At 33.3% G+C, this 72089-nt stretch overlaps 1 protein-coding gene across 2 annotated transcripts; it reads left to right on the top strand.

Moving 5' to 3' along the window:
- The first annotated feature begins 33635 nt into the window (after window positions 1–33635).
- Window positions 33636–35389, top strand: LOC108484320 (mitochondrial import inner membrane translocase subunit TIM17-2). 2 transcript variants are annotated; one of them, XM_017788067.2, is made up of 2 exons: window positions 33636–33969; window positions 34456–35389. In XM_017788067.2, the coding sequence occupies exon 2, from the start codon at window positions 34468–34470 to the stop codon at window positions 35164–35166; it is 699 nt and encodes a 232-aa protein (XP_017643556.2). In that variant the 5' UTR covers window positions 33636–33969; window positions 34456–34467; the 3' UTR covers window positions 35167–35389. The 2 variants fall into 2 exon arrangements, with proteins under 2 accessions (XP_017643556.2, XP_017643555.2); XM_017788066.2 differs by having other exon boundaries at window positions 33648–33969; window positions 34420–35389.
- Window positions 35390–72089: the final 36700 nt, after the last annotated feature.

Genomic DNA, 72089 nt, shown 5'->3' on the forward strand with positions numbered 1-72089 from the left:
CATTTAATTTCCTTTAATTATTATTTATTTTTAGGTTGTAATAAGGCCAATTTTAACTTTCCTTTTATTTCTTTTCGGAATTATTTTAATTTTAATAACTTTAAAAAAATTGGTTAATAATTATTCAAATGGGCTAGACTTAGGACGTGTTTTCAAAATGATACTTGTTTTCAAAATATCTCAACACCACGATTAATCGATTTATCAAAGACGTCCACTTAAACAAATTTAAACTCGATATAACAAAGTGTGGCTATGGTTGTGGGCATGTATAGGATTGGATCCAATTAAAGAGCTTGGTACTTAAGCGACCTTCATGGCTCACCTCCTCCTCTCGGATACCTACACGGTGCCCGGCTTCCATACACTTTGTTAACTCAATAAAATGTATGGTTTTAAAACACTAAAACGGAACGTGGGTTTTCAACTCCAATGTGGCACGTCAGATTCGGCCATAACGTCTGGGCCGGGTTTGGGGTGTTACAATGTGGGATCCTTCCAACATCAGAGTTTAAATTCAACACCAACTCTTGCCACCCCTGTTAGTAAAATAAATGCTCTTTGATTGCCATGAGTTTCGAACCCTGGACCTCCTTGCCAACTCTATGACGCCACCTTGCCACTTCACCACAGGCTCTTTTTGTGTCATATTTTATCCCCAATTAATTATAAGGTCTAAAGGCCAAAGTCTAGGTTCCCTTAATAAAAAAAAACATAATAAATTGCAAAAGCCAAGGCTTGAACCCAGGCTCCCATACAACCTTAATTACGCTACTTCCACTAGACCACATTGCTCCTTGTGTCATTTATTTAAAACAATAATTTAAAAGGCCCTCATCCAAGCATCCAGGTTTTTTTCACTTAATACCGAAATTTTTGCTAAAGCCCAAGTTTGAACCCAAGATTTCTCCAACACTTCTTAAAGCCATTAACCACTAAAGCAAACATTTAATTGTTTCATTTCATTGCACAATTAAATACCTATATACAACCTCCTTACGGAATCCCACTCAAGGCCCAATACTTCTAGGCCCAAATTCGGGGTGTTACATTGGTGCTATGTTATGTTGTGTAGGTGTGTGCTTTAAAGGGTGGCAAAATGGCTTGGTAAATAGCCTTATGGCGTGTGTCTAGGCCGTGTGTGACACACAGCTTGCCCCACGGGCATGTGTATAGGCTGTGTGTCCCCTGCACCTTAATTTTTAGAAACAAAATGCTCAGAATTGAGCACACGGGTAGAGACACGGGCATGTGTCTCAACCGTATGGACGGCACAGCTTCGAACACGAGTGTGTACCTTGGCCGTGTGAAGTCTGCACCTATTTTAGAAAAATTAATTTTTTACATGGCTTAGCATACGGGCGTGTGACTTGGCCGTGTGATCTCAATTTGTTCATGAGTTACAAGTCAATGAGTTACACGGGGTCGGGACACGAGTGTGTGTGACCACACAGGTTGCCCACATGGGCGTGTCCCATATCCACACGGGAGTGTGACCCTTGTATAGTGGAAAAATTTTCTATGTTGTGTAAAAATTTCTAAAGTTCTTGGTTTAGTCTCGAACCACTTTGAATGCACATTTTGTGCCTCGTAGGCTCATATTAGGGACTTTATGATTAAATGCAAATGGTTTTAATTTGGACGCAAATTCATGACTCGAAATTGTATAGTTGTTCATGTGATAAGTTCAGTAATGCCTCGTACCCTGTTCCAGCGTTGAATTCGAGTAAGGGGTGTTACATTTAGTGGTATCAAAGCTATGGTTTAGTCAATTCTCAGACTAACGTAGCGTGTGTAAGAGTCTAGCTATACATGCGATGAATAAACTGTGATAGTGTGATGACTCCTGACAATTTTAAACAGTGTTTTCATATAGTAAATAGATCCCAATCAAGCTGTAGCTGATGAGGTAGAAAGTAATGGACTGGCTCCTGCTCAAGGAGTAGCGCCATCTGAAAATAGACCTCCCATAGTTAGTCAGGGATGAGGGGCTAGGGAAGCTTCCTCCACATGATGAACGAGTGGTATTCAGTGTTTGTTCGAACAAATTTGACTGCTGAACATCCTCCAACCCCTCCTTATCCCCAACCGATCCGGTTATTTGATGAGTTATCATGTACACCTGATGAATGCTTGAAATGTGCTATATCATTATTGAGGGACATAGCATATCACTGGTGGAAGACACTAGTATCTATGGTACCGAGAGAGAGGGTTACATGGGAATTCTTTCAAAAGGAATTCTGAAATAAATATATTAGTCAGCGGTTCATCGATTAGAAACGTAAAGAATTTCTTGAGCTGAAACAGGGCCGAATATCAATGATAGAGTATGAGCGAGAATTTGTTAGGCTCAATAAGTATGCCTGAGAGTGTGTTTTCTCCGAGGCTATTATGTGTAAAAGGTTCGAAGATGGGCTAAATGACGACATCAGATTGTTAGTTGGAATCTTGGAACTAAAAAAGTTTGTTGTATTGGTTGAACCAGCTTGCAAAGCCAAAGAACTAAGCAAAGAGAAAAGAAAGTCGAGAGTGAGGCTAGAGATGCAAGAAAAAGGCTGATGAGTAAGTCATTTCAATCACAGTCAAAGAAATCTAGAGAATTGTATTCTCGTTCGAATTTTTTAGCTGGGTATTCACGTAAAGACCGCGGGAAACAATATTTGGGTCCTAAATCTCAAGCTACTTGAATGGCAAGTATGGGTAATGTTAGGTCTAATAGACCTGAATGTCAGCGTTGTGGTAGAAGACATCTCGATGAGTGTAGGATGAATGATCGAGCTTGTTTCAAGTATGGTTCTCAAGAGCATTTTATCTGATATTGCCTTGAGATGGCTGAGGAAGAAAATTTTCAAAGTACAAGGCCGAGTAATACTACTAATAGAGGTAGGCCACCGAGAAATACTGAGAATAAAACTAGCAGTAAAGCTATGACGAAGGATTCAGCTGTGAGATTCGAAGCTAAAGAACCTGCTAGATTTTATGCCATACGTGCTCGTGAGGATGTGTCATCTCCTGATGTGATTACCGGTACATTTTCTTTATATGATGGTAATGTTATTGCATTGACTGATCTTGGACCGACTCATTCTTATGTTTCTGTGAATTTGGTATCTAGTAAAAATTTTCCTGTCGAGTTTCTGATTAAAGTGTCAAACCCCTTAGGCAAATATGTGCTAGTTGATAAAATTTGCAGGAATTGTCCTTTGATGATTCGAGGTCACTATTTTCCAGCTGACTTCATATTGTTTCCATTTGACGAATTCGATGTTATTTGATGAATTCGATGCCATAGTAAATTGTAGACAAAAAACTATTGAATTGAAATGTGAAAATGGTGAAGTTCTTTGGGTTGAAACCGATGAATCAAGTGAATTGCCTACTGTGATTTCGTCTATATTTGCTCAGAGTTACGTAAGGAAAGGTTGTGAAGCTTATCTTACTTAGTGTTGAATACAAAGATGTCTAAATTGAAAATTGAATCAGTGTTGGTAGTTTGTGAATATCCGGATGTGTTTCCAAAAGAGTTGCCTAGGTTACCTCCGATAAGAGAGGTTGAGTTTGCTATTTATTTGATACCGAGGACTTTATCGATATTGATTGTTCAATATAAAATGGCTCCAACTGAGTTAAAAAAATTGAAAACTCTGTTGCAAAAGTTGACAAATAAGGGTTTTCCGAGACCTAGTTTTTCTCCCTAAGGTGCTCTAATGTTATCTGTAAAGAAGAAAGACGGATCTATGAGACTTTGTATTGATTACCGCCAGCTCAACAAGGTGACTATAAAGAACAAGTATCATTTTCCGAGGATTGATGACTTGTTTGATCAGTTAAAAGAAGCAACAGTATTCTCGAAGATTGATTTGAGATCAGGATACTATCAGTTGAGAGTTAAAGAGTCAGATGTGCAGAAAACTGATTTTAGGACAAGTTATGGGCATTATGAATTTCTTGTTATGCCTTTTGGATTAACTAATGCTCCTGCCGTATTTATGGATTTGATGAATCAGATCTTTTGACCATATTTAGATAAGTTTGTGGTTGTGTTCATCGATGATATTCTGATTTATTCTCGAGACGAGTCCGAGCATGCTGGGCATTTAAGAATTGTATTGCAGTCCTTGAGAGATAAGAAATTGTTTGCTAAATTTAGAATTCAAATTTTTGGGACATATCATGTAACACCCCTAACCTGTATCCTTTTCCAGAATAGGGTTACGAGGCATTACCGAATATTACACATCATTCACAAACATTTTTGCATTCATTATCATAAACTATTCACAAACATTCACATTGTCCCTTATAAGGTTATACGAAACCTTAAAACATGCTTAAGAGTGGTTCAGGACTAAACCTATCATATATAAAAGCTTTCGGACACTTAGAGAAATTATGCAATCACAGGTCATATGCCTGTGTGAAAGGGCCGTGTGACTCACATGGTTATCAAACATGCCCATGTCATAAGCCTTGTGAAAACAGGGCATACATACTAACTTGTACCACACGGCCGGAGACATGCCCATGTGCCTTGGCCATGGTCGAAACTGACTTGGGTCACACAGCTAACCACACACCTGTGTGTCTAGCCCATGTACCTTTTGAAATGGCCACACATGCCTATGTGCCAAGGCTATGTGCCTCATACGACCACAGACATGCCCGTGTGTCTAGGCTGTGCTCGAGACTGATTTTAAATTGTAGGACCACCCCAGAGGACACATGGCTGTGAAACATGACCGTGTGTCGCACACAGCTGAGACACACGCTCGTGTCTCTACCCGTGTGGACAAAAATAGGGTATTTGTAAAGCCATTTTGCCACCCTATATACATAAGCTTTTAAGACCACATTTTATAACCTAATAAGCAACCAAAACATTCCTAACTCAAACATGAATCATACATTTCAACCGCACAACTAACCATTTCATTAAACCATATATATATAAATATATATATATATATATACCAAATATACCATTTTTGCATCACAGATTATATACCAAAATCAAACCATAAGTTCAACCATAATCAAGCCATATCTCATGGCATGATATACCCATCTCAAAACATAACACATTAATCCTAGCCTATACATGCCATACATTTTCAAAAGGTATCAAAATAAAATTCGATAGTGTGGTGATGATCCTCAACAATCCCCGAGCTTCTAGTAGCTTCGATATCTATAAAATAATGCAAACACACACAAAGTAAGCTTTCAAAAGCTTAGTAAGCCATATACAAATCAACTTATCACATAACACAATTATAAACCAATTCATTCATATGAATCATGGCATAACACAATAGCAAGTTCATATTTCTCATTTATCTCAATTGTTCATAATTCATAATCACTTACTTATAAGTACATTACACGTGACAGCCCAAAATAGACCCTAGCCGGAATGTGGTTTCGGGACCACAAAACCGAGGCATAACAATAATTTAAAATTTATTTCGATGCCTATAATATGTGAGTATTCATGTATGAAATTTTTTGATGATTGATTTAGTGTTATAAAGGTGAATTTCACTAGAAAGGACTTGTGTGAGAAAATTTAGAATTGAGATAGGCAAATGTGGAAGTGGCCTATTGATGCACACTAGAAATGTTGTCCTTGCATGTCAAATTCCCCAAATTTGACTATAGTGGCCGACCATGGTGATGAATATGGGCAAAGAAAACATGTTTCAAACATGTTTTGCTAGTGGTGCATGTTAGAAATAATAAAATAAGAGTATGAAAAAAAAAAAAAAAAAAAAGTGTTCATCTTTCACCATTGCTCTTGGCCGAATGTCCTAAGGAAAGAAAAGAAAATTTTGCTCATCCATTTTCACTTCTTGGCCGAAAATACTAAGGAAAAGGGGAGGATTTTTGCTTCATGCTTGGTTTGGAAGAGATCTAGAAGGAGATTTGGCTAAGTTTGCATCAAGATTAAGGTATGTATGAGGTTGTGTTAGGGTTTCATGCATGTCTTGGTTGCTAACTTGATGTGCATGTTAGCCATGGCTCAAATCTTTGTTATGCCATGGAAATGGTATTTGGCCAAAGTTGTTATGGTGTTAATGCCATTGCATGCTAAATATCAAGCTTGATAATGATTCATGTGATGGTAGATTGAGGGTTCTTAGATTTTCTTTTAGCATTTTTGAATGAGATACCAAGTTCTTTGTTTAACCATGACCAAATTGAAACGGTATGGTGTTGTGGTATTCGGCCATGTTGTATCCATAAATATGATTCATGCATGTTGCATGGTGAGTAAGATTTAAGCTTTGGATATGTGTGTATATTTGGATATAAGCCACTTGAGAATTCGGCCATTGCACCTACATGAATATATGTTTGCACATGATGAATTGGTATGACATGTATACTATTTTGAGGTGTCTATTTGCTTGTGATGTTGTTTCGGTTATGAAATAAATGAGAGATGTGTATAGAACTACAATATGTAATGCGTTAATTAGGAAAATGTATGCTGTTTTTTTTGTGTAGTATAAGGTGTAAAATTTGCCTCCACATAGACATGCATATTCGGCCAAAGGAAGTAGATTGGTGTGCATGTATTCGGTTAGAGGCAACCATATTGAAGCCTTATCTTGGCTTAGATTGTTGACCAAATGGGTAATAAGTGAGGATGGTTGCCGAATATACAAATATACATATGCATGTGTAATTGAACTATAAATGTATAGCAAGATGATTAAACTAGTTTATTTATCTATTAAGCCGAGAGAAGTTAAAGAAGGAGAAACAAGCAAGGGCAAAGCCAAGGACATCGAGTAGCCGGGTCGAAACCGTTATACTCAACACAAGGTAAGTCCTTAAGCACTTGTTGTGAGAACTCCTTGATAGATATTTTCGGAGTGATTCTCCTATTTATTATTATGATTATATGTACAAATTGAATTTAGTAAGTTGCTTTACCATGATGAATTGACATAAGGCACAATGTGTGCAAAGACCATATGGCACTATGTGTGCGATTTACTATGGCACTATGTGTGCGATTCACTATGGCACTATGTGTGCGATTTACTATGGCACTATGTGTGCGATTTACTATGGCACTATGTGTGCGATTTGCTATAGCACTATGTGTGCGATTTGCTATAGTCACATTCGGTTGTGGAAATAAATTGTGCATGAACGAGGTAAGTGATTGAGTTACTAACTAAATATCGAATTGGGATTGTACGGTGTACGATAAAATTATCTAGTGCATTGTTGTTCCAACTTGAGGAAACGGATTCAAATCGATTGGGCTGACTTGTCGCTTGATTTGGTTGAAGGATTGGGCATGAGATCGAACCAAAAATCTTAGAAATTGCAGTATAGTTTGATATGGCTGGAAACATCTATTTTGTATTATTTGATTATTCACTTATGATTGTTATTGTTGATGGTAGAGTAGTGCTTACGACTTCTTCGAGTTATGTACTCATTTGGTGTGCTTATTTGTTGTTTATTTAGGTTCTTGATCCATTTTGCGTGTTTCGGGACTGTCATCGAAGTCATCACACCGTCTAGCGACTTTTTGGTATCTTCTTCTTAGATGGTTTAAGAAAACATTTCGGCATGTATAGGCTATTATGTTTTGTTTGAACTCGGTATGTAAATATTGCCTAGCCATGCGAAAATGGCTTATGAATGTTTTGAGCATAATGTTATAATTATTTGGTATGTATATGCTCATTAAGAGGCATGGAAGTGTTTGGCAATGACCAGCCATTAGAATGGGTCATCATGCTTATATTTTGGACCATATATGAAAAAGGGTGGTTGAATCATAGAGACTATGTGTTAGAGAAAGTCTATCCTAGAATATGATGCTGGCAGCAACAGTGACGTGGATGTGAAAAATCACTAAAAATAGTAGGAATAGAATTAAATAGTGAATAAATTATGTAAATGAACCTTGATGAGTCTATTTTCATATGGAGGAAACGAAACGGTTATATGAGTTGTATGTTGAGAGATATTTGGGTTTTAGTGGAACGGGGCCAGAACGGTTTCTGGATTCCCTGCTCGGACTTTGAAAATTCATTATAAATTAACCAGAAATAATTAGGAGTCATACCATATATGTATGAATTCCTCTTTGAGTCTAGTTTCTATAGAAAGAAACGGTACCAGTATTGAAGTCCTGCACAGGAGTTATTTGAGTTGTAACGCGTGAAGGTCAGTGTAGTCGGCCCCTGTAACACGGGTGACTTTAACTAATAAACTGTACCAATTGGCCCAACTAAAAATTCTAGAAAAAAATCTGTAGACGGAAATGTGAGTCTAGTTCCAGAAAAAAATTACGAAACTGATTTTCGAGTTCTAAAACTCAAGTTATGATTTTTGAAGCGACTAGTACACAGATTGGCAGCTTGTCTGGAACTTTTCAATAAGTGGTTTGAAGTCTGTTAACACCTCGTGTTCGACTCCGGCGACGGTCTCGGTTCGGGGTGTTACATTACATTTACATGTAGTTCACATATCAAAAGATCATATTCATACTCACCTTTCATTGCCAAATTCCAAATACAGTTGTACGTACCTGAATCGGATAAACATTCACATAGTTATTCATTTCTCAGGATGCCCGTTGAATTGTACGTGAAATAGGATACGCTGATAGCTCAGAAAGCTTGTACAATCCCAATGTCCTAGACGTGGTCTTACATGTAATCAAATATGGATGCCACTATCCCAGATAGGGTCTTACACGAAATCAAATACGATGCCAATGTCCCAGACATGGTCTTACACGTAAATCACAAGTTGATGGCAATGTCCCAGACATGATCTTACACGATATCACACCTTGGAATCCTATGTCATGACATATGTATCCTAACTATTCCTATGGTTCATACGAGACTTTTCGGACGTTGTCACATTATCGGAACTTTCTCATATTTCTCATATTCAACTCAAATAGCCATTCATTACTATTCACTAACATATAAGCAGTAATAATTCAATTCAAACACATTTATTTGTATATCGACTTACCTCGTACTTATTCGAACGGATGAAATCGGCTAATCAACGACTTTCGACTTTCCCCGATCTAATTCTGTTTTCTTCGGTTCTTGATCTATATAAATTCAAATTTAACTCTTTTATTCAACAAATCATTCAATTCAATCCATATACATATATTTAGGACATTTTAAAAAATTAGCCCTCACATCTTCACATTTTAACATTTTAGTCCCTAATTCATAAAATCACAAAATACACATAATTTCATATTACACATGCTAGACTGAATTTTCCTCTTCCCCATATAAGCCCATATATTTCATTTATTTCATATTTCAATCCCTCAAAATCTCATTTTCACAATTCAACCCAATTACTCAAATTTATAAAGAATTCAAATACAAAACATATTAATCTAACACATGTCTTTCATTTTTCATCAATTAACATCACAAAGCTCACAATTTCATCAATGGCTCAACTTAAAATCTTCATCAATTTCTTAAATTGAGACATGGGCTTGATAAAACACTTGACAACGATTACAAAAACATAGAAATTATCAAAAATCGATCAAAAACTCATACCTAATTGTACTTGAAAATGGCTGAATGAACAAAGCTTAATAACCCTATCTTTTTCTTTTATTTTTGGTGCAAAGATGAACAAAAATGATCACCATTTTATTTTATTTTAATTAATATAACATTAATAAGTCATTTACTAATTTAACCTTACTATTTTCATTTAAAAACCACTAAGTAATGTCCAACTTTGTCCATGCATAATTCTAATGGTCTATTTACATCTTAAGGATCCCACATTTAATAAAACACATCAATTCGACACTTAATCAAATAGAAGGCCACTTTTGTATTTTCTACGATTTAGTCATTTTTCATAATTCGACACACAAACAATAAAATTAAATCACAGAATTTTCATAGATATCAATTCACATATAATAAGCACAGAAAATAATATTAAAAATACTTTTCTGACTCAGATTTGTGGTCTCGAAACCACTGTTTCGACTAAGGTCTAAACTGGGCTATTACATATCATTTCAGGTGATGGTATTCGGGTTGATCCAAGCAAGATTTTAGCAATTGTTGATTGGAAACTGCCAAGGAATATATCTAAAGTTAGAAGCTTTTGGGGTTTAGTAGGTTATTACTGACGTTTTGTTAAAGGATTTTCGATGATTGTTACTCCTATGACCAAGTTGCTGCAAAAAGATGTTAAATTCAAATGGTCCAAAAAATGTTAGCAAAGTTTTGAGAAATTGAAAGCATTATTGACCAAGGCACCGATTTTAGTACAATCTGAATCAGGAAAAGAATTTGTAATTTATAGCGACGCTTCATTAAATGGTTTGGGTTGTTTATTGATGCAAGAGGGCAAAGTGATAGCTTATGCCTCGAGACAGTTGAAACCATACGGGAAGAATTATTCAATGCACGATTTGGAATTGGCTACCGTTGTTTTTGCTTTAAAAATTTGGCGTCATCATTTGTACGGTGAGAAATGCCATATTTTTACTGATCATAAGAGTTTAAAATATTTGATGACTTAGAAAGATCTGAACTTGTGACAACGGAGATGGCTTGAGTTATTGAAAGATTATGAATTAGTGATTAACTATCATCCGGGAAAGACGAATGTAGTCGCAGATGCCTTAAGTAGAAAGTCCTTGTTTACTTTGAGAGCTATGAATACGAAGCTGACTTTGTCTAATGATGGTTCAATTTTGGACAAGATGAGAGCTAGATCGATATTTCTTCAGCAAATTTGTGAAGCTTAGAAAAACGATAGTGAATTGCAAGTCAAAGCTCAGTGTGAATTGGGTAGTGATTCAGACTTTTGGATCAATTTGAATGATTGTTTGATATTCCAAGATAGAGTATGTGTACCAAACAATGATGAACTTATTCAGAATGTTTTATGCGAGGCACACAGTGGTTGTTTATCAGTTCATCCGGGTAGTACAAAAATGTATAATTATTTGAAGAAATTGTATTGGTGGTCAGGTATGAAACGTGATATTTCAGAGTTTGTCTTGAGATATTTGATTTGTCAATAAGTAAAAGTCGAACACCAAGTGCCTTCGGGTTTACTTCAGCCAGTGATGGAACCCGAGTGGAAATGGGATATGTAACATCCCGAAATAGGGCCTAAACGGAACAGTGGTTGCGAAACCACAAATTTGAGGTAGAAAAATTTATTTTATTATTATTTTGAGGTTCATGATATGATTGCATGATTTTTTGAAAATTTCATGATGAAATTCTATGCATAAAGTGCTTAAGTTGAGATTAGGGACTAAATCGAATAATTTGCAAAACTTGCATTCTAGAAGTTTTTAGTATGAAATTGCTTTGGAATATTAATTAGGAGGGTTTAAATAACAATTTGACCAATTTCTAAGTTCATGGACAAAATAGGACATGGATGGAATTTTTGAAAGTTTATAAGGAAGGGCATTTTGGTCATTTGGATATTAAATGAAATAAAAAGGGAAAAATAACACAAAATTCATCATCTTCTTCATTAGCATGAAATTTCAAGGGTTCTCCATAGCTAGGGTTTGTTTCAAGCTTTCAAGCTCATAGTAAGTGATTCCAAGCCCCGTTTTTAATGTCCTTTACGTTTTCGGAGTCCCAGTAGCTCGATAAAGCTTATGCTAGCAATAATTTAAGTTAGGGTTCATATTTGGAAAAATACCCATAGGTGAAAAGTGTTTATTTTGATGTTTTATGCTAAAGTATGAGGTTTTAAATTATGTTAGACAACTTGTGCTACTCGGTTTTAAGTGAAAACGAGTAAAAGGGCTTAATCGGTAAAAATACCTAATAGTCATAAGTACATGTTAAAGTGTGAATTTGATGTTGTCATAGAAGGTAAAAATGATCAGCATGTCATAAAACGTAAGAAAATAGGGTGAAGTTTAAATTACGAGACTTGGGGAAAAAGTGCAAATATGTGAAAGTTTAGGGGCAAAAATGTAATTTTTCCAAAGTTTGGGTCAAGGACTGTTTTGATAAATGTGAATATTAAATATGTTAAATTTGCTATTATAGATCAAGAAGAGCGAAATTCGAGAGTAGATCGGGGAAAAGAAAAAGTAAAGGACTAAATTGTAAAGTTTAGTCACATTTTGTATCGAGGTAAGTTTGAAGAAATAAATGTAATATTCTTTTATTTTACATTATTATTGTCAATTTCAGCATTTATATACTTATTTTTTGAGAATATTTAAAGTCCAATTAAAGGCTAAGTGACATAGAAAAGCATTAGGAAGCCCGTTTGAACCTTAGGAATGTTAGGATATTGGGGTTAACAGACAGACAGAAAGAAATGAGCCATGTAAGTCCATATCGATATATGGCTTTGGAGACAGGAATGAGCCATGTAAGCCCATATTAGATATATAGATGGCATTGCGCATGTGAATAATTCATGTAAGTCCATGTCAAGACATGGCATTGGCAAGATATTGATGAGTGAACGACCCTAGTATCCTTAGTATTCGAGTGGTTCAACGGGTCATTGTACACGTTAAATTACAGTGAATTATCAGCAAAAGGGAAAGTAGATTATATTTATGAATAGTGAAAGGTCGTAAGAAAGAAGGTAAGTGAGTAAAGAATAAGGTAGAAAATGAGAAGTAAAGAAAGTTTATGAGGCTAGGTGACATTATGTATAATTATTCATTATGTGGAATGTTGTAATTTATTTGCTTGTAAGCTTACTAAGCCTAGTGCTTACTCTCTTTATTTTCTTTTTCTTATAGTTTTTATCAAGCCACTCGGGATCAAGGAAACGTCGGAGACCCGATCACACTATCGAAGAAATCACATTGGTATAGTTAGACGCTTCGCTTTTGTGTATGGCATGTATAGGAACTTGGTTTCTTTTGATATGATATGATCAATGAATGATGTGTAAATACTTGCTAGTGATTAGCTAATAGAATGGCTGATGATATACATGTTTAATAGTATGTATGATTAAGTAGTAACTATCACATGAAAACTATGAAAAATCTGAAAGTAACTTAAAAACGGATTCAAGTATCAGAAATAATGTGACTTTGAAAAATCACAAAAAAAATTGTAGAGACATGGTTTGATGGTTAATAATATATGAAATTAAAGCTCATTGTGTCTATTTTCATATGGAATAAGCAAAACAGGTAAAGGTTTTGTATTTTATAAGATATCTGAGTTTTAGTGAAATAGGGCCAGAGCGATTTCTGGATCCCCTATTCCAACTTTGGAAATTCACCATAAATTTTACAAAAAATAATTAGGTGGTGTACTTTATATGGTTAGAATCCTTATTGAATCTAGTTTTAATAGAAACAAACGGTATAGTCATATGAATTTTGTACAGGGAGAAAAGTGGTTCGTAGTAAGTAGAGGTCAGTGTAGTCAAATTCAGAAATAGGGGTAACTTTAACTAATAAACTGTACTAATTGGCTAAGTAAAAAAATTCTAGAAAAAAATCAGTAGATATATATATGAGTCTAGTTTCAGTAAATATCTACAGATCTCAATTTTGAGTTTTGAAACTCGAGAAATGAATTTTTAATCAACCATGATGCAGAAAAATAGTTTATTCCGAAAATTAAAATAAGTGGTTTAGAGTTGTTTAAAAGGTAAGATAAGTTTAGTAACACCTCAAGCTTGACTTGGTGATGGTTTCGGGCATGGAGGCGTTACAGGATAGGATTACGATGGACTTCGTAATGGGTTTGCCTTTGACTCTGACAAAGAAATATGCCGTTTGGTTGTTATTGACAGATTGACAAAGTCAACTTATTTTATTCCGATACATATCGACTATTCACTTGATAAGCTAGCTAAATTGTACCTTGCTGAAATTGTGAGATTGCACAGAGTGCCTGTTTCTATTATATTGGATAGAGATCCGAGATTTACTTCACGATTTTAGAAGAATTTTCAAGAAGCTTTGGGTACAAAGTTGAACTTTAGTATCATATTTCATCCGTAAACCAACGGTCAATTTGAAAGGACGATTCAGGTTCTCAAAGATATGCTTCACTGCTGTGTTTTAGAGTTTGAAGGTAGTTGGGAAAAATATCTACCTTTAGTCAAATTTTCTTATAACAATAATTTTCATTCGAGTATAAAGATCACACAGTATGAGGCATTGTATGGCTACAAGTGTCAAACTCCGTTATACTGGACCAAGCTCAGTGAGAGACAAATTCACGGGGTTGATTTGGTTAGAGAAACTAAATAGAAAGTGAAAGTAATTCGTGATTGTTTGAAAGCCGCTTTGGATAGACAGAAATTGTACTCGGATTTGTAATGGAAAGAAATTGAATTTCAAGTCGGAGATAAGGTATTTCTGAAAGTATATCCGTGGAAGAAGATTTTGAGATTTGGCCATAAAGGCAAGTTAAGTCCACGTTTCATTGGACCGTATGAGATTATTGAAAGAATAGGCCCAGTGGCATATCAGTTAGCTTTACCGACAGAGTTGGAAATGATTCATAATTTGTTTCATGTGTCAATGTTGTGACGATATCGTTCTGATCCTTCACATGTGATTTCACCAAAAGAGGTTGAGATTCGTCCCGATATGACTTATGGTGAGGAACCAATCAAGATTTTGGCTCGGGAAGTTAAACAGTTGAGAAATAAAAGTACAGCCCTAGTGAAAGTTTTGTGGCAAAGACATGGGGTCGAAGAGGCTACGTGGGAACCTGAGGAAGATATGAGAACACAATACCCAAACCTCTTTTCCGGTAAGATTTTCGAGGACGAAAATCCTTAAAGGGGAGAGTTGTAACAACCCGTTTTATGGTCAAATCGAAACAGTGGTTTCGGGACCACAAATTCGAAGTAGAAATAAATATTTTGATATTGTTTTAAGGTTTACAGTATGATTGAATGATTGCCTGAAAATTTCATTAAGAAATTTTATCGATAGGGTGTCTAATTTGACTAATAGGACTAAATTGCAATAGATGCAAAAATGTGTGTTTTAGAAGCTAGAGGTGTCTAATTGCTATGAAATTTTAGATTGGAGGTCCTTAAATGGTAATTAGACCATTATACTTTCAGTTAGACAAAGATGGACATGGTTAGATAAAATTTCAAAGTTTAAGTGAAGGGCATTTTGGTCATTTGGGTAATACAGACAAAATTTAACAATTAAAAGATGTCATCTTCTCAATTTAATCCTTCCATGGTCTAAAATCACAAGAGAAGACATAGCTAAGGTTTTCCAAGCTTTCAAGCTCGATTGTAAGTCCGTTCTATCCCTGTTTTTAATGATTTTCATGTTTTTGAGATCCTTGTAACCTAATCTAGCTATTTCAAGGACTGATTTGAAAGAAAGATGAAGTTTAAAATTTTACCCATGTTAGATATTTGTGTATTTTGATGTCTAATGGTAGAAAATGCATGTTTGGTGTGAGATAAACAACTTTTGCTAAGTGTTTTTCGGTAAAAATGTCAAAAATGACTTATTTGTAAAAGTTATAAAATGAGTAGTAAAAGTGTGATTAAGTGGAAAATGTGGGCTGATATGAGTATGAAAATGGTTCGGCTAGGCTTGGGTTTTGAAGAAATTGAATACATTTCATTTTACAAGCCTAGGGACTAAATTGTAAAAATATGAAACATTATGGGAAAAATGTAATTTTACCATAATATGATTTTTGGGCCAAATTGAATAATGTGAGTATTAAATGAGTTAATTTTGTTATTATAGATAAAAAATGAGGTTCGGACCTAGACCGGGGGAAAAATAAAGTGTTTGACGATTAGTTCCAATTCTACTATTTTTGTACCGAGGTAAGTTCGTATGTAAATAATGCAATGTTACATTTATGTTTTAAATGCTTTATTATTGCATGAATTGTGTGATTGACTCTTTGGACATATTCGAAAAAGTTTCAACATGCAAGAAATCTCGGTTGAACCTTTAGAATAGAATAGGATACAGGTGACATGTCACTAGGAACCCATGTATATATGTGTTTATGTGATCTGGGTGCTGGTCTTCTACGTCCTACCAGTGGCTGGGTATTCCGGCATATGTTGCAGATACCTAACAGCTTGTGTGAGCAGCACTGTGTAGCTACGTCCTGACTGACAGCTTGCACAAGTAGGCCCATAAATAGCTCGTGAGCGAGCCCATATGTGTTATGAGATATGAGGTAGCTCTAGCTACATATATGGCACTTATGTGCAAGATTTTTTGACTATCTGGTAATATTCCAAGTGTTCAACAGGAATGTCAAAGATGTGAAAGGATGTGATTATGTTACGAGTTGGTATAGGTATGTACGAAAAACTCATAAGTAATAAACTCGGTAAGTGATGAACTCGTGGTAAGGTTGTAATTGATGCAAGTTATGACTATGACATTTTAATAACATTTATGTTATCCCACATTATATAAATGGTATGATTGAGGTGTGGTTAAGATGCTTATTATTTGCATATGAACTTACTAAGCTATATAGCTTACTCCCCTTTCTTTCCCTTGTCTTTTAGTGTCACCAAGCTAGCTCGAGTTCGAAGACCGTCGGAAACCAATTCATACTATCAAAAATTATTTTGGTATTAATGAAATCAACATCTTGAGTTATGGCATGTATAGGGGACTTGGTCATTTTGTTATGTGTCATAATTGATTTGGCCAAATGTGTTGGCTTATATTGGTTAGAAATTCATTTTGTATAAGGCTATTGAAAATGGGCTAATGTTGGTTATAAGTATACTCATATAATGATGCATTTCATGAATTTTGTGTCGATGTCTTGGTTGTGGATGTGGGTTGTATGTATATGCTTGGATTGGTGTTATGTTATGTTGTGTAGGTGTGTGCTTTAAAGGGTGGCAAAATGACTTGGTAAATAGCCTTATTTTTGTCCACACGAGTAGACACACGGGCCTGTGTCTAGGCCGTGTGCGACACATGGCTTGCCCTATGGGCATGTGTATAAGCCGTGTATCCCTTGCACCTTAATTTTTAGAAACAGAATCTCAAAATTGAGCACACGGGCAGAGACACGAGCGCATGTCTCAGCTGTGTGAACGACACGGGTTCGAACATGAGTGTGTCCCCTGGCCGTGTGAAGTCTGCACCTATTTAAGAAAATTAATTTTCCACACGGCCTAGTACACAGGCGTGTGACTTGGCCGTGTGATCTCAATTTCTTCATGAGTTACAAGTCAGTGAGTTACATGGGGTCGGGGCATTGGCGTGTGTGACCACACGGCTTGCCCACATGGGAGTGTGACCCTTGTATAGTGGAAAATTTTTCTAGGTTGTGTAAAAATTTCTAGAGTTCTCGGTTTAGTCCCAAACCACTTTCAATGCACGTTTTGAGCATCATATGCTCGTATTAGGGACTTTGTGATTAAATGCAAATGGTTTTAATTTGGACGCAAATTCATGACTCGAAATTGTATGGTTGTTCGTGTGATCAGTTCAGTAATGCCTCGTACCCTGTTTCGGCGTTGAATGCGGGTAAGGGGTGTTACATAATATATCATCATACAATTCATATAGACATTAAATTATAAATCATGCAAACTTACCTTGACTAAGTTGTAATTGTTGTAGAAGTTCAGGGACTGTTCTGTAATTTTTACTTTTCCACGTAAATCAATAGGGTCTTGATCTAAAATGTAAAATTCTTAATTATTAGCTTACATTTCATATTCCAATTTACTTTACATTTTATACCCTTTTATTTTTTGTAACTACACAATTGCCCTTCACTTTTATAACTTTTGTAATTTAGTCCCTTAATCCGAAAATCATCGAATTAACCATTTTCACAAGCTAAAATTTACAGTCGAATATCCAAGGGTTATAAACAGTCCACAAAAACCTCTTATTCACCATTTAAACCTTGAAATTTTGACATTTTAACAATTTAATCCTTAATTCAAAATCTAACAAAAACCACTTCACAGAACAACCAAATACCACAATAAAAGCTTCAAACACATAGTTATCATAAAAAACATTCAATATTCATCAATGTCAACTTCTAAAATTTTTAACAGATTCAAAAACAAAGGTACGGGCTAGTTGGACCTAGTTGCAACAATCTCAAAAACATAAAAATTACAAGTAATTGGTAGAGAAATCACTCACATGCAAGGAATTGAACTTAGTTGATTCCTTAAGCATAAAAAAACCATGGACATTAGGTTTTTGCATGAAGAATTTAGGAAAATGATAATTTCATGTTTTATTTTTGTTTAATTAATACTTATTTACCTTTTTAACCTTTAAAAACAATAAAAATTACTTTAAATGCCACACTAGACCGTCCACTAAATTCAATGAGGTCTAATTGCACTATTGGCCCTCTCATATTTAATAATTAAGCCATTCGATCATCTATTTGAAATAATCAACAACTCTTGCACCTTTTTCAATTTAATCCTTTTTCATTAATTAACCACTTAGATGTTAAAATTTCTTAACCATGACTCTAATGACTCTGTAAATTTTCTATAAATAATATTTATGAGTTAACACTAGAGGTGTGCGTGGGTCGGGCGGCCCGGCCCAGCCCGAAGGCCTGCTCGAAAAATGAGAGGGTTTGGGTAAAAATATAGGCCTGAAAAATGGGCTTGGAAAAAAACGAGGCCTGTTTAGAAAATGGGCCTGGCCCCGGGTAAGATTTTTTTGGCCTGGACTTGGCTCGATTTTAATATTAAATTATTTTTAATTTTTTTTTTAATTTTAAGTAACTTTAGTACTTTGACTTTACTCTTTTATTTTTTAATATTATTTTGATATTTTAAAACTTTTGTTATTAATATAATTTGGTTATTAATTTAGTTCTAATTTGTTTCAATTTTTAATTTTAATATAATTACTTTTTATTATATTTTTAATTTATGTATTATTTTAAGAATTATTTTAGTCTCATTTTTATTTGTTTTTGTTTTAATATTTGTTTTTATGTTTTTAAATGTATTTGATTTATTATATTTTAAATTTTTTATTTAATAAAAAAAAAAAATTAATATATGGTCGGGTTTGGTGGCCTGCTCTGCCTACTATTTTTTTTCTGGTAGGGCTTGGACAAATTTCTAGCCCATATTTCAGGCCGGGCCGGGCCCGGGCCTTGAAAACGGGCAGAATTTTTTTAATGGGCCCAGCCCGGCCCGACCCATGCACACCTCTAGTCAATACGATACAAATTTGTGGTCCCAAAACCATTATTCCGTTTCCACTGAAAAACGTTTTGTTACGCAGCTGGGAAAAGTATTTTCCATTAGCTGAATTCACATATAATAATAGTTATCAAGCAAGCATAAAGATGGCTACGTACGAGGCTTTGTGCGGATGTAAATATAGAAGTTTTTTGTATTGGTCTGAATTGAATGAGAAGAAGTTAACCGGGGTTGATTTGGTTCGAGAAATCGAAGAAAAAGTTAGAACTATTCGAGATAACTCGAAAGCTGCATCTGATCGTCAGAAGTTTTATGTTGATCTAAAAAGGAGAAATTGTGAGTTCTCTATTGGTAAAAAAGTATTTTTGAAAGTCTCACCTTGGAAGAAAATATTACGTTTTGGCAAAAAAGGGAAACTCAGTCCTAGATTCATTAGACCATATGAAGTTCTTGATAAAATAGGACTGGTAGCATACCGTTTGGCCTTACCACCAGAACTTGACAGAGTTCACAATGTTTTTCATGTTTCCATGCTTCAGTGATATTGATCTGATCCATCGCATATTTTTTTTTTGGAAGAAATTAATGTACAGACAGATTTAACTTACAGTGAAGAACCTGTAAGAATCTTAGCTCAGGGAACAAAAGAATTAAGAAATAAGTCTATGTCGTTATTTAGAGTATTATGGCAATGTCATAGGCTTGAAGAGGCGACATAGGAAACAAAAGAAAATATGAAGTCTTAATATCCAAATATTTTCTCTGGTAAGAATTTTTAGGACGAAAATTCATTTAAGGGGAGGTTGTAATATCCTGTTTTTCAGTAGTAATGGAACAGTGGTTTTGAGACCACAAAATCTGATATGTGAATTTGAATTTTTATAATTTAATTAATGTTTATAGGGTTGCATTGGATTCGTGTTAAATTTTGGTGATGAAATTTTAACATTTAGACAGTTAATTAAGTAAAAATGATTAAATTGTGAAAGATGCAAAACATAGTAATTATTGAATTGTAATGATTTAATAGTTTAATTGCAAAAGGAGAAGGGACTTAAGTAGTAATTAGATCATAGAGAAGTTAGATGGACGGTAAAAGACAATTAAATTGTCATTTGGTAAGTTTATTAATAGGGATAGAATTGTAAATAAGAATGAATAAGATAAAGAATAGTAAAAATAAAGATGATATCATCTTCTCTAGGCTTCCACTGAAATTTGAAAGGGAAAAACACCATTGAAGTGCTTAGGGAGGTTCAGCCATAGTTCCTTTTGCATGTGAGTTCTATTTGAGTTTATTCTTAGTAATTATTATGTTTCTGAGGGTAATAGCCCATTTTTTATAAAATTGAAATAGTGGTTTCGGGACCACAGATCCGAGTCTAGAAAGAAAAATTATTTTAATACTATTTTATGATCTATAGTATGATAATAATATTGTGTGAAAATTTTGTAAAGAAATTTTATCGATTACATGTTTAATTTGATAAAGGACCAAATTGTACAAAGTGCAAATGTTGAGTTCTAATAGCTAAAAGGATTAAATAGCTATAGAAATTTAAATTGGAGGTCCTTATATGGTAAGTAGACCATTAAAAATGCTTAGTTGTTAAGGATGATGATTCATTCATGGAAAATAAAATAAAGAAAATGATGAAATTGGAAAGATGAAAAATAAAAGGTGATAAATTAACTAAATAACAAAATATCATCATTTTATGTCATCTTCTTCCTCAAAATACATGGAAAGCCTAAAAAAGAGAAAGTAAGCTTTCTTAGCCAAATTAGGTAAGTATTCAAGTCTCGTTTTTAGTAATTTTTATATTTTTGAGATCAGGACAACTTAATCTAGCTATTTTTGGGATTAATTTGTAAAGTTATCGAAGTATGAAAATTTTTCCATTGATGAATATGCTGAAATTTTGAAATTTATGGTAGAATATGAAAGGTTGTTAATAGATAAACAACTTTTACAAAGTGAATTTTGATGAAAACATGATTTAGGGACTAAATAGAAAAGTTGTAAAATTCATGAAAAAATTTTGAATTTTATGAAATACATGTGTTGTAAATGTTACATGTAAAAATCGGTTAGGCTTGGAACAAGGATTAAATTGCACGAATTTCATTTTCCGAGCCTAGGGACGAAATCATCATTAATTAAAAGTTTAAGGGCAAAATGGTAACTTTTCCTAAGATGTGAATTGGACTGAATTGAGTTTAAATTGTATTAAATTGATGTTAAATTTACTTGTATAGATTCAGATAGACCAAATTTGGAGTTAAAACGAGGAAAAGAAAAAAATGTCGGATTAGTAGATTTTACATACACGAACATTTGTCGAGGTAAGTTCGTGTAACTAAATTGTGTATATTTATATGCTTGAATTAAATGTTGTGTGTATGTGAATTGTATAAATATTATATAAATGACATTGAAGACATATCCGACAAAGCACAATAAATGATAATGCCTGAAATAAATGATAATGCCCGATAAATGATAAATGATAAAGATGTTACTTTTATGCTTGAAATGTATGCGGAATGTGTTTATTTGAAATATATGAATATTATAAATGTGTGAAATAATCACATGCTTGATAATGCCTGAAAAATGTTAAATCCCATTTGAATTAATGAAAGTCGATGGATACGTGATTTCTCGTAATGAATATAATTCTGCATATGTTGCAGATGAGATTTAGCTCGGATGAGTAATCCTGTTATAGCCCTCTCGAGCATCCTGTTATATAGTTCCTACGAGCATTCTAATCAGTAGTGATTTAGCATGTGTTGCGCACTATCACAGCTCTTTGTGAGCATCATGTTATGCGATCGATTGTGATATTGTATACGTTGCAGACACAAACGTAGCTCTTTGTGATCATCTTGATATGGCTCGCTTGAACTCTCTATTATCTTATCTGATGCTTCCTGATAATATCTCTTCAGAGATATCTAATAAGCTCTATGAGCTTCCTAAGTAAAACTCTTATGAGTTTCCTGATTAGCCTGAATAAGTGTCATGTTACATAGTTACATGACTCATCTGAGCATCCTGATATGTGGCTCGAGAGTGTGCTCCCTGGTTAAGTGCCCTAATGGTTACCCCTGAATATGAATTGATGGATCCTGATATGTACACCTCGAGTGTACTACCTGTGTATCCATCGATATTTCGAATAAATTCAATGGGTAAAAAAAAATCTTAACATGAAAAGATATGAATAAGAAATGAGTTATTACACGTATCTACCTGAAATATATGAAAATGATAATACATGATAATTGATATATGGAAATATGAGATGATGATATTTGTACATGAAATTTGTTAGATGGATATTTTCATCCTTGATTTTAGATTTCTATACCTTGAGTGAACTACTCATGTGACATTGATATTTCAAATGATATGAAATAATCTGACCTCGAGATGAATTATTATGAAAATATACGTGTAATATAAAGATATAATTTATACATGTTAAATGAATATGTGATGTAGAAAGCATATATGCATGGAAATCTGATTGTTGTGAAGCCCATATATGTTTCTTGATGATATTGTGGAATGTATGACTAACAAGGGCAATGAGGATATGTGTAGGGCTTGAGATCAAATTGATTGAATGTGCCTTGCATGTTTATCTTGAAATAGAATGAACAGTAAGTTAAGTACCATGTTAAATGAAGTTACTAAGCATTATATGTTTACTTAGTTTTATTTCCCTGTTTTATAGTAAATCGAAAGCTCGTTGGATTGGAAGCTTGGCAGAGATCACTCACATTATACATCGGCCAATTTCTGTACATATGTTAAATCAATTGTGGTTATAATGGCATGTAAAGGTTAATTGGCCATATTGGCATGTAAATGTAAATCGTTGATTATAATCTAGCCATTGGAATGGCTAGTAAATATTTGTTTTGGTAAAATTATAAGGTTATAACATGATGAATATCCATGTGTTTAGTGTGGTTGATTAAATTATGTTAACATGTATGTTCACAAAAAGGTAAGATTATAAACATGAATGCATGTTAGATGTTAGAATTAACTTAGTTATGATGCTTGAATTGGTTGGTATATGAATGAAAGTTTTTGTGTAGGTCATTGGCACAGTTTGGGTGAGAAATAAAACTAGAAAATGGCTTTATTTTGTCCACATGGGTAGACACACGGGCGTGTGTCTTGACCGTGTGTGACACATGGTTTGGCACATAAGCGTGTGGTTTGGCCGTATGGTTTGGCCGTGTGTCCCCTGCATTCTAAAATTTAGAAACAGAATGCTTAGAATTTAGCACACGGGCAGAGACACAGGCGTGTGACTCAGTCGTGTGTGCTACACGGCCTAGAACACGGACGTGTGTCTTGGCTGTGTGAAACCTGCACCTTAACGTTTTGCAAGTTAGAGAGTTACACGGGATGGGGACACAGTCGTGTGACCTATTTCATACACCACACGACCTAGGACATGGGTGTGTCACTTGGCCGTGTGAGCCACACGACCTATTCACACGGGCATGTGACCCTTGTATATGAGAGAAATTGTGAAATTTTACGAAAAAATTCCTGAGTTTTCGATTTAATCCCGACTGATTCCAATGTTTATAATAGGCCTTGAGGGTCCATTCAAGGGACAATATGACTAGTTTCAAAAATGAAAAGTATTTAACATAAATTATCTATAATTATTCTGTAACTTCGGTAATACTCTGTAAGCCTGTTCTGGCGATGGATACAGGTTAGGGGTGTTACATTGAGATCGTTGCAACTAGGTCCAGCTAGCCCGTACCTTCGTTTTTGAAACTGTTAAAAATTTTGAATATTGCCATGGGTGAATATTGATTATTTTTTATGATAGTGATGAGTGTAAAGTCTTGCTTGTGATTTTGGATTGTTTTGTAATGTGAATTTAATATATTGTATTTAATTACCGTATAGATCAAGATTTGATTCAAAAAGATAATAACTGAGGGAAAGGAAAAATTGTGGAGTAGTCCCTATGTTTAAACCGGAAGTGCTTTAAAGGTAAGTTCATAGTATTTCAATATGTAAATGAAATTGTACTTGTAATCTTATATTACTGCTCTTTAGTCAATATGTTTATAGATAATTATTGTATGAATGCACAAACGTGCCCCTGTTTGTACTTTGGTACCCCTGAATGGACATACGTGCCCTTATTTGTACTTCGATACTCCTGAAGGCATATACATGCTCCTGATTTTATTTTGGTTCTTTGAGAACATTATATCGTTACATCATCTCCTCATTTGTATTCTTAAAATTTTAGTAATAAAATAATATGTGAACCGTGTCTAATTGTATTTAGATTAAACGTTATACTCTGTCCTTAGTAAGCTATGTAAGCTTATGGGTTTTTGTGGATTATTTTGTAGATAATCGTCGTTGAGTTTCTAGAAGGATCAACCAACTGACTCACACTATCCATCTAAGTTGGTAGTTTTTGTATCTTTTGGGTAATGGCATTTATATATAGATAAATATGTGGTTTTGAAATGTTGATAGATGTAGTTCATGAAAGCGATGTGTGTTTTGCTTAGGGTATGTTTTGTATTGATGAAACAAGTATACATATATAATACATAGATGAACACCTTGATGTTTAGTTGTTAAATGAAGTGGTTTTAATCATAGTGCAATGCTTATTTGATAATGTCTTATAAAGGAGGTGTTTTGATTATTTTTTAGACTAAATGTTTAATATATGTGTGGTGCCTGGCATATTGGTTGGATGAAATAGGTTGATTGATTTGGTATGCTTAGATATATTAGAGTAGTACCTAGGTCTATTGAATGTGTGCATACTTGGAGTGGTGGAATAGGTATGGTTTGGTCTAAAATGGCATGATTTTTGGTCAAATGTGGTGCACACGGCCATGTGACAAATGTAAATTCCTAGTGTTTTAAGTCAGAAAGTTATACGGCCTGCGACATGGCCGTGTGACCCTACTCAGTGAGTTACACGGGTTGGGACACGGCCTTGTGTCCCTTGTTCGATTGTTACATGACCTGGGCTATGTCACACGGCCGTGTTACCCCTGTTTTCACATTTTTGCAAATTTTTCTTGAAATCTCTGTTTTGTTTCAAATTAGTCTCGAATTGTTTCTAAACTATTTTTAGGGCCTCGAAGGTTCGATTTAAAAGCCAATTGTACATTTTTGATAGGTTTTTAATGAGTTTTTGTTAATTACTATTAATGACATAAATAATATATAATTTGTTTGGAATTGCTTGGTAATACTCCGTAAACCTAATCCGACAATGGAGACGGGTTAGGGGTGTTACATTTTCTGCACTTTTTCTAGGGTTTTCATTTTCTCTTCTTCTTTCTTAGTTCTAAAGTTTATTTTTTTGCATTTACTTTTTATTCTTAATGTTCTTAGTGATACTTAAGTTAGTTATCACTGTACCTTAGGTTTATTTACACTTTCAGCCTCTGTACCTTGGTTGTAAGACATTTCTAGCTTTAGTTTAATGTATTTCAATTTCTTTTACTTTAATAGCTAAAGCTTGTTCCTTTTATGTTTATTGCTTTAGATTTTCTTGTTGAATGCCTTTAATTTTATGCTCTTTAAGTTTTCTAGCATATAAATCCAAATTTTTATATTTTTCTTAAGCTTTTCTTTAGTGGCTTCTTTTCTTTTCATTTTCATTTTCATTCTCTTTATTTTTAGCATGGCTAGCTAAACCTAAAAGGGGATTAGTTGATGGAGATGTGGGTAAGTTGATTTTTTGACAAAGGCCTAAACCGTAATAAATTGGACTAAATTGAATAGACCTAAAAACTTAGGAAGTGACACCCCTAAGGGAATATCTAAGCAAGTGAGATCAATAGGTAATCTTGTTGCACACCCATTCATTAATCTCAAATTGACCAGTGAGATCGAGAGATAAATCGAATTAATCCGTCTAAGTCAGTAAAATTGAGATCAAAAGATAAAATGGAGTCACTTAGTAAATTAAGCAATTTACGCCCCTTGTTTGAGGACCGACGAACCACATCAAAATGAACCAACCACCATTAGTTATTTATTTGGTTAATTTATTAGTTTTGTACTCTTTGCAATTTAGTCCCTAGATTAGCTTATTTCATTTTCTTGCGAGATTTTCTTGTTATGATTTACCGCACTATAAAATCGTATCAGTAGCCATTTAGACTTTATAGTGTATGCTATTTATCATTCAATCTCCATCAACTTTGGGTTCGATCCTTGGAATACTCCGGTGTTCTGTTGTTACACTACAAATATTATAACTGACTTGTATGCTTGCAGTAAAGTTGTGGTTTAAAATTGTTTTATAAAATCATTTGTTCTATGCGTACGTGCGAACGTGGTCAATGAGTCATTCGGTAGTTAAAGACAAGGAAAATTTGATGCACATCCAACAATGAATTCTAAGCACTGGAAATCAAAAAGCATGTGGTCAGTAGCTCCAGTGTAACACCCTTAACCCGTATTTATCGCTAGAATAAGGTTATGGAGCATTATCGGAGTTTACGTTTCAAAACTATCAAAAATTTTAAAACATTTAATTCATGTCGTCAATCACAACAAAACCAATCAATAACATACGCATTATCCCTTATATGAGCCTTCGAGGCTCTAAAAACACATTAGAAACAAGTCGGGACAAAGTCGGAAACATATAACATCTTTTAGAAAAAGATGAAAATTTAAAAACTGCAGGGGTCACACGACGGTGTGGTCTGACCTTGTGCTAGGCCGTTTAATAACTTGACTTGCAACCCTTTGAAATCTACAACGGATACATGACAATGTTGCCTGGCCGTGTGTCACACACGACTGAGACACACACCCGTGTCTTTTCCAGTGTGGACGAAAAATAGGTCATTTTCAAGCCATTTTTCTCACCCAACCTAACATGTATCTACTAGCACTTTTGCACATATTACAAGCCTTCAAAATGCACCAAAACCATGTATAATTGGAAACACGAAAATATACACACTTTTTCATGCCCTTTTTAACTCAAATTCATGCAATTTTGGTAAAATTCTTGTTGAAAAATATTTAATTATTATAAAATAATTAAATTGTACTTAAATTATTAACATATTTAATTTTACTTAATTTTATAATAAAGTTTGATTAATTTTGATTGTTTTCGATAGATTCTCACAAAGGGCGAAAAACAGCTCGGCAAACACTGCTAGAAGCACAAAACCGAGAAGCAATTTTGAAACATCAAGCTGAATTAATTTTTCAGCCTAAGATGGTCCAAATTATGTGTATTAATTCATAATATAATTAATTTTAATTTTAATCTAATTTAATTTAATTTGGGTTAAATAAATTATTGTTAATTAATTATGAAAAGGGGATCAGTTGAGTTGAACCAAGTACTGGGCAGCCCAAAACTGTCCCACATGCTGACCCAATCAGCTTTTTTGGCCGATTATTTGGCTTGCAAAATGGCCCTTGAAGACTCCTTCAATTTGCATTCAAACCCCTCTACTATTCATGCTTTTCAAGATTTGCCCCTACCTAAAAATAGCATGTTTAAAATCTTCAAACATGCCGGCCGACCATGGGGGGAGTCTTTGGCTGCTTATTTTGGCTATTTTTAACAACCTTCTCATCTTATAAATACCCTATTGGCTGCTCACTTCAAACACATCTCAAACCTATTCATTTTTTCACTTCTCTCTCACTTTTCTTTCTTCATTATTCTTCATTTCCTTCTCCATTCCCTTGCCGATTTCACCTCTTGAAAAAGAGTCATTCAACCACCATTTGGGGTAGCAAACAAGAACAAGTGGAGAAGGAGGAGCGGAGAAAACTAGTCAAGCCTCAAAGAAACACCAGATTTGATTCTTGTTCCTTATCCTTTTAATTTTATTGTTGTTGTTATGAACATGTCTATGAATATTTATGATGTTGATATGTTTAACTTAATTAATATGGCTTAAAATTAATTCATGTTAGGTTGATTGCATTTCGTCTACTTGAGTTATTAAAATTGTGTTTGTGTTGTTATAGGCCTCAGTAAGATGTTTGATTAAGTAAAACCATGACTAAGTTATTCTAGCATTACAATTGTAAGGTAACTAGTTAATTAATTATTTAAACGGATTGAAATTGTAATTAATTGGCACAATACTTAATCAATACATGTTTAATCATCTAAGGCAGCAAGGATTAAATTAGCAACAGTATCTAACGATACATTAGCCTTGCATAACTGGCAAGATTATTGTAATTAAACTGTTTCAAGGTAGAAATACATTATTACCCTACATAATCTTTTATGTGCTTATGAGATTGAATTAATTGTTTGAATTGGCATACAGATATGTACAAGAGATTATTTTAATTTCATAAGTATGTATGTGCATTAACATATTTGCTTATTAAAAATTGTTTAATCGGTTGAATTGATATAGAGATTTAGTCAAAAGATAAATGGATTTTGGTAGGCAAGTATATTCATAAGTTATCAAATTACCGAGTTGCCGTCAATTTATTCGTAACAACATGAACATGAGTTTAATAATTCTAAGTTAAGAAATGTAATTAATCTAACACAATTATGTCATCTTGATTAAAATCATGTTTTGAAATCGTGCATTGAAAACTTTTATTTTCTTTTTATTTATTTTACTTAGTTAAAAATCTTTGTTTTCAATCACCTCCTCAAATCAAAATATTTTTCTTCACCAAAGTTTTTTAAATTGCATTCATAAATAAATCTTTTCATAGTTCCTGTAGGTACGATAACTTAGCATTTACTTGTCAATTTATTACTTGTTGCGATTGTGTACACTTTCACATTTTCGTCGTTCCAATAATCAAACCATTCAAATAAGGTATAACAACATAAAACCAATATGCCCAATGGCATCTCAAACTCATCATCTAAACATGTACCATTACATATTCAAATTAGCCAAAATGTTCCACTAACTTTTGATTAAACTTGCATCAACAACAAACTGTTTACTTTACCTAACAAAACATACCAAATATACCATTCAACAATTTGCACCAAAGATCACATATGTCATTTATAGCAAATGTACCAAATTACAACATTCATACTAACCACAAGAAATTTATAATATGCATACTTAATCAATCATTCTAACTTAAACGTTTTTAGCATAATAAGCTATGATATCAACCAATTTAAGGCCATTTATATACATGCTAAAAACCAAACCTTTGTCAACATTGAAAATACCACATTCAAAAATACCATAATCACAACCAAGATACCATAACACAAGCCAAACCATATGGCTATTTCAACAACCAAAACACATAGGTCAAACATTAGCCAAAAATGCCTATACATGCCATTATAACCAAAATCAAAACAACCGAAAGTACCGATAGAGCTGATGGATAGTGTGGTGGATCTTTGACTAGCTTCCAACCCGATCGAGCTTCCGATAATCTGAAAAGTAAGGAAAATAAACCACGTAAATAATGAATGCTTAGTAAGCTCGTATAAACTTTAGTCATATCAATCCATTTCAAATATGAAATTTATACATATCAAGAATAATCCTATACGGATACCGTAAGATTCATGAAGCCATATTCAACAACTCACAAAGTGAATAAATCCACAGCATCACTTATACATATCTTCCTTAGCATAGTAGGATTTTAAATAACTTTAAATCCTTTCAAATTTTCTTATTTTCATTTGCATTTCATTACTTCCCATTGAATTTACTATCTTTAGCTTAAATAGCAACATCAATTCAACTCATCATTGCCTTTTTCATCATTTTACACTTCAAGTATGAATTTACTATTTCATTACCTTTCTACACCCGTTTCATATGCATATCACATAAGACATAAGCATATCATTCAACCATAGCCATAAGCTAGTGCATTTAAACATAATTCTTTTTGGAACTAACCACATGATAAACCATTTCAATAGAAATTACATAATTTAAACCTTACCACCCTTTCATGATCACAAGTATATTTTTGTTTAGGTATTTACCATTTCAATGCATAATTTATAAGTTTAACGTGACATAATCCAACCACAACTTAGCCAAAGCCTAAACATGTACACCAAACATAGCCAAATAAATATATAACATAAGCATTATAAACATGGATGAGCACAACATTTATTCATGTATCATATACATATATCATCCATTTCCTCTTTCAATATACCATGTAATACCATTTCAATGAAATTCATATGTATCTATATCTTAGTTCATATCAAAATCTTACCACTTCATATTCGAATAATGCCCATTGAACCATTTAGAATACCGTTGGATACCCGAGATAGCTCACACATAGTGTGCTAACTCATATAACTATAATCTGTCAAATCCTGTACATGTATGCTCATACGAGCTGTGAATTGGTATGTTCACTCGAGCTATAGATCGGTATGATCTCACAAGCTGTAAATCAATATGCTCACACAAGCTGTAAATCAGTATGCTCTCACGAGCTGTAGATCGGTATGCTCTTACGAGCTGTAAATTGGTATGCTCACACGAGCTGTGGGTTGGAACGTAGCTACACGATGCTGTTCACACGAGCTATGGAGTATCCATAACACATGCAGGACCTCAGCTATCGGTAAGGCATTCAGGACCAGTACCCGAATCTGTAAAACCTAATGACATGTCATTTGTATTCTATGAATTCCTAAGGCTCAAACGGGGCTTGATAGTCGTCATACGTCATTGAATTTCCATTGTCTCATGACATGATAGATTGCATAATAACATATATATATATATATATATATATATATATTAATTCAATCACAATAAAATCACACAATATCATTTAATTTAATCAACATTATACAAAATTCAGTTTATACGAACTTACCTGGCTAAATTGTAGAAAATACTAAAGTTAAGGGTATTTTGGTAATTTTCCATTTTCCTCAATTTTTCACCCAATCTTGATATAATTTCATTCAATTTATCAATTTAGGCAGTAAAACAAGTTATTAATGCAATTTGGACTTTTTTTATATTTTTACCAAATTGCCCTTAAAGTTTTACTTTTATTCAACTTAGTCCCTGAGCTTAAAACATACAAATTAACAATTTTACCCAAAATTGAGCTTAGCCAAATGTTTATGGTATCCAAAGCAGCCCATTTGTGCAATAATTTCACATTAAATCCTTGTGCTTTTATTAATTTAACAATTTAGTCCCTAATCGGTAAATTCATAAAAAATCACTATATCAAAAACCTTTTCAAAGTCACAATTAACTCGTAAATATTAAACATAATATTTATGAACTTACTTATCAGATTTGGTGGCCTCGAAACTACTATTTTTGACACCATTGAAAAACAAGCTGTTACATCCAGTATCGATGATCTAGTTATTAGATACACCAACCATACTTGCCAAACTTGCGACAACTTCAATTGTAGGCTCTTTGTTCAACAAATTTAATTTTGTTGATAATGTGCTTGAGTAAACAGATGTGCTTGTTGACCAATCATGACACCAACATCAGTAGCTACATCATTGCCACCAGCTAAATAACTAACTGATACATTATTCACCATGAATCCTGATGCATTATTAGCCTTTTTCTTAGTGAACTTAAAATCAATCGGGTAACCAATTATCGTATAATAATTTTCTCTTTTATGCCTTTTATCTTGCAATGATCACAGGTTCCATTAAATCTATTCTTTTGAATCACATTTGCTGTATTTGCTGAGTTAAAGAAATCAGATCAGAACTTATAGCACTTGGACTGTGCTACCTCTAAGATTCCTCTTGCACGAGCATGAAGTACGCTTGTTTTACAGATGGGAATGGATTCATCAACAATATTTGGCTACGCACCGTATTATAGGACTCATTGAATCCCTTTAGAAATTGAAAAAGACGCTGCTGTAAAACATGCTCCACGTTTTGCCCTGACTTATCACAATCACAGGAAGAAAAAGGCACAAGAGCGTCATATTCATCCCAAAATAATTGTAGCCTAGTGAAATACACAGATACAAAATTAGTACATTGAAGATGCAAAGTAATCTCACGATACAAAAAAAATAAACCCTAGAGCCATCAACTTTATGAAACTTTCACTAAGATCATTCCACACGGCCGCTACACTAGAAGCAACTACAATTCTTGTCGAGAGCTCTCTGCTAATTGTATTCAAAATCCAGGACAATACAATAGCATTACACCGCTTCTATTGATAACTCAAATACTTTGGTAGCGAAGCCTTAGAACAAGTAGCATCCACAAACCCTAATTTGTTCTTAGCCAACAACGCAATCTTTATAGACCGACTCCAAATATTGTACTTTTCAACTCCAAGCAACAAATGAGAGATTAATAATGCACTTGGAGTATCTGACGAATGCAAATAAAGTGGGTGATTGAAATTAACAACCAAATCGGAGGGACCCACCATCATTTCAAAATAACAACCAGTACAAAAAACATAGAAGAGAAGAGCGTTGAGCACAAGAAACGACACCATGCAAGAAAACCTCAAGCGTTGAACACGAGTAAACAATTACGACAAAGAGCGTCAAAGACAAATAGACAGAACCATGAGCAAGAACGGCACTAATGGGAAGAAGATGGCGCTGGTAAAAACAAAACCTAGGTTACTAAACCACGCCCAACAAACAATATTGGGCCAAAAAAAAGTAGAAAATGGGCTTGACTATCAAACAACATAACGCAAAAAAACAATCAGTGAAAAACACCTAAAAATAGAAAACATTCAGTGAAAAACACCCAAAAATAGAAAACACTCAGTGAAGAACACCAGCAAACCGAGATTGCTTTGTTCGGACTACGGTGACCTAAAAATGACGATCGTCTGAGGTTCTGATACCATGTTGAGGATACTAATAGAGAACTAACTGTTGAAGAAACTATTTAGAAAATTGATTTTCTTTAGAAAAGAAGCTATGTATCATAATTACAAATCTCCATGCTTTACAGATTACCAGTTAACAACCTATTAACAAACTAAATATTATAATAATAAGGCTAACTATTAAACTTCTTAACATATATACACAAAAATAAAAGGATTAAATTACATCTTTAAAATTGTTATTCATAAATAATAATTAACCCATACTTTGCTTCCATAATTTCTTTACTTCTACATGCTAGAATACTATATTTTTGCTTTTTTCATGCATGCTTGGTCACAGGTTTATTATTTCTTTGCTCTATTGTATGCAAACAAAACACTATTTTCCTGCTTTCGTGCATCCTGCCACGCGTTAATCTTTTCTTTTCTTTCTTGCATGCTCACGGGCATTCTTCTGTTGTTGTTGCATAGAAAAAAAAAATTAAAGAAACAATGAAGTCGACACCTCCAAAAATTCGACTTTCAATTTTGTAATTTGAAAGTTGATCCCTATAAGTGCCTACTTCGAAGGCTGACTACCGACTTTATCCATTTCCCTAATTAATCCACCACCTCAACTATTTTGATAATTAAACTAAACTAGTATAATTGAAAAAAAGGGCCAACTCGGGAAAGCTCTAAAACGAAGACCGACAGAAAAGCTCAAACTCAAAGGCCATTCATGGAGCCCATTGCTTAATTTAATCCAAAAAAGGAGAAACCCAACCCAATTCCCTAAAAGAAAATTCATTTGCTTTCTCAATAAGGGTTACCTTTGAGGTTTTCGTTTCCTCTCTATTCGTTTCATAAATAATCAAAATTTACGTTAACAAATCTGCCTTTTTCTTCTCAATACCAAAAGTTTTCTAGCAGATCGCCACAAAGGTAAGAAGAAAATCGATGATTTCATTCATGCAAAGCTATGAAGTTATTGCCTTTTTTTTCCTTTGCCCAAATATTTTCTGAAAGTTATAAAATATTTTTTCTAGGGTTTTATCTGTTCTTGTTTTGTTTCTTGGTGTTTTTGCTTTGATCGTTTATGTGATATTTTTTTTTTTGAAAAAAAATCATTGTTTCTTTATTTACATGAATGTTTACCTAATATTAGCTGGTAGTAAGGTAATCTTATATTTAAATCTGTCTCCTTGAAACTTTTGAATTTATTAAGTGTTATTGTCTTACCATGTTGATTTTGTTTTTATAGTTCATTTAAGTTGCTAAATAATTTTAGTTTGTTGCAATCAAACAAGATTAGCAGTTATTTCAAATTGATGTTCGGATTTTTTTCTTGTTTGTGGAAGTTTGAGAAATTTCTTGGATTGGTGAATTTTTTAGGGAATTTTGAACCTTGTGGGGGGTTGTTTTTAATAGAAAAGGTGAACCATGGGGACCCCGGAAACGTCACGGGAGCCATGCCCTGATCGAATTCTCGACGACATTGGTGGTGCTTTTGGCATGGGTGCTGTTGGAGGTGCAGCCTTCCACTTCTTGAAAGGCACATATAACTCCCCTAGTGGTTCTCGGTTGCTCGGAGGAACTCAAGCAGTGCGTATGAATGCCCCTCGTGTTGGCGGTAGTTTTGCTGTTTGGGGTGGTCTGTTTTCCACCTTTGATTGCACTATGGTCTACGTCCGACAGAAGGAAGATCCTTGGAACTCCATTATAGCCGGTGCTGCAACAGGAGGTTTTCTTTCAATGCGTCAAGGATTTGGTGCCGCTTCCCGATCAGCCGTGTTCGGTGGCATCTTGCTTGCTTTGATCGAAGGAGCTGGTATCATGTTGAATAAAGTTCTCAGTCAACCGCAGATGCCTATTATGATAGATGAGCCAGCACCCAATGTAGCAGGAATGCCTGGATATCCGATGGGACAATTGCCAAACCAAGCGCCTGCATCAATTGAGAGTTTGAGACGCGACTCGCCACCGCCGCCTCCACAACAGCCCTCATCTAACTCTTCCTCTTCATGGTTTGGAGGACTTTTTGGTGGAAAGAAGCAGGAACCGGCAACAGGTAGTGGAAGTAAAACTGAGGTTTTGGAGAGCTTCGATGCTCCTCCGGTGCCGTCTTTCGAATACAAATAAGGTGGTGGCTTCCCCATTTTGTCACAGTTAAGAACACTAATCCTGCCTTTTTGTTTCAGCACTTTAAAGTGTTTCAGCTTACTAAGCTTGCATTTTTATCATTAAATTGACTCGATAGTTGTTATTGCTTTCTTGTTCTTGGATTTCCCTATTGCAAGATACATGCCTATAGAGCTGTTTCTCATCAGTCAAATAAAAAACCCAATGTTGTTGGATTCAAAAATCATGGAGGAAATTTTACTTATTTTTTTATGTATAGCACTGTATTTCACGTTGTATGACATACTAGCATTTTCTGTTTTATATGGGTTTGTGTATTGCTCTAAAGAAAGCTTTATTGGCCTGATAAGGGATGATTTTGAGTTATGTTATTTGGATTTGAGTGTGAGTGTTTATATACCACTTTAAATATAGGAGTTGAACTGACTTTTAAGCGAATTATTGTGTGGAACCAGTAAAATGAAAAAAAAGAAAAACATGGTTAAATTTGATTTTGTAACTTCTTTTTTTATATATTTTTTTAATTTGTTATGAATTATTTAATTATTGTTGGATGAGCCGTTTTAGTATAGGCTCGGGGGTGAAAGGATGAAATTTTGAAATTATTGATTTTATTATTATTATTATTATTATTATTTTGTATGGGAGGAAAAAAGAGATTTTAAAAAAAAAGAATTACTGATTTTCATTTCTAAGCTTTTCAAAATGAGAAAATAATGAGGAAAATAAGAAGTACAAGCAAGTTGAATGTATATATTTATAAGCGCATTCATGCAGAATATTACAGCAATAATATATAATTTTTTATCTTTTAATTCTTAATACCAATTTCCTTTTTTTCTATTATATTTTTTCCTCCAATTGTCTCTCAGTATTTTAACTGCCAACTTACTGTTAGTAGGTCCAAAAATGTGCCATTGTTGTTGTTATTATTATTATTATTATTATTATTATTATCAACATATCTTGACGAGTCTTATTTTATCATCTTAACTTGATTTGAATTTTTTTCAAATTGAGTCAAGTGAAATGAAATTCGATCGAATTGAGTGAAATTATTCGAGTTAAACTGAAAAATTAAACATGTTAAATTAAAACCTTGTTACAGTATTGTCAATTTTATGTTAAAACACATAAATTTAAAATTATATATATTTGAAAAAATAAAGTAAAATAATAAAAAATATTGTAGTATGATAAACTTGAATAATTAATTAACTTATTTAGTTCCTCAAAATTATCACCTTAGTAAATTTTAAAATTTTAACTATATATTTTTTAGAATTTTTGAACTTTTTATAATTTTAAAAAATAAAATTTGAAATTTTTATAAATATTTTGAATTCTTTAAAAAAATTTTAAATTTTTTTTGTAATTTTAGTTGAGAGAGACTAAATTGTTCATTTTAAACTTGACAATGATCAAAAGGGTATTTACACCAATCTATTATTTGAATTATTCGAGTTATTGAATTATTTAAGTTATTCAATTGTAAAATTCAACTTGATTCAAACTTGAAACTCGAATAATTTAATTAACTCAAATAACTTGATTCACTTAACTCGAAATTATTTTTTATTTTTATTTTCTTGAACCAAATTGAGTTTTGCTCATCCTATTAACATATATTATGTAAGCAAATTAAATCGAGTTTTTAAATTAAATAAATTATATTTTAATATTTTAATTATCAGGATTAAATTTCAAATTTAACTAAAATAGAGATCTGCAACATATTTAAACCACTGTTAGCTTCGAACAAATAAATAAACAAACCATTGTTAGCATGTGCGAGCCTGCATACTAAAATTCTTTCAGTACCGTTTCTGTTTTAAATCGGTGTAAGTAGTGTAAGTTTGATTTTAATTAAAAGGCTTAATTCAGGATTTAGTTCCTAAAGTACACCGTTTTTCATTTTGGCACGAAATTATGTCTTTGATATTTATAATATATTCAAATTCTCAGCTTGGTATCTAAAGCACGTATCTGTAATATTTTCTAATTCATTTTTAATAGATTTTAAATTTTTTTATAATTAATCACAAAGCACCATAGACAAAACAAACATTTTCTTTTATTAAATTTATATACTCGTTAAGAAATATAAAAATTTCAAAAATAATATAAATTATAAAAATTATAAAAATAAAATTTACAAAAAATTGATAATTGAAAAAAATTAGTTGAAATTAATAATGTTATTAAAATTTTAAAATATTGTAAAATTGAAAAAAAATGTAAAAATTTTAAAAATATTTTTATAAAATTCTAAAATTCTAAAAGTATTTAAATTTCAAGTTTTTCTTCAATTACTTGAAATTCAAATATCTTTTTAAATTTTTATGATATTTTAAATTTTATATATTATTTTGACTTTTAAAATTTAAAATTATATATTTTAGAATTTTATAAAAAAATTATTTCTAAACTTTTAAAATTATATATATATATATATATATTATATGATCTTTTGACATTTTAATCAATATAATATATATAATACTAAAGAAATAAAAGGACATGTAACAAGCTCTAGTAGCACCACGTAATCGGTCAACACCGACCAACTGTCGATCAAAGTCAAAAGTGTTTTTCAACTATTTAATATTATAATTTTTTTAATTTAATGTTTTCATTTTAAATAAGCCTAATTGTAACGCCCTGAATTTTTGAATTGTTGTTTGTTAATTTTTGTTAATAATTAAGTTTTTGTATTTGTGGTTTAGTGCCCTGTTTTGATGGTTGAGATTGGAGGTTCAAGTCTTCTTCCTTGAATTTTTCTGTTTATTTTGGTTTAACCTTATCCTTGGATCCTCGACTTAAGTTTAATTTCGTGTTAATTTATGTTAAGAATGAGTTTGCTGGTTCATTAGTTAAATTTATGTCTAATTTCTGGTCTTGTATTCGAATCTCTGCACTGATGAACATCAAGAAATTTTTTTATGCTAATTGTTAAAGCCGATCGTTTCTTTTTTTTTTTCTTCTTCTTTTCTTTTTCTTTTATTCTTTCTTTCTATTTCGCATTTCAATCCTTTATCTTTATTCTTATTTCCGTAAACTGATACCAGGTTTAATTGGGAATTCTGCGTTGTTCGTTGCGTTTTGAAGGGTTACTGTGTAAGTTGTGGTATGGTTCTTGTTAAACATTCATTTCCGTTCATTTCTGTTGAAGTTGGTTTGGGCTTGATTTGTTTGAATTCTCTGTCAAGTGATTGCTTGGTTTTCCTTTTCAGGCATGGATATCGAAGGTAGCGATTCCCAATGCGCTAATTTGAGCAATTGTCGTTGATTCGTCAGTAAGAGTTAGTTTCATTCAAAGGTTTTGCATTAAAGCTTTCGGCATAGTTAGTTCTGTGTGAATTGTACGATTTTTGTCATTTAAGCTGTTTAATTGGTTATTAGATGGTCGTTTTAGGTATCAAGATTCTTTTATGTTTTTCCTACTTCAAAACTATATCAGGTGTGTACTGAAAACCCAATTTTCTATGATTTTCGAACGTTGGAAAACATGGTTGTCGACGCCACAGAACCATGTGACAGGCTGTGTGGTAGGCCATAAAACTTACTGTAGCACCCCAAACCCGGCCCAGAAGTTATGGCCGGATCCGGCATGCCACATCAAAAACGTAAAAAAAAAAATTTCCATTCTAAGTCCAGAAAATCGTACTTGATGTTTAAAAGATTAATTCATTAAGGGTTAAAGTGAATGGAAGCTGTGCACCAGGTAGGAAACCGGAAAAGAGGTGGTGAGTCCATCGGACTGCTTAAGTACCAAGCTCCCTTTGGATCCAATCCTAGACATGCATACCGCCATTGCCACACCTTAACGTCATGGATATTTCTAGGAAACCGATTTGATTAAGTCATTTTTAGGAAAAGTGATTAATTTTGGAAAATACTTTCATTGCGGAAGCTTTGCTTGTTGTCGTGTTATTTTGAAATCAACTGTTGTTTTTGAAAACGCACCCTAAAGCTATCCAATTTCAACAGTTAAAATAAGTATTACCTATCTTAGTAATACATATTAAAACCATCAAAAATAAATAAGCGGCCTTATTACATTTAAAAGCCCAAAATCTCAAACGTAATTAAAAGGATGTCCAGTTCACCAGAAGAAAATCAAACTTTCGAGCGGTGGCCACTCCGAATTCCCTCACAGCTCCAAGCCCACTATGGTTGGGGATTTCCTGCGTGGATGAAAATAAAAGGGGTGAGTTTGGGGAAACTCAGTGTGTAAGGAAAACCCATTCAAAGCCCAAGTCAGCTCAAGCCTATTGGGCCTAAGCCCATTCAGTAATGCAGTGGTCTGGGCGAGCCCTTTCAGATTACAATAAAGCGGGCCTTAGCCCTTATTTAGATAACAGTATGGCCCATAGGCCCATTTCAAAATACATGCAACATCAGTAAACATATGCAAGCCCATTTGGGGAGACTACTCAACCCACCAACCACTACACTCCACCCGTACCAGCCATACACTCCATGTGGGGAATAGCTCAACCCACCCAGCCCAACACTCCACGATTCTTGACCTTTTTGCTCGATTAACGATAAATTGAGGCAAAGCCTCCAAGATCGTGGACAAGCCACTTTCAGATACTTCCTCCGTCAATATCCCAATCCCATGCATCAGATAATAACAACATGGCATGCGATAAATAACAACGATCAAACATGCATTTAGGTCAATTTAACCCTAGGGTATTTGGTAATTTATCTCTTAGGGGTAAAGCGTAAATTTTCCACTTTTAAAGGTATTTCAGTAATTTATCTATTTTAGGGTTTTTCATGCATATTCCTACTTTTCACGTACTAACGAATCACGCATCGAGGGTTCTTACCGAATTGGGCAGATTGGCCCATCATTCCAATTTTGGCCCATTAAGCCCAAAATATCGAGGCACGAAATCATACACTTTGCGGTCCAAATTTTGCAGCTTACCAAAAACATTAATCGATTTACCTCACGAGCATTCGCGACACTCATAAATCTACAAAATACGGTTTTCGGTATTTGACTTTTCGACTTTTGCCGATCTAGACTAAGAAAGAGGGTGTTAGTTACACACATTTTATGACGATATCTTGACGAGATCCACACACGAACCGCCTACAATTGGATTACTAACACGTTAATCTAACTATTCAAATACAAACTACGTATTAACCCCTTACAATATTCGGCCAACCACACCTACAGATCATAGTAAGCTTATAAGAAATCAATAAGCAACTCATTAACAAATTTTTGTCAATGTTTACCACATAATCATAATTTCACTGCAAGCTGTCTTCCTGAGCAATAGTCACTAAATTATTTATAACTGGAGCTACGAAACTCCAAATCAAGTTCCGTTAATTTTCCCTGAAAATAGACTCATATATCTTCTATCCATAAAATTTTCAAAATTTTTGGTTTAGCCAATCAATACCAGATTTTTCTCAAAATTTCCCATGTTTCACTGTTTGACTAATCTGACCACTCTTCATTACGAATCAAATTTCTCATTGTACAGAATTCAAAATATGTTCTTGTTTATTTCATTAGAAACTAGACTCAATAAGATTTAATTACATAATTTATTCAGCTTCTAATTTATCTCCCACAATTTATGGTGATTTTCCAAAGTCACATTACTGCTGCTGTCCCAAGCAGATTTATTACCAAATCACTCTTTCATACACCTATCTTGCATGCATGTTATTTAAACATGTATATCACCAATCAATCATCACATATCTATGATTTTTACTTAAGCATAATCTCCATTTCATCATTTTAAAGCACAACATGTTAGCCGATTTCCCTTTAGCATCTAAGGCACATGCATGCTCATTTGTTTGGCTCAACTTCACATGTCTTCCATTTTTCAACAAAAGAACATGAAACAACAAGCATTTCCTTCATTTTAATTCATGACCAAATGCTCACAACACAACCAAAAATCAAAATATACTTCAAGAGTTAAGGTAGAATCAAGAAGAACTCATGAACCTCAAAATAAAAGCAAGGTACCAAGAACTTACCTTCAATTTTCCTCCTCCTAATTACCGAATACTCAAGAGCTTTCTCCTCTCCTTTCTCTTCTCTAACTTTCAGCTATGATGAACAAAGATGGACAAAACTTTGTTCTTTTCACCCCTTTTTCTTTTAATAAAACTTCATATTTCATCCATTTAATTCTTTAATACAAAAGACATGTAATTCTTATCATGAAACATTTACCTAACCCATTATCATGAAACATTTACCTAACCCATTATCATGGAATATTTACCTAATCCATTGTCATGGAACATTTACCTAACCCATTATCAATTTGTATCAATTTGTACCATAAATTATGGATATCAAGTGTACATTTTGTCTACAACAACATGATGGCTGGCCACTTCATGTAAAATGGGAGGTTTATCATGCAAATCCTCCTATTTTGCACTCCTATTTATTTGGCCACTTCAATTTAGCCTATAGCATTTTCAAACATTTTCACATAGGTCCTATTTCATAATTTCACTCACAAGTGACAAAATCAAAGCATGAAATTTTGTCAACATTCACAGAATTCCCGAAAATTGGGGCGTTACACTTACTATTTATGGATTTAAGGTCACATGGTTGAGGGACACAGGCGTGTGTCCAGACCGTGTAACTCACTGTTTGTACCTTAGGTCATACAGGCCAATGACACGGGGATGTGTTCAAGCCATGTGAAGGATTGTGAGTCACATGGGGGTGTGCTTGGCCATGTGCTAGACTGTGTAACTCATTGTTTTAAGCCACACGCCCGTGTGGACTACACGAGCCAGACACCCATGCCGTGTGAATCTACATAGACTTATGGGTCAAAATACTAAAATCTTCCCTAAGGCCGTAAGCGTTGTTCAAATCGAGCATAGGCCTTTCGTAGGATCTGTATTATCTAAATTAAATTGTATAACTTGATATTTGATATTCTGAGGCTAAATAATCGATTATCGGTACGTATAGTTGGTGCAGTAACTGTTAATTGATAATGATATGTATTATCTGATTGTGGAATGTAATTGAATAACTGTATGTACATCTCTGATATCTGGTATCTGTAACCTGTATCTGTATTGGGTGGGAGTGGTATTAATAAGGAAGTGTCGGAAGTTTAATAATCTGTCGAACTGAGTGGCTAAGCCACAACTCTGTAACAACCTATTTTTAGGATTAATCGGAACAGTGGTTTCGGGACCACAAATCCGACATCAAAAAATTTATTTTATTATTATTTTAATATTTAAAACATGATATTAAAGTTGTGTGAAATTTTTATGAAGAAATTTTACCGTTTGAATGGTTAATTCGGTAAAAAGGACTAAATCGCGTAAAGTGCAAAAGTTGTGTTCTATAAGCTAAAGGTGTCAAATAGCTATAGATCTTTACAGTGAAGGTCCTTATGTGGAAAATATCCTATTTTTGAGTTATTGGATGATAGTGGAGTGGCAATTGGTGTAATTACTAATGTTTTTAAAGGTTAATTAAGTAAATAGTTAATAAAGGTTAATATTAATAAAACAAAAGCCAAATATCATCATCTTTCATCCATTTGCAACCGAATATAGGGTTTATAACATCCATGGATGATCTTGATATTCGGCCATGGTGTTTTTGCTCAAATAGGTACGGTTTTAGCTCCATTTTTAATAATTTTTACGTTTTTGATATCGTTGCAGCTTAATCTAGCTAGCCTGTATCTTCCTTTTTGAAAATGTTAAAGATTTTATGAGATGGAATTGATGAATATTCATACTTTTTTATGATTGCTGATGAAATATGGAAGTTAGATGATAGTTTTACATATTTTACAAAGTGATTTTGAGAAAAAATGTAAATTACGGGCTAATTTGTGAAATTATGAAATTATGTAGTTAAAAGTGTGATTATTTGGAAAATGTGGGATGCTATGGCAATAAGAAGAATTCGGCTAAGCATGAGTAGGATGAAATTGTATGAAATTGTGATTTTATGTGATAAGAACTAAATTGCAAAAATATGAAATAATAAAGGAAAAAGTATAATTATTCCAAAATGTGTGAAATTGTGTTAAATTGAATGTATTAATGATTAAATAGGTAAATTTTGTTATTATATAAATTGAGTAAAATGAGATTCGGATCTAGAACGAGAGAAAATAAAGTATCGGACTAGTCGATTCATTCCATCGTTTTAACGATCGAGGTAAGTTTGTATGCAATAAGCATTGTTATATTTATGCTTTTAATGTTTTGATATCGTATAAATTGTATATACGTGACTATTGTTATGTTTGATGACATATAAGCTAAATTTGGCACTTAGTATACGATGTGAGATAGCTTCGGCTATGTATAGACTTAGTGTGCGGGACATCAAATACGACACTTAGTGTAAGAAATATAGAGAATGACACTTAGTGTGCGAGATATTGAGAATGGCACTTAGTGTGCGAAATATCGAATGATTTAACGAGCATAGTCAAGACGAGAATTAAAGTACGATTGGAATAAGTAATACATGTACGTACAGAACTTATGTGAGAATTGAATGAAAGTAAATTGGTGAGTTCATATTGTATAATGTATATTAAATAAAAAAGAATTGAGTATAAGTATGTTTCATGTCAAAATGTGTTTATTTGACTATAATTAAATATATATTGAATGTTATGTGAGATATGAATAATAGTTGTTTAAACTAAAAATACATATGGCAATCGATTAATAAGACCATAACCGGGTTATGGCACGTGAAAGAAAGACCACGGCAGGGCCTTAGCAATGTATGTGTAAGACCATATTTAGACTATGGCATCGGAAAATCTATGAATTTGTATCATAAGCACTTATAAACTAGAGAGGTTTAATAAGAGTATGGGTGATAATTAGAAAGATATCGGTACAGGTATCTACGGAAAAACTACTAAAGTATCGAGTTATATGAAGTTGAGAATTTGCGAATGAGGACATGAATAATTTGATGTTAGCTCATGAATTGATGTTTTAAATGATAATGATTTATCTATTTCGAATTGCTATATTTTAGGCTCACATATGAACTTACTAAACTGTGAAGCTTACTTTGTGTTATTTTTCTATGTTTTATAGTGTCTCAGATGTTTTCTCGGGTTGGAAGTCATCGGAGATCACATCACACTATCCGACATTTGATTTTCGGTATGTTTACACCTTGCGGCTTGGTTTATAGCATGTATAGGGTATGGTCTTTTTGATATGGTTGTTAGAAATGTTTATGGTCATTTGAAATGGCTTATTAATGATTTTGGTTGATGGTTATAATGTGGCCTTATGATTTGGTATGTTTTGAATATGGAATTGAGTAGTTGAAATGGTTAAGGATAGATGGCATAATATATGTATGAATTGGCATGTTTTGGCTGCATATATATACATTGAAATAGTATATTTTGGTTGCTTTATGTGCATGAGAAAAAGAGTGGCAAATTGGCTTTACAAATGGCCTATTTTTGTCCACACGGGCAGAGACATGGGCATGTGTCTCAACCGTGTGCGACACATGGTCATGCTGTACGTTGGTGTGTCCCCTAGGGTACCCTTTCGAATTAAGGCAGTATACCCTACAAGTTTGGCACGACTTAGACACATGGGTATGTCTATTGGCCGTGTGTGGCACACAGGCTGGCACATGGGCGTGTGGCCAAGTCAGTAACCTCCCTAATTTTCCCACGGCCATGGCACACAGGCGTGTCATCGGCCGTGTGGTACAAGTCAGTATGTATGCCCTATTTTCAGACGGCCTATGACACGGGCGTGTCTGGTAGCCATGTGAGGCACACGGCCTATTCACACAAGCGTGTGACCCTTAAATGTTTAAAAATTTTCTAAATTTCCCAAAGTTTGCAAATGTTATCAGTTTAGTCCCATACTACTTATAAGCATGTTTTAAGGTCTCGTAGAGCCTTACAAGGGACATTGTGAATATTTTGAATGGATTTTGAGTATGAATGTATAAATGTATGTGACTGAGATGTGTTATCTGGTAATGCCTCATAACCCTATTCCGGCGACGGATATGAGTTAGGGGTGTTACAAACTCTATACCGATACTGGCGATTTATCACATTCTGATATGGCAGCTATTTCGTAATTACTTTGAAATTTGTCATACTGACACTAATTGGTGTATAGGAATGGATAGGTAGTTAATACCCTATATGGTATGTTGGGATAGTCGAAAATAATGTGTAGCAGATGGGAGTAGGAAACTACATCAAATTCTGATTTGTTCTGCATCTGTATTTGATCTATTCTACTTCTTACTTGAACTGTTACAACATTAATTAGTATTATTTGTATCTAATTCTGTGTCTAAATTTGGACAATTACTGTTAAATCTGTTCGTTGTCTTGCCTACATATCAGTTACACACGTCAAGTTATAAACTCATTTTATTTGTTGACTGCATTACAGGTAACACACAAAATTGAGAAGCTCGGTGTGTCAAGAGCTCAGTCCTTTCTCTTTATTAGAAACTCTATTGTTTGTTTATATTTGAACTAACGTATGCTTTATTTCAGATTTTGATTTGTAAACTCCACGTTGGTTTGACTAGGATGGTGTTTCTAAATGACAAAATTTAAATTATTTTAAGGTTAATTTTTCCTAAACGTTTTGATGTAGCCTCTAAACTTGGTCTAAACGTCTAGGCTGGGTATGGAGATAGTGGTGAATCTGGGGGGGCAAGCAGTGGCCTCGGTCCCTCTAAAATTATAAAATTTTTTTTATTATTTAGCCCCTTAATATTTGAAAACTTTGGCCCCCTTTGAATTATTGTTTGGCCCCTTTCCAACTTTAAATATTGAAAAAATCTTTCTTTTTTCTTTTTAATTTTTCCATATAATATATTTTAACTTTTTAACTTTAAATATTTATATAATATATTCCGTAATCAAAGTTAATATAACATTAAATATAATATTGATATATTTCTAACTTTCTTTTTTAGATGATAGTTGTTCACTTTTTAATATAACATTAAATGTGAATTTAGGTTAAAATTCAATTTGTTAACTAGTGAAAAGAAGTCTCTTTTCCTATTGCTGTTAACAACTATTGTCATCAACGTTTGTCCTTTAAACGCGGCATCGAGTTAATCTTCTAAGGTTTTTTTTTCATCTTTTTTACAATTTTACAATTGTTTTTATTGTGTTTTAAAGTTTATAGTTTAATTTTAGTTTATATTTATTAATTTTTTTAATCTTTTAAGGTATTGTAGTTATGAAGTTGAAAAAAATTGATTCGTTTTTTAAAAAGAGAAGTACAGAGACAACACAACCACCTTTAGAAAAGTCACAAATTGAGGTACCACCTTCATCGCTTGCTCTTTTAAACTCTGATGCTCGTCCTTCTAAAATTCCTAGAGTTGAAGATGAGGCACTTGATTTCTCAAACTTAGAACGTAAACTTGGGTTATGTAAGCAAATATATGAGTATCCGGTTAATATGTGTGATGAAATTCGAAAAGCTTATATTACGGCTAGACCATATCAACCTATTCTTTCAAAATATCCTGCTTCCAATTCAAAAAAGCATCCTCATTATTTTCAACCATCATGGTTTAAACAATTTTCCTGGTTAGAATATTCACCTTCTAAAGATGCAGTATTTTATTTGTCTTGTCTTTTTTTTAGTAGCAATCTAAGTAGTCGTTTTGGGTCAACTGCATTTACTCATAGTTGCTTTAGTAATTGGAAAAAAGTACATGATGGATGCAATTGTCTTTTTTTTGATACATATGAGAAAAGATCTGAATTCACTGCATAACAATACACAATGAGCTTATGTAAATTTAATGAATCAAGCTCAACATATTGAATTATCATTTGATAGAAAAATAACACAACAAATTGCATCTAATCATCTACATCTGAAAACTAGTATAGATGTTGTTTGATGGTTTTCATTTCAAGGGTGTGCTTCTAGAGGTCATGATTAAAGCTTAGGGTCAAAAAATCATGGGAACTTTCTTGAATTGTTATCACTATTAGCATCGTATGATGATAAAGTTGAAGAAGTTTTGAAAAGTGCTATACAAAATGCTAGTTATACTTCTTCAACAATACAAAAAGAGATATTGCAATTTTATGCCAGTAGAGTTCGTAATGTAATTCGTGAAGAAATTGGTGACAGAAAGTTCAACATTATTGTAGATGAAGCGAGAGATGAGTAAAAAAAAAAGAGCAAATGACAATTATTTTGAGATTTGTTGATAAACAAGGACAAGTAAAAGAACGGTTTTTTTTTTATATAGTCCATGTTAAAAATATTGCATCATTGACTTTGAAGAATGTGATTTTTAATGTTCTCTTGCAACATAGTTTTGACATACAAAATATCCAAGGTTAAGGCTATGATGGAGCAAGTAATATGCATGGGAAATTTAATGGCTTGCAAGCTTTGATTTTGAATGATTGTCGATATGCTTATTATGTTCTCTGTTTTTCTCATTGTCTTTAGTTAGCATTGGTTGCAATAGCTAGAGAAGTGGTTGAAGTGCATCAATTCTTTAAAGACTTGTCTGATATTGTTCATATTGTTTCGGCTTCTTCCAAACGACACGATGAATTACAAAAAGCCCAAGCAGTTGAAATAACTCATTTGGTATCCATCAATGAGTTAGCAACTGGAACAAGAATGAATCAGATTGGCACTTTACAATGTCCTGGTGAGACTCAATGGAGGTCCCATTTAAATTCAGTTACTAGTTTACTGAAGATTTTCAATACTACTAGCACGGTTCTTGAAAATCTAAAAAAATATCGCTTCTAACTATTCTCAGCGAGGATATGCTCATAACTCATATAATAGATTGAGATCTTTTTAGTTTACTTTTATTTTGCATATGATGAAGGAAGTTTTAGGGATTACTGATAACCTTTTTCAAGCTTTGCAATGTCGTTCTTAAGATATATTAAATGCCATGAGTTTAGTTTTGACAACGAAAGATTTAATTAAAAAGTTGAGAGCTGATGGATGGAATGAATTGTTGAAAAATGTGGTATATTTTTGTGAAACTTGAGAGTTGGATTTTCTAGATATGAATGCTTAATACATTGTGGGTCATAGTTGCAACAAGAAGGAAGATGTTACAGTGGAGCATCATTATTGAGTGGATATATTTTTTGCTATAATAGATACTCAATTGCAAGAATTGAATAGCAGGTTTAACAAAAATGTTGTCAAGCTTCTCACTCTTACTACAGCTTTAGATCCCAAGGAGTTTTTCAAGTTATTTGATATTGATAAAATTCACATTCTTGTAAACAAGTTCTATCCAGAAGATTTTTCTCAATAAGAGAAAGAACGTCTCCCATATGAGTTGAAGCGTTATGAACTTGATGTATGTAAGCAGGAGCTTAGGTGAGAGTGGAAAGTCAGTCATGTACCCACTCGTTGACAGATTAAATCGTCTTATATTGACTCTTCCAATTTCAACAACATCTTCAGAACGTGCTCTTTCTGCTATGAAGATTGTGAAGACTTGACTTCGTAGCAAGATGAAAGATTTTTTAAGAAGATCTTTGGTTGTGTACATTGAGAAAGAAATTGCAGAAAAATTTGATATAAACGAAATAATTGATGATTTTAGTGAGGTTAAGGATCGAAGAGTACAATTCAAATAAATTTTAAGATTTCTTCCTAGTTTATTTTTATTTATTAAATTATTTTTCTTTAATTAGTTTTTATTTTTAAATTTATTATTTTTCATTATCTCGGCCCCCCTCTTGAAATTTTCTGGCTTCACCCCTGGTGTTACACTAATTGTCATGTGGCTTTTCTTTCATTGGCCAAAATACGCCATGTGACACTTTTTCATTGACCAAAGTTGTCTACTAGTTTTTCTTTAACCTCTGTTACAAAATGGACCAAAAATAGAAGAAATTGATACTTTAGATATAAAATTGGGACTAAAAATTTTAAGTACTAAAATGGAAAAAAGGGTATACTTCAATGACTAAATCGTGAATCAAGGCTAATTAAAATTTTGGTGTGTTCCAATTCAGTGTGTTGCGGTCTATTTTGGTTAATATTAGTGCATATTGTCCTATATTAGTTGGTACAATATTTTAATATTTTAAATAATTTTTAATATTTTTATCTTAATTATTTTTAATTTTATAATTATATTTGAAGAACATTTAATTTAAGTTATTTATCTTAATAAATAATTTTATATATACTTTGTATTTACACGTAAATATATTCATATATAATTGAAATATATTTATTTAAAAATAGAAACACATCATACCTACCAATATTAAAATAAAACAAAATACTAACTACTTTAATAAGTCTTATAATAACTTTTTTTTTAATAAATTTGTTATTGAATAGTGCAAGATTCCGTTGCAAAAGTTGAGAAATAGAGAGGAAAGATAATGCAGAGTTCAAGAAATTCAGCATTATGAGATTAATGATGATTCACACCAACTTTTATTAGCAAATACATCCAATGGTTTTTGAATATTTTTCTGGAATATTTCAACTCATATCATTTAGGAGAGCTTTAATTACTGTTTCAAAAAAATTGTCCATATCTATAACTCCATTCTAGCACAACATTTTTTGGATCTTTTGGGTGTATTTTTATTATGCTAAAATTTTATATTATTTGATATAATCAATTTCTTTTTATTTATAATATTATTAGTAAATCTAAATTGATAATATTATGATTGTGGCTAAAATAATGAGGTAGAATTTTTTTATTGTTTTTAATCACAATCAAAATTAAAATTTAAATAATCATATTCAATTTATAATAATAAATGTTTAATGTTGTTTTAAAAAGAAAAATGTCATCACTTTAATGATAATAAAGTTTATCAATTTGAAAGTAGGAGGAACAATTTATGTCAAATTTGATAATTTTTAATTCTATATATATTTTTTTAAAATATTTTTATTCTTTAATTTTTTAATATATTAATTTTCAAAATGGAAATATCAAAATACTTTCAGTACCTATTTTATTAGAAAGATGATAAATAAAATAAAATATATTTTCTTTTTACATTTATATGGATTTAAACCAAGTAGAGCTACCCAAGGTTAAGGTAGCCTACCCAACCCGACTTAAATGGGGTTTAGACAAGGATATTTATTTTATTTAAAAATATTTTTAAAAATTTAAGTCTAATTATAAAACTATATAAATATTAATGTAAAAATATATTCTATAAAATATATGTAAATATGAATATATATATATATGTTATTATAAAACATATTTTTTTATTTTTATTAATATTATGAATAATAAAACTAATGTTGTCTAAATTGGAGACCGGTTAGGGTGTCAATATAGAGAGTGGCAAAAAAATCAGTTAACCTAGGAATCAACACAGACTAGGTTGAACCGAATCTTATTAGTTATTATTTTTTTTTGAACTTTTAATAATTTATTTACTTTGGACTTGATGAATTGGTCAAACGAAGAATTGATGGTCTAATTATTTTGACCATTGGTTTGGTTCCAAAAACATTGAGTAAAACAAGTTTATGACCAAGCCAGGCTAACCCGAAAACATGCCTAGGCTTGAAATTTTTTTGGATCCAGACCGCGGCTCGAATCGCCCATGGACAACTCTAGAATTAGGGTATGGGATTTGATATTTAAAAACAATTGAAGATATATATATTTGTGTTTATATGGATTTGAACCAAGACCAATTCATCAATTAATTTTAAAATTCAATTTTTCTAATTTTTGAAAATATGAAAAAAAAAGTTATTCCTAATTTTCACATATTTGGTTTAGAGACTCAAACTTTGAGATCTAAAGCCTTTAACTTTACCATTAAGGTAAAACCTTATTCTCTATAACTTTATTTGAAAAGAATTATTGTCAATGATAATTATGTTTTTGTTATAAATATTTTATCATCAAAATCAAGGTAAGTTTGTTACACATTAGAACTCTAATATTCATTAAAAGTAGATTTTATTTTATTTATACTTCTTATATCTATAAATATAAATTTTAGAGAAGCATTGTATCCATTCCCATTGATCAATAAAATTTATCGTTCTCCTTATGCTCTCTTATTTCTCTTGTTATTTCCTCTCTTTATCATGTATTTCATAACAATTTTGTTTTTATCTTATCTTTTACTTTTTGTTTCTTTTCTTTTAAATATTTTTATACAACTACATATTAAATATTTAAATTTTATTTAAAAAATTTCTTTTATATTTTAATCCAGTTTTTACATTATAACCTATTATTCTAATTAATTTTACTTATAAATAATTTCTTTTATCTTTCTTTTATGATTCTCATGATATAATTCATGACTTTATTTTTACTGTCAGCAATGAATTTAAGTTACCCCTTAACCACCAACAAATTATGTATTAGTGGCACCTAAAATAGCGTCATCAATAAACGTCACCACTTGTATTTTGTGAAACAAAAAATTAATGTCACGACATTCATCACGTTAAATATGTCACTCAAAGTCAACAATGATGATATCTTTATTATTGTCATGTATTACCGACAATAAGGTGATATTAGTGTATAAAGTCATCTTGTAATCAATATTTGGTGACAACCGATTTCGTCACCAAATTACACAAACATCATTAATTATTAAGATCACTAATAATAGATAATAAATTCAACATATTAGTGACGAAAGAAACATTGTCACATTGTCAACATAATATATCACCTAATATGATAAAATAACGTCAATTAATCTTCATTTAGTGTCAATTTGGAATCGTCACTAGTATGTTACATAATATATTGACACATGATGTGAATCTTATCATTACAACTTTTCATCACCTAATTAAATATGGTTGTGTCATAGCAGAATTATGACCACTTAATATATTTACAATAAGAAATGATAAAATTTCCTTATTGATTCTCAAATAAAATACTTTTCAAATGTTATTCAAAATATTATATAACAAAGGTTTACAAAAGAGTAAAAGAGAATACAAGTTGTCGGCTTAACAAGCTTACATAATGTAAATATGCTCCTTCCTCGTATAATAATAAACATAGATGTTTGAAATAAAAAGAAATAGGATTAGAACATTTTCGGTATGGTAGCTCATACATAAGCTTTCAATAAAGCTCCAATAGAATCTATAAATACTTTAAAAGTAGATAAATAAAGAAAAATATTAAGAATGGATCTAATATAATGGTCTCTTATTAAGCAAAAACCAGATAGACAACCAAGTTACTATATAGAAATAGAATAAAGAAGATCATTTTCTACTTCTCCTATTAGCAAAAACAAAGAAACCATGTGTCCAAGAAAGGTTATATTTTGAGGAAACAATTGGTCTCAAGCATGCAATGATACATCCACAAGGTTCCCCTACAAAATTAAGATTAAATATGGTCATATATATGAAGGGTTCTAATCTGTTTTAGAAGACAATAACCTTAAAAAACTCCCATTAACCAAACTCCACTATGTAATATAGAGAAAACTTAGATGGCCTGCAAACATAAAACATAATATTGTCCGAGTTATAACAGAAGCATTAACTTGTGAAAGAACTTACACCACTCTAACTGATTTCCTCTTTTTAATTTTTTAAGGGAACACAAGATCAACCTTCCAAAGATGAGTGCCGAAAATATTTCTTCAAATGATCTTTAACAACAGTGGGGTTGAAAATCTCGAACCAGAAAAATGAAAATTAGTAGAGGGATCAATGTTACTTGACAGTGAAGATAAAACAGAAATAAGGCATGTCTTCATTGAAAAATAAGATCGAACCAATGCAAATATCATCAATTAAATTTATGAAGAACGAATAAGAAATTCACATCACAACGTTTCAGTTTTTTCTTTCTGCACTTTCGATGACCATTACACAGAAAGTTCAGAATATTTCTTCAAACATAAATTCAGCAATTACATTTGATATGCTAAAAGTAAAGAGTATGGGCTCAATATTTTGACTAGCTATAGAGTATTCAACCACGTCCTAATTTATCAAATTTGAACAAAAATAAAATCAGGAACAAAAATCAAATTAATTAAAACATAAACAAAAATAAATATCATATTGAAATAAAAATCCAATTAAGTAAAAAAAAAAACACTCAAAATAAATAGAGAGAAGAAAAAGCGTTGAATGGAGGTTACTAGTTGCAGCAAATTGCAGGAGTTTGGAGAAGAGGGGGTTGCCGCTGGTTGTGAAGTCTGGTAGCTTGTCTAACACGAGGGAGAAAAAAAAAACAGAAAGAAATAAAGAGAGGCAATAGGTAGAAATGTGAAAATATGGGCTTTTTATTTAAATGACCCTAAAATTTTAATAAATTATAAAAATGACCCACTTTCTTGATTATGTACATAAATGACTTGAAATGAATAATATAACGTGGTGGAGCCAAAGAGATTGACGCCACCAACATGCCATGTCAGTCATAAGTTAAAAAAAATTAATTTTTTGGTGGAGTCATAGTGAACTGCATCACCTATATAAATATCAAGGAAATACTAGTATTTCTCAATAATTGGGGGGCCAAAAAATAAATAAGTGGTGGAGCGATTTTAACTTTATGTCAAGTTATTATTTTTTTAGTTTTTTCTTAATTTAAAAAAAATGTTATTTTATTTGGTAGTCATTCTAAAAGGCGCCACCACTTTATTTTAGGTTTTTTTTTAAATTGTAAAAAATGTTATTTTATTTGATAGAGCCATATAGAATGGCACCACTAGTGTAATTAGTCATCATTTTTCTTTTTTAATTTAGAACAAAAAAATAATATTTTATTTGGTGGAGTCATTTTCTTTGTCGTGATCAAATAGCTACATATAACCCCAATGATAGATCAGTCTTAGTTGAAGATTTTTTTTTAATTATATCATGTTAGAGGATGAATGGGAGAGAGATAATGAGTGTTTTTTTCTTATGCTTTTATGTTTAATGGTTATTTTTTGCTTGCAATTATTTATTCGGTAACGAGTTCAAATTGGTTATGCAACAAACTAGTAGATTATTTGAGATTCTCTGAGTCAAAGAGATGTTTGAAGGTTTTACGGAATCCCAAATTGAACCGCATGGGTGAAATCATCAATATCAACAACATTCGAACTGCATGATAGTAGCACTAAGAAACTTTCTCATGTTAGCGGTTAAACATCGTATTTTTTTTTTAATTTCTAAGATACAATATGTCGGTATTGAACAAAATCGTTTAATTTTTTTTAGTGTTAAGAAAATTGCTGGTGTTGTAAAATTATATAGTGTAAGTTAAGTGAAATTATTTTAGAATGTTACAAATATAAAATTATATTTTGTAAAATAAAAATTTTGAATTATGTAGATTGATAGTTATTAAAAATGTTAGTAATATAAAATAATTTTTATATAAATTGAAATTTATTTATTTTGACAAAATAAAGACGTAGAGGTCATAACTCAATTAAAAGAATCATGAATTACAATATCATGGATATCCCTAGGATAATCCATACTAAAAACATGTTGCAATTAATTAAAAGAGCAAATTTAAAAATAAAGTCTGTAGCTTTATTGCAGCTTCTGTTGGCCCACATAACTTCAGCTTTAGTGAAGAGCTCCAAAGTTTTATGGATCTCATTAGTACGGTGACCAATAATCGTAATATCTGCTTTGCGCTTTTTGAATTTGTTAACTAAGCTGGCATAGTCTGTTTCAAAAATGACATTATCAATATTAAGAGAACGGCCAAGATTGAGACCCTCTTGGAACGCATATAACTCCATCCATTCTGTTGTCATTAAATCTTCCTTAAAGCCACTTTCACCACCAAGGACGAAGCCATCGCAGTCATGGATAATCACTCTAAAACCTGTTTTGTTGTTGAGGACAGTAGCATCCACATTTATCTTCACAGAACCAACCGGTGGCTTCTCCCATTTTTGAACAGCAGGGTTAAGGGAAGAAACGACTTATTCACAAAATTATGAATCCGAAAATCATGACTAAGCGTTCTTGCCCTCTCCCAAACGATCTGAGCTTCATTCCTTCCCTCGAAAGACATAATTATTTCGATTATTCTAGCTGTTCCATAGTGTCGTTATAAAGTCTTCAACAACTTTTTTTTCCAATATACGCATAGCATCTTCAAGCCAATCAACACAGTAGAGAACTAGAGATAATCTTTATTAAGGAGTCTACCATCTAAACCACCAAGGGTGAGGATGGCATGAGCAGTAGGATAATCTTTAAGGGCGTGAATGAGTGTTTCTACACTTGCACCACACCTAGGGCAATCCATTCTAAAGTTCTGTCGAATGGAGGAAATTTTTGCATTCGTAGGAAGTAGATCATGACCTAATCTCCACGCAAAAACACATATTTTAGGAAGTGTCTTGAGTTTCCAGATTGTCTTCCAGAAAAATCTATGTGGACCAAAGCCAACTTGCTTGAGCAGAAGCCACAAATAGGCAGACTTAGAAGTGTAGAAGCCATGGGGATTATGAAACCATATCATCCTGTCATTCAGGCCATTTGAAATAATGGGTAAACTACAGATTTGATCCCCCCAAAAAATGTCATAAAGCTCACGGACCCTATCCTTGTTCCAGCTAGGAGAGTTATTAATCCACAAATCACAGACTTTTCTTTCAGGAATTGTAGAAGCCAAGAAACCTTTGAAACCCCAATTATGGTCACAAATTTTAATGATGTTACCATCCCCAACCTGCCACCCAAAGCCACTTTCAAGTGCCTTTGCTGCCGTAAAAATGCTAGACCAAGTATAAGACGGTTTATCAACTTTTTTAGGATGGAAGAGATCACCATTAGGGAAGTATTTCAAGATAAGCACCCGATAGCAAAGAGTGTCTTTAAAAGTAAGAAGCCTCCAAACTTGTCTACCAAGAAGAGCCAAGTTGAAAAGTCGTAGGTCTCTAAAGCTAAGCCCTCTCATACCTTTTGGCAAGCAAACTTTGTCCCAAGCAAGCATCGCCCAACCTCTCCATTTCTCTTTGCATGCCCACCACGAGTGACGTACTTTTGAAAGCATATCCTCTAAGGTACCCTTAGGAGCAAGAAACACAGATAAAGCATAAGTCGGAAGTGATTGTAAGATAGATTTTATGAAGACTTCTTTACCACCGTAAGAGAGGAGTCGTTTAGACCAACTATTTGTCCTACAAGAAAAACGGTTAAGGATATTGTGGAAAGCCATAGATTTCTTTTTCCCCATGTAGAGAGGTAAGCCAAGATCATTCTCCAAATTTTCAACCACTCTCATATGAAGCATGTCACCATAAAACTGTCTTTGGTCCCTGGGGTTTTAGGGCTAAAAAAACACCATGGATTTATCAAGGTTAATTTGTTGTCTCGATGCTTGCGCAAACTCCCTAATAATCTTCATAATAGCTTCGACTTCATTTGTTTTATTCCTAATAAAAAGAATAGCATCATCGGCAAAAAAACAAATGGTTAATATGAGGGCCAATTTGACTAGTTCGAATACCGCGGATATAACCAACATCTATAAGCATTCTTGAGAAAGCCTCCATGCAAAATAAAAAGAAATAAGGGGAGAGGGGGTCCCCTTGATGGAGACCCCTCTCGGGAATAACAACCTCCGAAAGGATAGTGTTGCACTTAATCACATACCTCACCGTCTAAACACAACGCATGATTTTTTCAATCCAACTGTCCTTAAAACCCATTTTCTTCATAACCTTCTCGAGAAAATTCTACTCGACATGGACATAAGCTTTACTCATATCAAACTTGATGTTTGACCCATTTTTAGAATTCTGTAAATAGTGCATCAACTCATGAGCAATAAGGATGTTATCATGAAATCATACGGCCTGGGATGAAAGCACTTTGATTCCGATTGATACAAGAAGGAAGAGCAACCTTTAATCTATTTATTAAAACCTTAGAAATAACTTTGTAGATCACCTTGCACAAGCTAATAAGACGAAAGTTAGTCATATCATTAGGGTCCTTTATATTAGGAACGAGGACAATCATGCATCATTAATGTTAGAAATATCCTTTTTACCATCTAAAATATCATGACAAAGAGTAAGAACGTCTTTACCCACCACACCCCGATTCTCTTTAAAAAAGGTACCCAAAAGCCCATCGATCCCAAGGGCTTTAGGGTGTCCATTTGAAAGCTTCAAGGATCTAGTCATCTATAATTTGTCTAGCCAACATGTTGTTAACATCCTCAGTGACACTCTTTTGAATGTAATTCAAGTAATTGTCATCATGATTGGAGGCATCCGATTTAAAAATATTGTGAAAATAATTCCAAGCAACCCTACAAATGTTATTTGCATCACTCACCCAATTACTATTTAAATCCTTCAGCCCTTCAATTTTATTCTTCTTTAACCTACTAGTAGCCTGGACGTGGAAAAAAAGAGTATTTCTATCACCCTTTTTAAGCAATTGAATGCGCGATTTTTGGGCCCAGTAGCTTTCTTCTTCAGCATAAAGATGTCCCAGCTTGATATGAGAAATTTTCAACATGTTGGCATTAGACTCCAAATAAGGGCCATCCATAAGCTTGTCGATTCGAGCAACCAACTGACGAATACGATTTTTCATTCTTCTGTACTAACGATATTGCCAAGGGCCAAGCACCTCACGCACCCTCTCAAGCTTCTCGATAATATTAGGCCCATTACTGCTCTAAGCTTGCTTAATAAGATCATTGGCTTATTTCTCTTTCGTCTAGCATGCATCAAATTTAAAAAACAGCCTTGAGTCTTTAAATTTCTCTCTAGGCTTACAACCTATAGTGTCCAGCAAGATGGCATCATGATCAAAATTTCCTTGTCTCACCACACTTGTCGCAAGAAAGGGGAGATTATCAATAGCATTAGTAGAAATTAAGAATCTGTCCGACCTCTCTTTTATCATACTACTACCTTCACGATTATTAATCCAAGTAAACCAGTCCTTATCAATTTTAATATCAATGAGAGTCAGCTCCTCTATCACATCTCTAAACTCATCCATTGTCACCCTGGGTTTCTTCGACCCCGACATTTTTCGGCATCATTAACAATAGCATTAAAGTCACCACCAACGATTCAATCCTCCCTAACCAAGCTGTTGAGTTTTTCACACAGGAAGAAAAACAGATCTATTTTACCCGGGTAAAATATGAACAACTTGTTGAGACTGAAACAACAAAGTAATAAACCCGGGTAAAGTAAGTGTTAAGTTTCAATCAAATGATCAATGAAACAAAACAAAGAGATTTTGTGTTTGAAAGCTCAAAAACAGAAGCAAAATCGGATAAACAAAATGATAGAACAAGTTGGCTATGCTTGTTACTTCACAAGTAAAAAAAAACATAATACTTAAGTAGATGGGTTACATAGAAAGAAAACAAAGCTTGCTTGTGCAAGTAGCTAAGCTGTAAAATCAGCATAATGACATCCTAAAATGACTACTAAATCAGCTAAGAGCATGATTAATCTTAGCTGAACATTACATAAAAGGATAACAAACAAACTAATAAAGTCAACTATTACAAAAATGGTTCTTCAACCGAATTACACCATGGACATTTCAATGCCTCAGCTGGACTGCTTGGTCACTTGTATGCTCATGCATGATTGCATGGTAGCATGCATGTTGCTGCTGTAGTTGCTACCTTTGAACACTCCTCCTTGGCTACAAGGCAGCAAACTCCAATCTCTTTCCTTAAACATTCGAACCTTCCAATAGCTAATGGCTTGGTCAGAACATCAACAAGCTGATCCCTCGAACAACAATGTATCAAGCAGATTTCCTTAGCAAGTTCAGCTTTTCTCACAAAGTGATACCTGATCTTGAAATGTTTTGTTTTGCCATGGAACACAGGGTTCTTGGCAATGGCAACAGCAGACTGGTTGTCAACCTTAATTTCAGTTGCTTCCATCTGTCTGGCATTTAAGTCATCAAATAACTTTCTAAGCCAAATGGCTTGGTTAACAGCAGTAGCAGCTGCAATATAATCAGACTCTGCAGTGGATTGAGCTACTGTTTGTTGCTTCTTTGAACTCCAAGTGAAAACACTTGAACCTAGACTGAAGAAGTAGCCTGATGTGCTCTTTATGTCATCAACTGAACCAGCCCAGTCATTATCTGAAAAACTAACAAGTTTCAGCTCCTTTGATCTTCCAAACTTCACACTAAAATTCAAAGTCCCTTTGACATATCTTACGACCCTTTTTGCTACTTTAAAATGTGCAACATTGCAGCAGTGCATGAACCTTGAGAGTAAGCCAACAGCATATAAGATGTCTGGCCTTGTTGCTGTTAGGTAGAGCAAGCAACCAACCAGACTTTTGTACCCCCTTTCATCAACTCGATCGTGCTCACTTGTGCTTGACAACTTCTCTCCTAATGCAACTGGTGTGCTAGCAGGTTTGCACTTTGACATGCATAATTTGCTTAAAACTTTTAGTGCAAAAGTTTGTTGGCTTATAAAAATACCTTGTTCTCCCTGATTTACCTCCATACCAAGGAAGTATGTCATCAAACCAAGATCAGTCATCTCAAAAATGTCATGCATTTGCTTCTTAAAATCTTCAATCAGTTCATCTTTGCTGCCAGTGACTAGCAGGTCATCAACATACAATGACACAATCACCAGGGTCTCCTTTTCATCCTTCTTAACATAAAGAGTGGGCTCACTTATGCTTTTTGTGAACCTGAGCCTTGACAAGTAGGCATCAATTCTATCATACTAGGCTCTTAGAGCTTGTTTCAGGCCATACAGAGCCTTTTTGAGCTTGAAGACCTTGTGTTCTTTACCGAGGACCTCAAATCCTTCAGGTTGCTCAATGAAGATTTCTTCATTGAGGAGTCCATTTAAAAATGCTGATTTCACATCTAATTGGTGCACTTTCCACTGTTTCTGAGCTGCCAAGGCAAATAGCAGCCTTATAGTGTCCAACCTTGCAACAGGTGCAAAAGTTTCAAAGAAATCAACCCCTGTCTGCTTGTTGCACCCCTTCACAACCAACCTGGCCTTGTGTTTGTTCAGTGACCCATCTGCATTTGTCTTGGTCTTGAACACCCATTTAACACCAATGACTTTTCTATTTTCTGGCCTATTGACCAGCTCCCAAGTGTCATTCTTTTGAATCATGTTCAGTTCAGCCTCCATAGCCTCTTGCCAGCATTTCTCTATTTCAGCTTCAGCATAGCAGGATGGCTCAACTATGGTCATGGCACACCTTTCATAGATGTCTGCCAGTGTACTAGTGCCACGAATAGGTGCTTCATCATAATCATCTTTAGTTTCAGCTTCAATTTCAGTAGGCTGCATATCAGGACTATTCTAATCTTCTTCAAGTAGGCTTGCATCTGTTCCATCCCATTTCCAATGCCCTTCTTCATTAAACTTTACATCTCTGCTAACAATGATCTTTTTGGTCAATGGATCAAAGATTCTATAACCTTTCTTCACACTGCTGTAGCCTACAAACACCCTTGGCATGGACCTTTTCTCAAGCTTAGTCCTTTTCTCTACAGGTACTAGTGCATAGCACAAACAACCAAATACCCTCAAGTGTGACACTGTTGGTTTTTATCCAAACCAAGCTTCAAAGGGTGTTTTTCCTTTCACTGCATTAGTTGGAAGTCTGTTCAGCAAGTAAATTGAAGTGTTTATTGCCTCAGCCCAAAAAATTTTAGGCATTTTAGCCTCAAACAAAAGGCACCTGGCCATATTAAGAACTGTCCTGTTCTTCCTCTCACAAACACCATTTTGCTGTGGTGTGTAGATGGTTGTTAGTTGATGTTGAATTCCAGCATCATCACATATTTTTTGGAACCTTTGAGACACATACTCGGTCCCATTATCTGACCTTAAGCATTTCAGCTTATAGTTGGCTTGGTTTTCAGCCAAAGCCTTGAATTTGCAAAAGAAGTCAGCAACATCTGACTTTTGCTCCAAAAAAGTTACCCAACAGAACCTAGTGCAATCATCAATAAATAGTGCAAAGTACCTATTCCCATTTAAGGTAGTGGTCTTCATGGGTCCACAAATGTCTGTGTGAACCAACTGGAGCCTCTCTTGAGCTCTCCATGCTTTGTTGGCAGGAAAGGGCAGTCTGGTCTGCTTGCCAAGCTGACAGACTTCACACACATCCTTCTTTGGCTCAATGCAAGACATGTCTTAAACCAGGCTCATTTTGTGCAGTAGGCCAAATGACTTGTAGTTCACATGGCCAAGCCTTCTATGCCACAAACTTGACTCATCAGCCTGAGCCAAATGTGTCTTTGGCTCTAGCTGATTTACATCCAAAGTGAAACTTCGATCACTCATGGCTACTGTTGCTAACACTTGGTCGACAGCATCTTTGATCACACACACTTTGACTTCAAAAATGAGAGAATACCCCTTCTCCAGTAGCTGACCAACACTCAACAAATTTTGGTCAATGTCAGGTACATAAAGAACCTCAGAAATATTTTGGTTATCTGACTTTATGCCAATCACTACCTTGCCTTTGCCTTTGGCCTCTATGAGCTCACCATTCCCTATTCTGACTTTGGTCACAAAGGTGGTGTCTAGCTCCTTGAACATGCTTATGTTTGAAGTCATGTGATGAGTACACCCACTATCAATCAGCCACATCTTGCTAACCTTGCTCGAGCTTGCAAAACAAGAAGCTGTGAAGACATGCTCTTCCTGTGCTTCAACATCTTCAGTAGTCTGAGCTTGATTCTGATGGTGTAGCTGTGGTTTTGGTTTGTTTTTACACACCTTTTCAATGTGTCCAAGCTGTTTGTACCCTCTACACTAAATGTCAGGCATGTACCAACAGTATTTTTCAAGGTGATTGGTCTTCTTACAATGAGCACAAGGTGGAAACTTTCTTTTGGTGGCTTCTTTCTTGCCTTTATCCTTCTTTTCTGTCCAAGGCTTCTTGCCTTTGAAGCTGGAGCTCGAGTTTGATCCTTCTCTGTCTCTAGCCTGAAAAGCTCCCTCTGAATACTCCTCTATTCTATTTGCTCTTCTTTGCTCTTGTGCATAGAGAGCATTTATCAAATCTGTCAATAGAATAGTTGATAGGTCCCTCAAGTCCTCCAGGGAAGAGATCTTTGATTCATAATTCTCTGGCAGGGTTGTTATGACTTTTTCAACTACCCTTTGGTCACTGAAATCATCCCTAAGCAATCTTATGTTGTTGACAGTGGCCATTATCTTGTCAGCATACTGCTTGACAGTCTCTGACTCCTTCATCCTCAGATTCTCGAAGTCCCTTCTCAAGTTTATTAGCTGCTGTTGCCTAGTCTTCTCAGATCTTTGAAACTCCTCCTTGAGTTTTTCCCATGCCTACTTTGGACTGTCACAGGCCATTATCCTTGTGAAGATCACATCTGAAACTCCACTTTGAAGGCATGACATGGCCTTGTACTTCTTTGCACAGTCTTCATTATACTGCCTGATCTGAGCAATGGTTGGGTTTGCTCTTAGGGGAGGTGGCTCAGTGTCATTTTGGACCACATTCCACAGGTCATGTGCCTGCAGGTATGTCCTCATTTTCACAGCCCAGATGTTGTAATTTTCACCAGCAAAAATAGGTGGTGGTGGAGGTGAGAAGCTCATACTTACAGCAACTAAAAAACAGACCCAACAGCTCCTGCTTCTTTCTTTCAAACACGAGTCAGCCACAAATTGTGCACAACCAAGGCCCTCAAAGACAACGGGCTCTTGATACTATTTGTTAAGTTTTTCACATAGGAAGAAAAACAGATCTATTTTACTCGGGTAAAATATGAACAACTTGTTGAGACTGAAACAACAAAGTAATAAACCCGGGTAAAGTAAGTGTTAAGTTTCAATCAAATGATCAATGAAACAAAACAAAGAGATTTTGTGTTTGAAAGCCCAAAAACAGAAGTAAAATCGGATAAACAAAATGAGAGAACAAGTTGGCTATGCTTGTTACTTCACAAGTAAACAAAAAACATAATACTTAAGTAGATGGGTTACATAGAAAGAAAACAAAGCTTGCTTGTGCAAGTAGCTAAGCTGTAAAATCAGCATAATGACATCCTAAAATGACTACTAAATCAGCTAAGAGCATGATGAATCTTAGCTGAACACATAAAATGATAACAAACAAACTAATAAAGTCAACTATTACAAAAATGGCTCTTCAACCGAATTACGCCATGGACATTTCAATGCCTCAGCTGGACTGCTTGGTCACTTGTATGCTCATGCATGATTGCATGGTAGCATGCATGTTGCTGCTGTAGTTGCCACCTTTGAACACAAGCTTCCCATAGTTCTAAGGATATTCTGAGAGTGATTTCTTAAATTAGGATCAGCATAACTATAATACCCCATGAACCTAAACCTGTTATGCCCCTCCACTTTAACAAGAGAATCAATATTGTGACTGGAATAATTTTGAATAACCATATCAACACCTTCCTTCCACATCAACGCAAAAACTCCTCGTTGACCTTCCGAGTCCATAACCAAGCAACTTGACATCCTACATATATTACGAACACGGGTAAAGTTCATAGAATGCATTTTTATTTCACATAAAAAGATAACATTAGGATTATTCGCAACAAGGAGTTGTCTAAGTTCCCAAATTGTCGCAGGGTTCTTGACCCATGACAGTTCCAGCAAAATATTCTCATTGCTCTTGGCAGGGCTGGTTACCAACCACAGCCTTACAAGGTGAAAGACTATCCATTAATTTCCTTCGAACCATTCTATTTGGACTCTCTTCGTTGTTCTCCCTATTTCTTCCTTTTGTTCTTTTACGTTTACACTCATTTTACCTCCTTCATCATGTCTTGGTCATATCTATAGGAGAGCAAGATTCTGACTCCTCTTCCCTAAACCTGACCTTTTCTTTTAATTTTAGAATCACCATATTATTTTCAGTCTCATTCCCATCTTTGTTTCCATTTTTCTCTTCACTTGAGTTTGTTTTTCTCTCCAAGATTTCAACCTCGTTTTGCCAATTCCCTCTATTTTCGGTTGACCCCTCTAATTGAGCTCTGAGCCAGCTACCATATTAAAAACTTAGGTTACCCTTCTCAAAGTGTTCCTCTTTTCTAATACATTTCGATGTAGTATGTCTACTGAGACCACATATGTAACAGAAAATGAGAAGCCTTTCATACTTGATAGCACATACAGTTTCAGTCCCCTCATTTCCAACCAGGTAAAAACAACTGGTCGAAGAGGTCTTAGAACATTAATTTTAATCCTAATCCTCATGTATTCAGTCCAACCGCCATCTCTATCCCACCAGTCAATCGCCACAATCTCCCCTATCGCCTCTCCAACATCAATGGCAACTTGTCTATCCATTTGCTCAAAAGGGATGTTGTAAATCTGAATCCAAAATGGAGCAATATTGAACGCATAGTCCACCATTTCTTGACCTTTAACAAAAGTTAGCATTGCGAACAAACATTGATAAAAAAGCCATGGAGTCAGATTTAGAATTCTTGTTCTATCATCAATATTCCCGAATTTCACAAGAATAACCTCCTCATTTAAAGCCATAAAACCAACAGCTTCCTTTGTAAACCATAATGATTTCAGAACACGATACATGGTTTCTCTGTTAGTTTTTTCCTCAGACATAATCTTTCCCACTACCCACGCCTCGTGACCTTGTAAGTTGGATATATTCATGTTCATACTAATCACACATTTTGATTCTTCTTCAGAGAAAGTCTTTCCAGCAAATCATTAATATCCTCAGCCATGCATAGAGTCAAATAGGACAGCAGCAATATACCACAGCCAGGAATAGAAGCAGACCCATTACACCCAAAGAAATCGAGACCAAAGGGAAATCAAAAGAAAAAAAACACAATAACAACGAATCCAAAAACACAAACTAGAAGCAGCAAATAAAAGGATGAAATAGCAAGAAAACTAGTCTTTAGATAAGAACAAGAAATGGAAGAAAGCCAAAAGCCGAGAGGATTAACACCACCTGATTCACAGCCCCATTGGAACAGCAAAACCTTGAAGAGAAGAGCTTACAACCCTTGATGACAAAAAACTTTTGAGAAGAAAAACAGAAAGACGTTTCAACAGCCAAATAGAAAAAGAAAAGAAAAGAAGAGAAAATAAAAGGTAAAACTAGCAAAACCCTAAAAAAACGTAAAGTAGAAAACAAAATAGGAGAATTTTTAATGAAAAAAACTCAATGTAATAAAAAAGATTTAGAAGAACCGAAAAGGCATATGCATGTATAAAAGAAAACGTAAGAAAAGTCAAAAACACAAAGCCAAGAAAACATGTAAAGTACGACTAAATCATGCAAGATGCGTAAAATCATGCAACAAAATTGAAAATAAGCACAAAAAGTGACAGATATCACCGATCAAGAAGACCACCGTTCCCATTTTTCACCTCAAAGCAAAGTGTTCATTTCTATACTTTCCACATAGAATCACTATAATTGCCTCGATAAACCCTCTTTTGAACCCTTTGAAAACCCCGCAATAGGGACACACATTACACAACACTCACCGTCCAATTATTCTTTTAACAGAACAAAGTCGAACACCGAAAAGAAAACAAAACAAGAATCAAAATCGCCAGAATCTTTATGTAATGTGAATTAATCATTTGATAAGAGGTATTTTTAATAGAAATTAAGAAATAGAGAATCAAAAAATAAAGAAAGTTCAGGAATGACTCCATATAGAATATCACTTTTACTTACCAAATAAAATATCATTTTAAATTAAAAATATTTAAAAAATAAAAAAATGGTGATAAAAAATAAAGAAGGGAAATATTTTTTAAATAATCTATCACCATTTTTCCGGCAACTACTTTGCTGCTTCATGTCTCTGCCCTACTGTTATTTTTTTCCAGCAATTGCTTTGCTGCTGATTTGCTTTAGTTTTTCAGCGTGGTTGCTGCAATTTATTTTACAGGTGATTTTTTTTATTATGCTAAAATAGATAGGAGAATAAGAAAGTCAATGCTAGTTCTTATTAATTAAATGAATAGTTTAAACTATTCTTGAGCAGAAAACAAGGATCTAATCTTTAGGCAGCTTTTCATGTAATACAATATAATTAAATAGATAGGGAAATATTATTTTTTTCCACTTAGCAACTTCAGAAAAAAGAATTAATTCCTGCAGCAACCATTGAACGAATAACATCTCCATGTCCTTCCAAAATTTTTCTTCTCGATCTTAAATTAATTCTTTCTTCTGAAGTTGCTAAGTGGTGATTATGACATAGAGATGTTATTCGTTCAATGGTTGCTGCAGGAATTAAACAAATAAGTTCATATTTGTTTCTCAGGAAGGAGATTAGATTTGAAAATATTACATTTGCCAAACGAGATTGTCATAATTTCTTGCGAATTGAAAGAGAGAAACTGATTGAAGTAGGGGATGCACAAAACATTATTATTTTTTTCAAATATAAGCAAGCTGAAGACCCTATGTTTTTCTATTCAATGCAAGTGGACCAGAATAATCGACTAGCTAATTTTTTTTGGAGAGATGGAAGATCAAAATTGGATTACAGTTATTTTGGAGATGTTCTTGTGTTTGATACCACGTATATAACCAATAAGTATAATTTAGTTTGTGCTCCATTTGTTAGAATCAACAATTATTGGAATACTATTTTGTTCGGTTGTGCTTTTTTATCGAATGAAACCACTGAGTCATTTACTTGGCTATTTGAAACATTTTTAAAAGCCATGGGCCATCGACAACTGAAGAGTATTTTTACTGATCAAGATCAAGCGATAATGAAAGCAGTAGAGATTGTCCTCCCAAAATCTTCTCATAGATTATGCATGTGGCATATTTCAAATAATGCTAAACAACATCTTGCTAGTCGTTTTGTCAATGCCGTGTTTAAACCACAATTTAATAAATGCTTTTATGGATGTGAAAGTGAAATGGAGTTTGAATCAAGTTAGGCTACCATGATTGAAAATTTTGAACTTCAAGATCATGTTTGGCTTAAGAGACTATATGAGCTTCGCGTAAAATGGTGCCCTGCCTTTAGCATAGATATTTTTCGGCTCGAATTAGATCCACCCAAAAAAGCGAGAGTATGAATAGCATAGTACATCAGATTATGAATTGCTTTTTATCTCTTATTCAGGTTATATAACATTATGAGGAAAAGGCAAAAGAATTTCACTAGATAGAGTTAGATCAAGATTTTCGATATAAAAATGGAGCACCAAACAAAGTTAATGGACGTGAGATTTTGAAGCATGCATTCAATGTTTACACTCTTGCTATGTTTAAAAGATTTGAAGAGGAGTTTATAGATTGCATAGGCTTGAATTGTGTTGAATTTAGTAACATCGAAAATATTTCTTTATATCATTTGACTGAAGATGGACGTGAAAGAATTTACTGTGTGGAGTTTGATGTTCCAAATAGCATTGTCTCACATAGTTGTAATATGTTTAAAAGTCTTGGATTACTTTATCGTCATGCTTTATGGGTTTTTCTTATGAAAAACATTAAAGAGATACCCGAAAAATATATACTTAGAAGATGGACAAAAAAAGTAAAGTCATTGCTGGTAAGTGATTTTAGAGCCTCATCAGCACATGAAGAAAAATCTAGTTATTTATTGCGGCTCAGTGAGTTGAATCATATCGGTTACAACCTTTTTGAAAAAGGTTCATTGACTCCTAAGTGTACTCAAATTGTCAAAGAAAAAACTATTTGAGGCATTGCACTTAGTTGAAAAGGAGATGGCAATTATGCAAGAAGCTAATGATTCGGAAATTTCAAAGCATACATCATTTCAAGATGCTATCAATGATGGCAATGGGAGATCAAGTAAAAAATTAATGTTTGATCATGTATGTGTCAAAACAAAGGGTTCAAGAAATTCTCGAATGAAAAGCCAATTCGAGAAAAATTAAAAGAAAAAAAAAACAAAGAAGGCAATACTCTCTCAAGTTTCAAAAGATAAAGAGAAAATATCTAGTAGTATGTTTTCCTTTATTATTATATTTGCATCTATTTGTTATGTTATTTAATTAATTTATGTCTTGAATTTAACAAATAATTTTTATTTTGACCAAGGGAAACAAAACAAATCACTTATGCACGAAAGTTCTCCAGTAGCGCCTCTCCCAATGGAGTCTCAAACTTATGGTTATTCTTCCTATCATCAAATCCCAATGTTAATGACTCCAAACTACCATAATCACATTTTTCATCCTCTACAGGTATTGATTGAATGCATTATTTTTTTTAAATGTCAAAAGTTGTAAATATTTAAGTACATGTATTGTAAAAATATTTTTATGTAGGATTTTTCTTCAAATTGGAGGTTCAATTCTTCATCTAACATGAGTTATACTAAATTGCTAGAAGAGAATTATCCATCGCTATTCAAGACTCAAGTAATGTGTTTTTACTTATATTGTCACAAATTATTATATATATAATTTAAGGGTTTATCTAACAGTATAAAACTTTAATGCAGAACATTTCTCAAATGGTTTAGAATCTCAAAAGACTAATGATAATTCATGAGAAACTTCAATTTTATTATTATTTGTAATTCTTTTATAATGTTTTGAGAATAATACTATTATATGGTTTTTATAGTGTTATCTTGTATTTTGTTTTAGTTATTATTTAATATGGAATAAGTTCAATCAATATTTTTGTAAGTATATTGTTTTGGTAATTGATGTATTTTTATTCTATCATTTGCTTTTTATGTTGGATTATCAAAGGCACTTATAAATCATTGAAAATATTAATTTTAGATTATTTGTTCTATTTTCAATCGGTTATCTAAACAAAGATCATGTTACTTCGATAATAACCAATTAATTTTTTTTATACAATTGAATAAGTAAATTGCAATGGGAAAAGGAGGAAAGATTTACAAATATAGAGATTTAACCTTGAACCTCATCTCAATCAACTTAAAATCTGCACTTTTTCGCTGAGCAAGTGAAACATCCACAATAACCAATTAGTTGCTATATTAAAACGATTGTTGAATAGAATAGCCAAAATTGAAGCTAAACTAAATATGCACAATATCAACACTTAATTTGTTTGTAAATTGAATCACAATGATAAATATTACAACAGTTTGTTTTTGAAGGTGGCCTTTCTAAAACCTGCAATTTCATTGAAACATCACGAGAAACTTGAAGAGAACAAAGGCAGAGTAATAGTTATTACATGCACTTGTTTAGCTATAGCGTTCTTGTTGCTCCTTGCTGGAGTTTGGTGACTTTATTGCCAAATTCTTCCATCATGCAAACACTGGCGAAAATCAAGTATAAGAGCTGTGGACCAAGTTGCTGTAGCAAGCACAGGAAGAGCAAACCAACGAAGAAATTGATTACCTGAAGAGCAATGTAAAAGCAACCAAGAAAAATAACATCAGAAGATAGCAATAAGATTCTCTATTTCTATTTTGTTTCCTAATAATTTCATATCCTAGCTTGCGGAGCTGCGAAAGCTATCACAATCTCTTCGGAAAAATGATATGGAAGAGAAAGAGAAAAAGAAAAGAGGAGAAAATAACCCAGTGCACTAACATACAGAACGCCATAACTTTTGCCCAGATTCGATTAAGGAAAATTTCAGGTAAGAGGAGACCTGGAACAGGACCAGCTCCCAATGCAAATGTTAAAAGGAACCTGCATGTTGTAATCCATATCTAGAAATAAAATCTCTATTACCTTCCAGCAATCAATGCTGACATTTGTCATAGGCAATTTATAGTTTTCCAGAATGAATAGCATGATCAATTACTAAAAGTTCCGCCTCAGTGGTTGATAGTGAACATATATAAAAATGACTAATATTAGATATATTGGTAATCTTTTCATCATTTTCAAGCCATCAATTCCACTTCTAGGTTACTGCTTATTCCAATGGACATGATCTCAGGTTCGAGAACCCAAACACAATGAACTTACAACCAATATTTCCAACTTATACAAAATAACCTAACATGTTGATCTAATTGAGCATAATGCTAGAATTCACTAATTTTATTTAAAACTATTTAATTATATTGTATTACATGAAAAGCTGCCTAAAGATTAGATCCTTGTTTTTTGCTCAAGAATAGTTTAAACTATTCATTTAATTATTAGGAACTAGCATTGACTTTCTTGCTTTCCTATCTATTTTAGCATAATAGAAAAAAAAAACCCTCACCTGTAAAATAAATTGCAGCAGCCACGCCGAAAACCAACGCAAATCAGCAGCAAAGCAGTTGCTGGAAAAAATAACAATAGGGTAGACACGTGAAGCAGAGACATGAAGCAGCAAAGCAGTTGCCAGAAAAAAATTAATAGCAGCAAGGCAGAGACGTGAAGATAGAATTTTTATTTCGGAAGATAGAAACCAAAGCAAATCAGCAACAAAGCAGTTGCTGGAAAAAAAATAACAGTAGGGCAGAGACGTGAAGCAGAGTAATTGAAGCAGCAAAATAGTTGCTGGAAAAAATATAACAACAGGGCAGAAACGTGAAGTAGCAAAGCAGTTGTCGAAAAAATAATAGCAGTAGGGCAGCAGGGCAGAGACGTGAATACAAAATTTTTATTAGGGTTGAGTAATTTTTAATTGGGATTTTAGGGATTTGTGATTAAAAAATCTAATTAAATAAGATGTAAATGAGATATGTCATTAAATGATTAAAAAATCTAATCAAATGAGGTGTAAATGACATGTAAAAATTAGCTGACATGTCATTAATTGATTGGGAAAGGACATGAATGACGTGACTTAACTGTTTCATGCAATTCTTTCCCCTAAAGGGAAATGACTCCACCAGATAAAATAAAATTTTTTTAATTTAAAAAAATAAAAAAAAATAATAACCTGACATAAAGTGGTGGTGCTATTTAAAATGACTCTACCATCATTATTTATTTTTGGGCCTCTCAATTATTGAGAAATACCAGTATTTCCTTGATATTTATACAAGTGATGTCATTCTTTATGGCTCCACTAAAAAAATTAATTTTTTAATTTCAATTGCTGACATGACATGTTGGTGGTGCCAATCTCTTTGGCTCCACGAACTTTTACTATTTATTCATTTACATACATAATAAAAAAAGTGAGTTATTTTTATAATTTATTAAAATTTTAAGGTCATTTTAATAAAAATCCGAAAATATGTTTTAGGTATAGTGATTTTTATAGTATTTTATTTTTATATTATAAATTTTACTGAAATAATTAAATTAATATTATTTCATTTAATCTTATTAAATTACTCTAAAATAAAGAACAACAGTTATCAAGATTACAATTAGAATAAGGAAGATAAAAAATAACTTTTCAATTATGTGCTATAAGAATTTATGAAAAACAATTTTACATATAGGTTAGTATTTAGTAAGTAGGTAGTGTACTTTTATGTTTTTTTAATATTTGTTTTTTAATATTTTATTATATCTATATAAAACACTTGTCAATCTCTTAATCTTGTTTGTGGAGTTTAAAAGTTCCTAAACCGTATATCAAATATTATTTCTTCTTATATCTATGAATGTAGGTAAATAAGAAAAAAAATTATTAGTATTTTAGTTTATACAATCAAAACATCAAATCAATCCAAAAATTATATAAAAAGGTTTAAATCTATCAAAGGTCCCTCTACTCTCTTGAAATTTAAATTTTAGTCTTTATTCTTTTATTTTGAGACATGAAATCTTTGTATTTTTTATTTAAAAATCTTGGTTCCTTCGTCTAATATTTTCATTAAAGTTAATAATGTCAAAAGTAAAATTTATATTAATGTTAATGGTATCAATGGTTAAAATTCAAAGTTAATTAATGTTATAATTCGTCATATTTGATATAATTTATGTGAAAAAAATTATGTGTCGCTTTGAGAATTTATCACTAATTGTCATAGTTGTTCCGGTGATTACACTTGAAATG

The sequence above is a fragment of the Gossypium arboreum genome, chromosome 6 (genome assembly GCF_025698485.1).
Source record: "Gossypium arboreum isolate Shixiya-1 chromosome 6, ASM2569848v2, whole genome shotgun sequence".
Lineage (NCBI taxonomy): Eukaryota > Viridiplantae > Streptophyta > Magnoliopsida > Malvales > Malvaceae > Gossypium > Gossypium arboreum.

Excerpts from the sequence above, each read along its gene's own strand:
- LOC108484320 (XM_017788067.2), top strand. The coding sequence starts at position 34,468 with ATGGGGACCCCGGAAACGTCACGGGAGCCATGCCCTGATCGAATTCTC.